This window comes from Lineus longissimus, chromosome 4 (genome assembly GCF_910592395.1).
Source record: "Lineus longissimus chromosome 4, tnLinLong1.2, whole genome shotgun sequence".
Classification (NCBI taxonomy): Eukaryota; Metazoa; Nemertea; class Pilidiophora; order Heteronemertea; family Lineidae; genus Lineus; species Lineus longissimus.
This window is the reverse complement of record NC_088311.1, coordinates 11703007-11775095: the sequence shown is the minus strand read 5'-3', so window position 1 is coordinate 11775095 and position 72089 is coordinate 11703007. Positions and strand designations below refer to the sequence as shown.

General features: G+C 42.9%; 4 protein-coding genes and 1 long non-coding RNA gene across 6 annotated transcripts in view; 2 read left to right on the top strand and 3 right to left on the bottom strand.

The window, feature by feature from the left end:
• The window catches only part of LOC135486052 (uncharacterized), a 2007-nt gene extending 1062 nt beyond the window's left edge, over positions 1 to 945 (top strand). Inside the window, exon 1 of the mRNA XM_064768534.1 lies at positions 1 to 945. This exon is cut by the window's left edge and continues 1062 nt beyond it. Coding sequence (XP_064624604.1) covers positions 1 to 945 — 945 coding nt within the window.
• A 3619-nt stretch (positions 946 to 4564) lies between these two features.
• LOC135486857 (uncharacterized) lies at positions 4565 to 17633 on the bottom strand. The gene is made up of 5 exons (XM_064769970.1): positions 16820 to 17633; positions 16209 to 16343; positions 15761 to 15878; positions 14725 to 14961; positions 4565 to 6592 (listed from the first exon to the last, which is right to left on the bottom strand). The coding sequence occupies exons 1-5, from the start codon at positions 17554 to 17556 to the stop codon at positions 6383 to 6385; spliced, it is 1437 nt and encodes a 478-aa protein (XP_064626040.1). The 5' UTR covers positions 17557 to 17633; the 3' UTR covers positions 4565 to 6382.
• Positions 17634 to 27625: 9992 nt separating this feature from the next.
• LOC135487282 (uncharacterized) lies at positions 27626 to 29012 on the bottom strand. Its single transcript, XR_010446800.1, has 3 exons — positions 28963 to 29012; positions 28597 to 28662; positions 27626 to 28187 (listed from the first exon to the last, which is right to left on the bottom strand). It is a non-coding gene; the product is annotated as an uncharacterized LOC135487282 (long non-coding RNA).
• Positions 29013 to 33983: 4971 nt separating this feature from the next.
• On the bottom strand, positions 33984 to 35396 carry LOC135486049 (uncharacterized). The gene has a single exon (XM_064768518.1). The coding sequence runs from the start codon at positions 35394 to 35396 to the stop codon at positions 33984 to 33986; it is 1413 nt and encodes a 470-aa protein (XP_064624588.1).
• A 28310-nt stretch (positions 35397 to 63706) lies between these two features.
• Positions 63707 to 71091, top strand: LOC135487271 (uncharacterized). Of its 2 annotated transcripts, XM_064770804.1 has the most exons (7): positions 63707 to 63840; positions 64124 to 64295; positions 65140 to 65232; positions 67791 to 68048; positions 69032 to 69390; positions 69637 to 69773; positions 70720 to 71091. In XM_064770804.1, the coding sequence occupies exons 4-7, from the start codon at positions 67819 to 67821 to the stop codon at positions 70891 to 70893; spliced, it is 900 nt and encodes a 299-aa protein (XP_064626874.1). In that variant the 5' UTR covers positions 63707 to 63840; positions 64124 to 64295; positions 65140 to 65232; positions 67791 to 67818; the 3' UTR covers positions 70894 to 71091. The 2 variants fall into 2 exon arrangements, with proteins under 2 accessions (XP_064626874.1, XP_064626875.1); XM_064770805.1 differs by lacking the exons at positions 63707 to 63840; positions 64124 to 64295; positions 65140 to 65232 and having other exon boundaries at positions 67684 to 68048.
• Positions 71092 to 72089: the final 998 nt, after the last annotated feature.

The window sequence follows — 72089 nt, the reverse complement described above, 5'->3', positions numbered from 1 at the left end:
CATAAATCCTTGAAACTGAGTGCTAAATTAATGCGAGCTGATGCTAAGTTATTCTCTTACACTGGAGAAAAGATTGCCCTCGTTGGAAAATGTCGAGTGAAAGTACGTGATAAAGAACTTGATTTCTTTGTTACTGAGGGTAACCGCATACCCATCCTGGGATTTCCTGCGTTGTGCGATTTGAACGTTGTCACCATAAATACTGTTGACATTGAAAAGGAGGACAAACCTGATGAACATGAGTTGTACCGTGAATACCGTGATGTTTTCAGTACTAAGCTAGATGGACTGAATGCGCCAAAAGTTGAAATCAAGTTAAAGGACCCAAAGCCAAAACAAAATCCGCCGCGAAGAATTCCGTTTGCGCTGATAAAACGTATAAAACGTGAGTTGAACAAAATGCTGAAAGAAGGCATTATTTCTAAAGTTGAGAAAGCCACAGACTGGATAAATTCGATGGTCGTGGTGGAAAAGCCAAATAAAGAGCTGAGAATTTGTTTAGATCCGAGAAACTTGAACAAATATATCGTGACTGATCATTTCAGAATCCTGACACAAGAAGAACTTGCTTCAAAGTTATCTGGCTCAAAGTACTTTGCGAAACTAGACGCAAAAGCTTCTTTCTGGCAAATTTTGCTTGAGGAGGAAAGCTCGATCCTCACAACTTTTTCAACTCCATTCGGGAATTTCAAATTCAACAGGCTCCCGTATGGACTTAAACTTAGCAGTCAGGTGTATCAGAAATATATGACCGATATGTTCAGTAATTTAGTCGGTGTAGAAGTGTACATAGACGATATTTTGATTCATGCCGCAGACAAGGAAACGCTGAAGAAACGAGTGAGAGAAGTTCTGGAAGTATGCCGAGAAAAGAACTTGAAACTAAACTGGCAGAAATGTGTACTTGAAGAAACCGAAGTAAAAGTACATAGGTCTTCTGTTTGATCAGCAGGGGATGAGGATTGATGAAGATAGGCTCAATGCCATCACACAGTTGAAAAATCCGAAATGCAAGCAAGAGTTGCAGAGATTCTTGGGAATGATAGCGTATGTGAGCAAATTCATACCCAACATGGCTGAGGAGACTCAACTTCTCAGGGACTTACTGAAAAAAGACGTGGCATTTGTGTTTGATGAGAATCATAAGAAAGCATTCAAGAGACTCAAAGAACTCTTAGTGAAGTCACCGGTATTGACATATTTCGATCCGAAAAAGGATGTGACCGTTTCATGTGATGCGTCGCGAGATGGCGTAGGTTTTGTACTATTGCAAGGGGACCACCCAGTCGCGTATGGATCTCAATCCTTGACCCCGAGCCAAAAGAACTGGTCCCAAATAGAACTTGAATTGCTCAGTTGTACAATTGCTTGTGAAAAGCTACATCAGTACGTGTACGGTCGTGATTTTCGTCTTGTCAATGATCACAAACCGCTGCAGTATCTGTTTAAGAAACCGCTTGCATCTTGCCCGCCGAGGGTACAACGGTTGATGTTGCGTCTTCAGAAATACAGTTTCGAGTATCAATGGGCTCCTGGAAAATCACTAAACATTGCAGATACTCTGTCAAGGGCCCCACAGCCAAGCAAACCTGAGGACACTGAACTTGATCGCGAGTTGAACTACCAAGTTCACATGATATGTGCAACCCTACCGTTTTCAGCGAAGAAACTTGCTTCATTCAGACATGAGGTAAAATCTGATGCTGAGCTACAGCAGCTCAAAACTACGATTGTGGCAGGATGGCCTCGCCACAAGAAGGATGTGCCATTCTGTGTGCGCCAGTATTGGCAATTCCGTGATGAACTCTCAGTCTGTGACAATCTATTATTACGTGGAGAACGTGTCATCGTTCCGCAGAAATTCCGCAAAGAAATGCTTGAGAGAATACATGAGGGACATCTTGGCCGGGACAAATGCCTATCCAGAGCCAAAGCCGCAATGTTCTGGGTTGGTATGGCGACAGAGATAAAAAATTGTGTTGAAAAATGTGCGATCTGTCTCAAATTTCAATCACGTCAACAGAAAGAACCGCTAATATCACATGCTAGGCCGAATCTTCCATGGAATAAACTGGGGACAGATGTGTTCACTTTCCTCAGTAAGAACTATCTTCTTGTTGTTGACTATCATTCGAACTATTTTGAAACCGTGAAACTTGACGATATGACCGCTGAGAACCTTATAGATAAGCTGAAAGCTATGTTCGCCCGACTAGGAATTCCAGAAACTCTTGTCTCTGATAATGGAAGCAACTATGCCTGTGAAAAATTCCGCGATTTCACTGAAAACTGGGGAATAAACCATGTGACTGTCAGTCCTAGGTATCCAAAAGCCAATGGACTAGCTGAAAAGTATTGTGGCATTGCTAAAAAACTCATGAAAAAGGCGAAAGAAACCAAGATCGAGCCGCATATCGCGTTCATGAACTATAGAGACACTCCTGTGATTGATGGTAAATCACCAGCTGAACTCTTAATGGGTCGAAAGTTACGAACGCGTTTGCCGGTAAATGAGAAATGTCTGAAAACCGCTCTACAGACAAAGACTGTTCAAAACGCGCGCGAGAAGAATGCCATGACTCAAGCCCGCCATTACAATAATACCGCGACAAGACAGCCTCTGGGTGATCTGAAGCCTGGAGACAAGGTTGTCTTTAGACACAATGGAGAATGGATCAAAGGGACAATTGTCAATTCATGTGGTCCAAGATCGTACCAAATCCAGTCTAAGGACAAGTCTTTCCGTCGAAATCGAGCAATGATCAAGCCTGACAAGACTGTAGTTGTCCGAAATCCGCCCAGAAATGAGGATTTGCTTACTAGAGCATTATTGGATGCTCACCCGACTCAGCCTGACACGCCTCAGCTGAGTACAAACGTCGGTACTGAAATCAATAACGCATCGTCGGCAGTACACCTAGATCCACCTGCATCACCAGAATCTGCTAGTGAAACGTTGATCCAGAGGACGCCTGCAGAACGAACGCCGATATCGCCAGGAAAACAGACGCCGTTGAAAGCAGCACCCAAGACACCAGTTGTTCAAGTCCAGCATGGATCGAACACAAGTGCGGAGCAAGTTACAACGAGATCGGGACGTGTTGTGAAAGCGCCCAGACATTTTGACGATTTTGTGCACGCAGTCACTAGTGTTCAGGATTCGATTGTGAGCAAAATCTGACTCAAATCATTCGTAGTGCACATTTAGCCTGAAGAATGGGTGTAGGTGGATCGCTGCTCATTTTTCATGTTTTGTGTATTTTGTGTCACACTGTATTTAGTGACTAAGACTTGATTTTGTGTCATGCTGTATATTGACATATTTGTGTTCTGTGCTACAATGTTGTTGACAGACTCTCATTATTGTTCATGTTCTAGGTAATTTTTTGTTTAGACTAAAGTTGACCAAGTTTGGTACAACATTTACGTTTAGAATCTTAGGTAAAATTGTGCCTTTAAAATTTCTGTTTTAAAAAAGTATACTAGCATTCACTGGTATGTGTATTCTGTGAGATTTCTAAATTCTAGAGGATTCATTCTGGATAGTGTTTTGTGTTAGATGAGTTTGAGTCGAAATATTCATAATTCAAGGAACACCTAAAGTTGTGTTTGGAATCTTGAGTCAAAGTTTTGACTAGAATTGTTTTTCAGTTATGTGTGTTCCATGTTGTGAGTTTTAATTGGTTTAGAGTAATTGTGAGCTAAGATTATAAGCTACTCCCATAAAAGACACTTGGACTATCAGGACTTCAGTCTCAAAAAGGGAGATGTCCTAGTAGTCTGTTGTACGTCTCTTGTACGACTTTACAGTTTTACATCAGTGCTGACATCTACACTTAGTCATGCAAACTATTGTTATTGCAACATAATTATGTACCCATGCTAATTCCTGTTCCGTTGGAGCATGCGCTCTGGTCTTCTTCCGATGAATAAAAACGTGTTATTTTTGTAACTTATGGTTACGTAAATCCTTGATCATCTCTGGACAAGGTACGCACTGGTTGGCAATCCAGCATGTATGTAAAGACTGGAACAATAGCCCTATAGTCGGATTCATAAGTAAATGTCACAGCCCTTTTGGGCCGCTGCGCAAAAACTACTGGGCCGATTTCTTCAGTTTGGTTTTTCTTGAATCTAATTTCGGGACCCAAGAGGATCTTCATATTTCAGTAACCATGGTTACGAAATAATTTTTTTTGTATGTATTGGTGAACATTGACGTAGTGTATTGATTTTGACATTTTCTCCTCTGTACTGCTTATTTCTGGATGCATTTTGCTGAAATGTTCAGGTTATTTTTTTTTCGTGTGTATCTTTAATGCTGCCAAGTTTCATCTAGAACTATCCATAAAAAAAAATCGGGCCCTCCAGATTCCCCCAAAATGGCCAAAGGGCTCTAAAGTTGACAATTTTTTTCTTTATAATTTACAAATCTCTAACCTGGAAATTGTGTTGGGTCCCGAAATTAGATTCTAGAAAAACCAAACTTTGAAGAAATCGGCCCAATAGTTTTTGCACAGCGACCCAAAAGGGCAGTCAGTGACATTTACTTATGAATCCGACTATAGGCCTAACTATAAAAGCACTGATGACAGCAGTGCTACATTTTCATCATTATCATCATCTACTTTAGTCAACCAGCTCAGATGACCTTTCTTGGGGCAGTGATCGGTAACGGTGAACTCCTTCCGACCCAACAGTCAAATGTTTACATTCGTGTCTCAGTGTATCATGGATTCATGTGTATACTAACACCGTTGTTGTGTTGACACACTGACTGACTCTGACTGTGTACATTTCTACAGCGACGAAAAACGATCACAAAAATGGTTCTTTTTAAGCACTCGTGACATGTTTACAAAAATTAAAGCAAGTGTTTTTAGTAGAGGTTTACCTAATGAGTAGCGTCTGGGTGATTATAAACCATTAACTTGTGTTTAAAAGCCCACATTGTAACGAAAGGTTCCGGCTTGACGCTAATCTCCAATGAATGACGGCAGCTGCCATTTTGCCATACTCTCGAAACTTTGGGATCGTCAAATGCAATGGAAATCACATAATTTCTGACACACACTGCTACAATTCATCATGTTATTATTTTATTGTTCTTTCACAGTATTATTACGCCACCCCGATTCGCAAGGCAGCTTGTACCAACTGGCTCTGCATTGACTTTCCCCATTCCAAGGCGAAGAACAGTGTGACAAGTTTCTCATTTTACCTTCCAATCACAGTCAAAATTTTCTAAAACAACCGGCAATGAGGACAAACTAATCATCTCAAACCAATCACAAGAATGTAATCAACACATACGACCTCATCCGAAGAGTGGATGATTAAGTTTTAGCATTGATTCAAGGCGATTTAATTCCTTCTTCGTCTCGCTTCAAATTCAAAAAATGGCTGTCTTCCATACTTGTTGTATGCAGATCTAGTGGCGCAGTACAACACTGCGCATCTGGGATACCCCGACGGATTGCCTCGAACCGCGAAATTCAAAACTGCTGGCAATGTGTCAACTGACATTTTTGCACAATACCGCCACCTAGTGATATGAAAATAAATTAATCTATTTAATATCGAAACCTCTATATCAGGCCGACCTCTAAAAATTCATTTCAAACTTCAATCTGCTGGAATAAAGAAAATGGGCTTTTTTAACCTTGACCTACTTATACCTGAATAGTAGGTCACACTGACCTAAATCTGTGTCAACATGTAGAGATGCCCAATAGGTGTCTACATATCAAATTTACAGAGTCTATGACAAAAAAACGTGCCATGATCAAAGAAATTTTAGAGTTCGACCTCTGTGACCTTGAAATGAAGGTCAAATCAAAAACCCGTGTGATATGTGATGTACCTTTATTAGATACACCCACCATAAAATTTTCATCGCTCTAGCTTTAACCATAAGCTTCAAAATGACAAAAATAGGTTTTCAAAGAGCATCCCCTATATGGCAGACTAGCAGTCAAATTGCGCCGATTTTCATTCTGAAGGAGGTCTTGCCTAGGGGTACCCACACACCAAGTATGAACTTACGATTTTGTCAAAAGTTAACGACGACGGACGCCAGACGCCACGGTATCGTATTAGCTCACCTTACAGGTGAGCTAAAAACGGTGTCTGACTCTTGGGGGAATATAAAGGCCTTGGTCCAATCATGTTCTAGCCTGTTGAAAACTTCAATTTCACTTTTGGGGGAAGCTTCACTGATACTTAATGAAATGGCCAGGGCCGTTGTGCTCACCGACGCACCAATGCTGGCTAAATAAGAGTTTTTACAGCGTTCAAAAATGTTGCATGTATTCAAGACAGTCTTGAATTAATTCCGCTTTGGCGTGCCATAGGCATAGATAACAATCAAATGATATGTAGCTCAAGGGTAATCCATATTTGCTACATGTCCTAATGTCAACAAAATACATGCAATGTGTTTGAAATCATCTTTGTTCAGCATATCATATGCCTGGGTGAAATAGAATGTGCCTCTCCTCTTCTTGGGCTTGGAATAAGTGAAGTCACTCAAGGAACATTGCTGGAGGTGATCAATCCCTTCTTGTTTCATCGCCAGACATGTCAAACGAACCTAGAAAGAAAGTTCCTTTGTGTTAAACTGACAACATTTCGCTACTCCCCACCCTACGGCGGGGACATAAGGGGTGGGGGGGGGGGGGGGGGGGGGGGGGGAGAGAGAGCCTGCTGTTCAGGCTGACACACACCTCTGGCATAGTAAGGACTGTTACAAATTTTGATTGGCATGGTTGGAATGTTATTTTCTCTGTTTCTTTAGACCAGACGCAAGGGATTTCATGACCTCATTGGGAGGCCCGAAAACTTAGAATATTTCTTTGAAAAATAGAATAAAAACCATCCAGGGGCACAATGTCAATATTCCCAACAAGGTATTGAAAGCCATAAATTACTTATATTCTATGGGCCGTGAAAACCGCCAAAAAAGCGGTCGTACCTCAAATAGACGTTGGGTGGCGCTTTACATGTTTTTTGGTGCGCGGTCGTGCCTCAAATAGACGTCTTCACATGTTTTTGTAAGTGGTCGTATCTCATATTAAACGTTGGGTGGCGCTCGAGGCAGCACCTGTCCATTTGAGGCGTGCTATTCACCCGTCGTTTGGGAGGTTCGGAAATTTCCGGTTATTGCCGAACCTATTGACCAAAGATGAGAGGCTGTGTTTGAGTTTATATTGTGCACGTGGGTTTTGAAAGCACGTGTTGGGGGAAAGGTAATTGGGCGAATTAAGATTTTATTTTTGAAGCGAAAACAAGCCAATATTTACGCAGGTTGTTCCTCCCAGTCCCTAAAACATGCTACCATGCCTGATTCAAATTCTTTTTGCGGTCCCAGATTATGTTTCGTAAAGATTGATATTAATTATTAGTGTAGTCTACTTGACAAAGGACACCAACAGGGTCTACTGCTGGACAGTCACTTAAAGGGGCACTATATGCAGCAGTAGGGGCAAATTTGGCCATCTTCATGTGACTTATATACACAGTGAGGGCCCTGGCATGCCTGGGTCATATCCGATTCAGCACTAAGGCTAAGCATATTCTTTGTACAAGCGTGAATCATTCTAATGTACTGTGAGATGTGAGATGTGAGAGACCCCTATTGGCGACTTAGTGTAACTTTATCTTGCCTGCTTAGCTGCTGCCTATATTGTCCCTTTAAGCAATAGGGATAACTAGAAGTTTGAAGTTGCTTGGCAGCAAATTCGATAGCCCCCAGGGGCCCACACAGTACACGTATGGAGGAGTGAAGTCTATTCCGTTTCGCGGATGATCTATTTCCGGACAAACACGCTTCTTCTTCTTCTTCTAAACTATTCTACTTCATTAATGAAGGTTGTGGCAGTTTGACTGTTTGCCCATGCACGGAGGGAAGGGTAAGCGTGTTTTAAAAGTCGATGCAATGTCCAATTAACAATTAACGTGCGGTAAAGAGTTCGTAAAGACGTAAGTGGTGCTGGGGACATCATCGAGGCTTCTTCTCGTAAACTATTCGCTCGTTGGTGTGCGTCTTGTGGCCAGCAGCTTGGTTTTGAACTGGTCCACATTTCCGCATTGCTCCGGATCGAATTGGAGTGCATTCCATTCTTTAATGGTTCTTGGGTAAAATGAATGTTTTACGTAATCTTTGCTACTTCCTAATGTTTGAAATGCCGAGTTGTTATGTTGTTTGTGGTGTCGTCTGGATGGTGTGAGACGGTTTGTTGTGATGTCGACGGCTCCTGTTTTGATCTTATATAGCATTGTTAGGCGATGTTCTTGTCTCCTTTGTTCGAGTGATGGCCGTCCTAGTTCTTGCAGCATCGATCCCACACTAGACAGGTTTCTGTATCGGTTTGTTGTGTAGCGGGCAGCTCGTCGTTGTACCATTTCGATTTTCTTTATCTCCTTCTTATGGTAGGGATCCCAGATGGTTGGGGCGTACTCGAGTAGGGGGCGGACGAGGGCTTTGTAAGCTGTGGCCTTGACTTCTGTGGAGTTGAGTTGCACATTTCTGCAGAGGAAGCCTAGAGTTCGGTTTGCCTTGTTAGTGATGGCGTTTATATGTGCTGCCCATGTCAGGTCGGAGGTAATGTTGGCTCCTAGATACTTGGCGCTGCTGACATGCTTGAGTGGGTGGCCGTGGAGGGTATAGTTCGATAGGATCGGCTTCCTCTTCCTGGTGATGGTCATGACTTGACATTTCTGGGGGTGGAACTCCATGTCCCACCTGACTGCCCATTCTCCCAGTAGATCAAGGTCCTTCTGTAGGATTTGGGCGTCAGCTGGGGATGTTATAACCAGGTATACAATGGTATCATCGGCGAAGAGTCGGACAGTGGCTGTTAAATTGTCTGCGATGTCACTGATATACATCAGGAAGAGCAAAGGTCCAAGTACACACCCTTGAGGCACGCCCGATGTTACGCTGCCTTCATACGACTTCTCCCCATCAAGGACTACTGTTTGTCGCCTGTTTTTTTGGAAGGCGGATATCTAGTTGTTGGTCTTGCCTGATATTCCGTAGTTGGACAGTTTGGTTAGGAGTTTTCGATGGTTGACCTTATCGAATGCTTTGGAAAAATCCATTAGTAGGACGTCTGTTTGTTTGTTTGCCTCCATATTTCTCAGAATGTCGTCTGCGAATTCAAGTAGTTGGGTTTCGCAGGATTTTCCACTTCGAAATCCGTGCTGGCGATGGTACAGGATCTCGTGGCGTTCTGAGTGTTGCATAATGTTGGTTGTCAGGATGTGCTCTAGCATTTTACATGAGATGCACGTTAGGGAGATGGGGCGGTAGTTTTCTGGTGATGTCTTCTTTCCCTTTTTGTAGACAGGTGTGACGTTCGCTGATCGCCAGTCATCTGGGATGGTACCAGTGTTGTATGATTGACAGAAGAATTTGCCCAGGATGGGGGCAAGTCCAGTTGCCAGGTTCTTCATGACTCTCGGGCTGATGTCATCTGGGCCTGCTGCTTTATGTTCTTTCAGGTTCAGCAACATCTTCCGGATACCAGTGTCGCTGATGGTTATTGGTGTAATGTCCGGGAATTTCTGGGCGTCAGTGGGCATGGTTTGGTCTTTATTGTCCTCTGTAAACACTGACTGGAATTGTTTGTTGGGGATGTCGGCTTTGGTTTTTGGGTCGCTGACGTTGCGCCCACGATCTTTCAGGGTTGGTATTCCTGTATCGTCCTTCCGTTGGCTTTTGATGAATTGCCAGAAGCGTTTCATTGCCCCTCTGTTGTTGGTGTTAGCTTCATCCTTCATTGGGGTGATGATGGTTTCTAGGTGGCGCCAATAAGCTTGTCTCATCTTTTGCTGGATCAGCGTCTTCAGTTCCCTTAACTTCTTGTCTCTGCATATGTAGCTGGCATTCGAGAATTTGAAGTTTTTCTGTGCTCTTTTCCTTTTCTTGTGGAGTTGGTCTCGCGATCTCCGGAGTGATGTAGGGTAACTTGGCGTGGGTTTTGCATATCTTTGTTGGAATGTATTTGTCCATGATGGCGAGCAGTTGGTTTTTGAACAGTAGCCATAGGTTGTTTATGGGCATGGTTTGGGATTGACATCGGATCTCTTTCTCTAGTGGTTTGAGTTCTTCTTCCATCGAGTCCCATTGCGCTTTGTTGTAGAGACGGATCTTCCTTGGCTTCTGCGTCCTAATTGTAGGTGAGACATCCACTTCAATGCGAGGGATGCAGTTGTCTGATACTCCGGGTATGACATCATTTGTTGATATCTTCGATGGTATATCAGTGCACAGCAGGTCTAGGGTGTTCTTACCACGGGTTGGTTCCGTCACTAGTTGCGTAAGGAAGTGGTCATCTAGCATATTCCCAAAGTTGGAGTGTAGCGTCGGGTAGTTGCTTCCTTGTTTTATCAGTCCGTTGGCCCAGTCCCAGCCTGGGAAGTTAAAGTCGCCTCCGATGATGCAGTTTTCACGGTTCCCAAGTAGGTCTAGAGATTTGCCTAGCTCGAGGAGACTGTCTTCGTCCTTCTCGTGGGGCGGATAGTAGGAAGCTAGATGGATGGTCTTACTCGACTGGATGCTGATCTTTGTCCATATGATTTCGCAATTTGTTTCTAGTTCGGGTAACCTCGCAGCAATTAGATCCTTCTTCGTAAGGATGAATACGCCCCCCCCCCCCCCCCTTGGTGTTGTTCAGCTCACGGTCTCATCTGAGGACGTCGTAGTGTTCGGTGGGGAATACTTGCGTGTTTAGGATGTCTTTATGCAGCCACGATTCTGTGCCTAGGATGATGTCGGGCTTGGTGCGGCTAAGGAGATATTCAAAGGGGAGTTTTTTGGCAGAGATGCTTTGGCAGTTGATGTTCATGATAGTAAGTTTCTTCCTTTGGTGTTGTTTTTTATTTCTTCCATGCTGGGTCTGGTCTTTGTGCGGTGAGGAGCTGTGTATTGGCCTACCAGGGGAGGCTCCTGAAACTAGGGATGCGATTGAGTCAGAGTGAGATGATGACTGGTCAAGGTCATCAAGTATGCTGTACCTCGAGGGTGAAGTCAATCGATTGATGGGGTGCATGAATAGGGAGGTGCTTACATTTAGCAGTCCACATTCATTACAAAACCACACAGCAGTGAGGCCTTGGAGTCTCTCATATTCTTTACAGCTGATACCCAGGCATTCTCTATGCAGCCATCCTTCGCAGCCCTCGCATTGTAGGGCATCAGCAGACCAGTCCACGCTGCTGGTGCAGATGTTACATGGGAATATCTCCTCTATAGTTAGCTCTTTCACTACAGGTTGTTTGGGTTTTCGCCCTCTCTTCTTGGGCTTGGTCTTTTGTGTTACCTTCTTTTGTGGGTAGGGGCTAGTCTCTGGTGGGCCGGGGTTGAGTTCGAGATCCCCCGATTGTAGCATGATGAGTCGTATGATCAATGCATTGGTCAGGCTACAGTTTTTCAGTGGCTGGTGCCTGCTGAAGTGGCCATATCTATGGTTTGTGACTGTTAGGCTGATAATTTGTAGTACGCTTTCTGCTGGCGCGTGCTTACATAGTGTAAAACTACTTACAGTTCCTTTGTGTTTGTGTGTATAGCTATGTACTTGCTCTTGGTCGAGTACTTTCAGCTTTAGAGTTGTTACCAGAATGAATATGGCCACAAGCGTTATCTGTCTGCATTTGCAGGTCATGTTTTCCTTCCGGGTCATGTTTGGATCGGATGATTGATGTGTCAGCGTCCAAGATGGCGCCCGTTGTCAAATCAATTTCCACAGAATCCACTCCCGAAAAGCACATAAATACCGGTACAATTTTCGTTTTGATACTTTGCATCGATAGATCGTGATTGAATGATAGTATGAGCTTGATAACAGGGATGTGAGGTGGTCTTTGATCACTTAGAGCGAGTTTTGATGTTAGATTTCAGAGCGTTTTTTAAACACGTCTTCCCGCCGCGCACGCGCAATCCAACCCCGCACGCTCGCGCTTTCTCAAAATCACACGCTCAATAACATTTAAACAGCACCCTAACTTTTTCAGATGGGCAGGATGGATCAGCGATAAGCATTTAAGGCTATTCCTTTATTTTAATCCTACATTCAACCGTCGTTCTTTGCTCAAAATACTCGACAGCTCGCCACTTTGGCAAAGAGATACCGCCGCCATGATGCATGAGGATATGACGTCACCATTACGGGGCAGAGCTTATGCTAATGTATGTGTGATTGACAGAATCGTGCCGGAGATTTTAAAGCAAATCTGAATATCGGCGCATAAAAACGCTTCAAAGTCATCAAAATTATCCGAATTTCGAAAAAAATATTTGCCAGGTGCACTGGATCGAGTTTAGTTTGATGGGACAGGGGTGGACAGTTTTTCAGTTAAAATAGCAGTTTTGCTGGACTACCTCCATAACTAAACCTGGGAAGAATGCAGAAGCCTAGTACCTTCTCCTAGTAATCTAAATTTAGACCCCACATTTGTTGTATGTGGGGTCTATAATAAATCAGTAATTATAGGACCTTGGAATCGCGAGCCCTATAGCTTAGTGAGCCAAACGTTCGTCCTGCTCATTCCACTGCCGACCCTACTGGCCCTGAGCTGATGGCCGTGCTGCCCATGGCCATTCCTGGCCCTGTCAGCAGTGCCGGTGGATCAGCTAGGCCTAACCAGAGTCTTTCTATACAAATAAAGACTCTGGCCTAACCAACGAAAGAAGACAACCGGCAGCAGCGCCGAACAAGGTTTATATCATGAGATACGACCGTTCACAAAAACATGCACAGACGTCTATTTGAGGTATGACCGCGTTCTTCAACGTCCTCTTTCACAAAAACATGCAAGCCAAGTTTGCGCGAGCGCCACCCAACGTTTATATGAGATACGACCGCTTACAAAACATGTGAAGACGTCTATTTGAGGCACGACCGCGCACCAAAAAACATGAAAAGCGCCACCCAACATCTATTCGAGGTACGACCGCTTTTTTGCGGTTTTCAAGGCCCATAATATTCGCCTGTGCATACATAAACTACAACAGAGCCATCTACACAGTATATTACTGTTACTAAATTGTACATTCCCCCCCCCCCGCAGTGGTATGTCCTACCCCTTTTCATAACTGTACATACAACTGCTAAAGTGAGAGTCTTCAGCAGCGGCTAGGCTGATAACTGCAACAACACTGCTTTGGCACTTTTCCAACCAATTTTACGTCCCGTATTTGTCATACGTTTTTCTATAATTTAATTACGACTCCAGCTCCTCCCTCTGGGAGCTGGAGTCAGTATTGTTTTCGCTCAGGTTTCTCGTCCAATCACGTGACCTCTCCAACACTCGATAATGCTCTCTTTTCGTCCACGTTTTAGGCCAATCTTCGGCATGAACATGAAATCTAATAAGCACAGCACTTAAATCAGATGTTTCTCTCGCCTTGAAAACATTCCTGGGTAAAATCCATTGAGATTAGCCGAGTTAATCTACTTTTTCTGTGCTTAAAATCTCTGCCGCTGAATTCTATAAATAGAAACTATTAACATTGCGGCAGTGTGGTTCCCATTGTGCGCCCTCCCACTTCACACCATGTCAGGAAGTTTTACGGAGAGGGAGGGCGTGCGGTAAGAAGAATGGCCAAAATGACGTCACGTTTTCCTGGCAATGCCTCTTGCCAGACCAGTCAAGCATTGGGAAAGCATCTTTAATTCAGACAACGTTAGAACTAGAAAAACGAATATGTTAATTTGCAAAAGTAAAAGCAGATTTCACCACTAACCAGTCAAATCGGAATACGACGGCGCAAAATGTTCTCGCTTTTCTCCTGCTAAAAAAACCTTGTTCCCGCACTCCTATTTTAATTTATGCCCAGGAATATGATAGGATCTGTTTTCACTTGTTTGTAATTAAATTGTATTCATATAATGAGATCAATAGAAGTGTTCCTTCAACCACCAGCAAGAGTACACGATACAAAGCCACTCAACACTTCTTCTCCATGAACAGATCCCATCGTTCAACTAGTCTTCTCTCCCCAGGTGCCTCACGGACCTTCAGGTTCTCATACTCAAGACCAACTCTTACGATATCGCCCTCAAAACAACCCTGGAGTCATGAATTCACAGGTGCTCCTGTGAAATCTCAGTTCTAGTTTTTGATTTGTTTTGCGAATTACCACCACTGTGGTAATGATTCCCGCAGCGGTGGAATAATTACCGCCACAGCGGGAATAAGAAAGAAAATAAAAAAAATTAAATAAAAAAAATGCATGCCATATAAAGTGTATGAGGAGCATTGTAGTAGCATTGTTGTGGTAGTCCTATGGCGACCGCAGTCAATCCTATTCAATTTTCCAGGCTCGGGACGGGGATAAGGATGAGAGACGCCGCAATCCCAAGAGACTTGGTTCAGAGTCTACTAAATCGGGGCACTCCTTACCCGCCCGGGTCATGAAGTGATATGTTGTTGACTAGATCTACAGCACAAAAGCAAAATAGACACTCTCTGAATTGGTTCGAAATCTAAATAACAAAATATATAATGTTAAGAATAAGGGTGAGACACGGTAACCCAGTTTTAGTCGCTTCAGTGGTTTAAGAAATGTGCCACCCATGCCAGACTTTGCACTACAATGGTCTATATATGGTACTAAGCTGAAAAGGTTGTCAACCTTAGAAATTCTCAGTTGTTGGAGGAAGTGACTGCCTATAGTATTATCACCTCATGCACAACTTGATGTTCTCGTATGAAACATACCTTTGTATCCTGGACTATCAGTCCCAAGACACAGTTTCTGTCTTTTTTCCCACATACTTTCATAGCAGAAAAGGGAAGCTCCAGAAGAAGTTCAACAGCATGTTGGCCAAGGAGAGCATCTGATAAGTCAACATCATCATTACAGTCAGGCGTATTCTCCACATCACCATGTCCATCATGACTGCGAAGCTGACGATCACTTTCTTGAAACGACTTCACTTTTGCCACCTTTTTCACCTGAAATAATACAATTTCCTAAAATTTATTCCATTCATGTGGCCATGCCATTGGGACCTCAGCTGAATGAAGCACTAGCAAGGAAAGCCCAAATTACTAGATCTTGATCTTTAGTATCAAACTACAAATTGGTCAAATTCCCTGTAGTCAGTTTATACTACCGGTAATTTACCAAAAACATGAAAAATGCCAACTTATGATTTTTGAAACTGCAATTCCTGTAACCATGGCAACATTCCAAAAAAATACTATGATTCTGAAATTTTAATTTAAGATGTGTTATAAATACAGCTTATAACGATTTTGGAACGTTTCAGTGAGTTAAGAAATGAACTACATTGTATTCACACACAAGGCCTCCAACTTTCCCAAGATTCCAGTTTAAAAATATCGATAGCTCCAATGCTACATAGCACTGCATCAGTGCATGTGAATGACCAAAGCAATGTAGGATTAATAGGATTAGGATGAGGAAGAATACTGACCGTAATGCATGGGCAATTCGCAAATGAAGTACTTCCGTTTTAAGGCATGGGCAACTCGTGTTCTGTGTTTCACCTATTCACTGTGATTTTAGCAATTGATTTTCTGATTTTTTCTGTTAAAAGTGTTAGTTCTATCTAATAGTAATAATCCCTGAATTTCCCCCCCCCCCCCACATCCCCCACATCCACACCACGCACCGATGCATTCAGAAGCAAGCGATTAGAGGCGACAAATGTTTTTTGCTATACCGGTACTTCAATACAATATTTCTTTGATTACAATCCACATAAATAAAGCAGGGCTCTTTACTCACCTCACCACATGTGACAATCATCCATTGTTCATCAAATTCCTTATCAAAATGGAGGTGAGGAATAGAGGTGACCCTTTGTCCAAAGACTGTCATAGATCGAACAGGAACGTCTCCATACCTAAAATAGTAAACATCAAAAGTCCATGAAATAATTTCAAGAATATTGGGGCAATCAGCGCAAGTGTCAATCTCATACAACTTTAACAAGAGGCCCAAGGTCCTGGCGCTGAAGCTGACTCAGGCCTGCCTGAATACATGTAGTCCAATCAATCCATGATAAATTCCGGGCAACAATGAACAAATTGCAGCCAAATTCAAAAGGTGTGACCAGGTCAGTCCATACGGGCCTCGCCACCTCATTTCCCACGAGGCTGATAGTGATAAATCATGATGATTATTTGGGTTAGCAGAACATTTCCCGACCGATGTTCATGGGCAACTTACTTACCGAAAGACTACATCAAAAATTGCAGCATACTCTATAAAGAGACTCTCAAAGGACCTTTTACTTGGATGATTCCCCTCAGAAGTAAGGTCAATCAGTCTGTAGAGGCTATTCAAGTATTTCGATATTTTCCCTAATCTATAAGTATAAAAAGACAGATTAAAAGAAATTCTGAAATTTACAAAAAACAAATCTGAAAACTTATCAAAACAACTAGTGAATTGGGTGCACTGTAGGCACATTGCACATTCATGCCATTCGGGACATTACATGTTCATGTAGACTTTTATGCCTCAAACATGTCAAACACCATGGACAATAATCCCTGTCGTGTCAAATATGTACAATTTACCGGAACCGTACAGTACCGCCGTACATACCTCGGTACCGATGCCGATACCGGTACAACTGTACATTTTTGCATTCATATTCATAATCATACAATGTATTGCCACAGGTCAGGTTACTGGTTCTAGAGCCAAAAGGTACGGTAGTTTTACTGAGCTAACAGTAACACAGTTTGTAGCCCCAAAATGGCTTATTATGGGTTCAAACCATGCAACTGGAAGGTATTTCGCAACACAGCCACACGTCACAAGCAATTTTAAGCTCACCGTTCAAACTTTTCCTTTTCACAATTGTCTCGCCCTCTTGCGTTTAAAACAGCTTTGTCTTTTCGTTGCACATCCCGTCCAACTTGATACAAAATCATCTTTTCCTTTACATTTAAATCTCCTGTGTTCTTCGTAATCTCCACAGGCTGATCTTCCAGTAAAGGGGATGTCAGGGGCAGGCCAGCCACATCAGGCACATTGTCATTCAAGCGACTTTCGGTACCAGCACCACTGGCACTGCCGGTACAGGTACCCTTCAAATCAGATGTTTTAGCCTTGCACAGCTTTTGGTTCCATGTTTCGAGTAAAAGATCACAAGTCTCTTTCTCAGTAGCATATAGGTAATGTTTTAGCCTTTCAAAAACACTTATGGTGGAATCCAGGTGGGCCAAAGAATCTGCCTCAAAGACATGGTCAGCAAATGCCCATTTAAACACTTGCCAATACCCAAATCGTGACCTGTCATAGTCATCATCTCCAACGCTTTTGATTCCTTTATCATCATCATCATCTCCATCACCCCCCACTCTGCCCACTTGAGGCACCTCGTCAACAACGGCTTTAAAAGATATACCCAATATATTTTCGGCCATCATCTTTGTCCACTTGCTGGCGCAGGACATGATTTGTATTGGTGGCGAATCAGAGCGTGGCCTTTCGGGACTATTATCGCTTGAACCCGATGATGTGGAACATACATTACCCACAATATCCATCAACTCTGAATTAGAACACATTATTCCTGTCTTATGCGGCGAAATGCTGGATGAAAAATCAATTTCAGCTCAGTGGGTCAGCCAAATTCGCCGCCATAGCCGCCATTGTGTGATCGTTGGTCTCACCAGCCAGAGCGGTGGACCCGTCTGGGCGTGACGTCAGATTTGCCCCTTTGACGCGGGATGAAATGTTCCGGACAGATGCAGACACTAATTGTTTCCATTAGATACAAAACCCTGCACATTTTTATATAGACAGAGACCTAAGAAAGGTATTATGGCACATTTGGGGCAACTGATCGGTTTTCTGACCAAATAGGGGTGTGCCATCTTACAGTACACCAACAAGACCCCACCCGATCAGGGGGAGGGGTCCCGCCCTTAGAAAGGGTATGCACATCCGTGTCCCAGAATTTCTGTCAAAGCAGAGCTAGGATCCGCACGGGAGATCCTTCACCTCTGTTAACTGCAATACTGCCCCCCCCCCCTAAGTCACCCACAAAAATTAGAAAGCACGCCAACATGGGCGTAGCTAGCGGGGGGCAGGGGGCTGGGGGAAGATGCCCCCCCCCCCCGAGGTCACCAAAATATGTGTTTTTGACCGTGATTTTGGCCAAAAAATTTCTAAAAGGGTCATTTTGCTCCCCCCCCCCCCCCCCCCCCCCCCCCGACCAAAAAGCTAGTTACGCCCCTGCCCAATATTGCCCGGGCTCATATAGCCTACATGTAAATCAACCACCTAATGAAGGTTTCCCTTCGGAGGCATTGGTTAAACTTGGACTCACCTCAACCTGCGGTGAAGGCGTGTGCTCTCGTTTTGGGGCACCTGATTGGTTTTCTGACCTATAAGGGGCGCCATCTCTGACACCAACACTAAGAACCCAACGGGGGGGGGGGCCACCCATTGAAAGGGGTAGATGCCAAAGATGGCGCCCCATTGGTCAAAAGCTCAATAAGTTGCCCCCAAAAAATTGCCATGCAGACCTTCTTCCCTATATGTCTCTACCTACCCAACAATTTGCAGGGTCTTAGTGTATCTAATGACAACCACTAATTTGATCTCGGCATCAAACCGTGGTTTATTATAATTTGTTCGCCATCTCAGTTTTATAGAACGCATTAATTAATATGAAGTTTTGGTTGTCTGTTTTCGGGATCATTAGTTTGGATTGGGTTGGTGACAAATATGTGATGATTTGTGTTTTGTGGCATTGCCCTCGGGAGTCGACCATGTTGACGAACTAGCTGATGTCGTCGATATAATCGGAGTCGCTCCTTGGTTGTGACATTGTCTTTGTCTGTTTTATGTTGGTGACGCCTTACCGCTAGACCAGGTTTAACGCTACATTGGTGAGAGGTTGTGGATTTGATTTTTTTCCCTTCAAAAGGCCCGTTATTTCAATTCAGCGATGCGAACCCTGGTCCTTTGCATAGTAAAAATTGGCAAAATGTAAGGCAGAGACAAAGATATAGGGCACAATGCAAAGTCCAAAGGCACACGAGTCTATACGTGTGATCACGGATCGGGAAAGACCAATTAGGCCATTGTTTAAAGAGGGACTAACTAACATGAGAGACGGACAATATAAATATTTACTTCTGATCTTAGTGTACAGTTGGTGCAACTATTTACAAGGTGCTTGCAAAGTTTACAATTACGTCAGTTAACACACAGGTGCATAAACAAATCATTCACCTCTATTCTGTCAAGGAAATAACTATTAGGATAAATGAAAAGCATACTCCAGTGCTACCACAACATGGTAAATGGGCTAAACTGGTATCAGAGTCAAGAATTGATAATCTTGGCAAAAAGGGAATGAGAAGAAACGATAGCCACAGCCTATAGATCATTACCGCAGGCAGGGCTGGTAGGGGCACTGACCCCGCCAAACTTATAAGGCCACGTGCGCAAATAGTAGCTATGGGGTTGGCATTCCCAGAAAATGTCTCATTTATAAAAAAAAAAGAAAATGACATAGCAGAAAGAGATAAGCGATTCTTAGGTTTAATACCACCCTGGGGAGTTCGTGGTCATAAGAACTTGAGCACCATGCTTCGACCGACTCAGACGGCAGAGGCACAGCCATATACTCCGTTCAGACCCTTCAGGGGGATTTTCATTCCAATATAAGTTTTGTTGCGATATCTTAGGGAACATGGGCGACGATATTGCAGGCTAGGGTTCGTGAAGTTGATTCGGTTCAAGATGTAGTGACACCTACTTCTGACATAAGAGCAGCGTCTAGGAGTATACCTAATATCGGACAGAACTGTTTCGTTAATATGTTCGGTTCTCAGGGCCGGAGAAGCGATTAGTAACCCCTGTTTTCTTCAGGATTCACCTGGATACTTTCACGAAGAGTCTGGCAAGCAGCAGCGGAACGTTCCAAGTTGCGGGACTATAACAAACAGAAGGGGTGCCAGCTCGACTAGCATTGGTAGCCAAGATCCTTTTACATGGTACATACACTGTATGGCCATGGAGACCTAATTGAGTTACACAACCAGTATGACTGTGGCTTCAGTACCCTTGGTTAATGAGTTAGAATAGAAATAGAAAATAGACAAAGGTTAATTAGTTACATACGAAGTTTTGGTCGTCTGTGTTTGGGATCATTAGTTGGATTCGATCGACTGGTGACAAATCTGTGATGATTTGTGTTGTGACATCATTGCCTTATGAACTAGCTGATTTCGTCGATTATTTGGAGTCGCTCCTTGGTTGTGACGTTGTCTTTGTCTGTTTTGTCGACATGATTAGTTAGATGATATTTATGACAAGTCTGTGATGGAAATCTGTGATGATTTGTGTGGTGACCAAGGCCAGGGCGTAGCTAGCTTTTTGGTCTGGGGGGGGGGGGGGGGGCAAAAGGCAAAAGGCTCTCGGGGAGGCGGGGGCAAAATGGCAATTTTTGACATTTTCGGCCAAATTCATGGTACAAAACACATATTTTGGTGACCTCTGGGGTGGGGGCATCTGCCCCCTGCCCCCCCCCCCCGTTAGCTACGCCTCTGGTGATATCGCCCTTGACGAACCAGCTGATGACGTGGTCGATATGGTTGGAGTCGCTCCTTGGTTGGTGATATGAATAAAGACGAGCAAATGCTTTTATCTAAAACTCCATGTACATTTACACTAGGCGTTTCTGTACAAAATTGAAGTAAAAGCATTTGCTAGTCTTTATTCGTCTTTGTCTGCTTTATTGGTGGCGCCTTACCGCTACACTGAGATATACACCTCTGGGCTGTACACAATCAGAAGGCATGACACGATGACCCACAAACTGTATGATTGTCTCTTTCAAATCACATCACCTTCAGAGATCACATGTTTTACAGGTGTATTCCTGTTTCGCCTATTCCTGTTCCGCCTATTCCTGTTCCGCCTATTCCTGTTTCGCCTAATTTATGTTTCGCCTAATTCCTGTTTCGCCTATTCCTGTTTCGCCTATTCAAATGTATTGCTAACCTCCCCACAGACGTAGGAATATGAACCGTCCCTTACTATAGTGTTAAAGGCTATCATTAAGAATAAAGTCTGAAATAATGGATTTAGCGACATGTCAATTATTTTAGTATTATTCGGAATAACTTTGGAAAATTATACATAGCTTACATAGGCTCATGTTTTAGCTTATTTTAAAAGGCAAGATATAAAATAGTAAGAAAGTTTTACCCTATCATTAGATTTGAGAAAGGTTTCCTGTTTTTATAAAATAAACGACTGCTTCACTCTACTTAATTTATTAGTTTTTACTGTGTGTCAGTATGGTCCTATGGTCCTATGGTCAAATAAGTCCCGGACTGTCCCCGCTTTCAAGGTGACTCTTTCAAAACGGTCATGGCATGGTTTGTTAACAAAGTTGATGGCATTTGATTAGTCAAATTGTCATCACATCGTTAACATCATCCAATTGTCCCTTCGCATTTTCCCCATAAAATGGACATGCATCCCTAAGGTTCCCCGTGGGAGAGCCGATTTATTGTAGGGGTACTGGAAAGTAGGCGAAACAGGAAGTAGGCGAAACAGGAATAGGCGAAACAGGAAATAGGCCAAACAGGAAATAGGCCAAAAAGTAATAGGCGAAACAGGAATAGGCGAAACAGGAATAGGCGAATCAGGAATAGGCGAAACAGGAATTTTGTAGGCGAAACAGGAATAGGCGAAACAGGAATAGGCGAAACAGGCATAAACCGTTTTACATTGTAAAAGTTATCCCTGGCGAAAATAACATAACACACAGTCAAGCAGATTACTTTTAGCTGGAAAAATACCATCATTCGAATTCTCGGGGGCCAATTTTTGACACGGGACATAAGCCCATTTCTTTTGACGCTATGTATTTGTAGGCCTACCCAATTGAAAATTTATCGCAATATTGGCAGGGAATGTGCAAACGCCGCAATCTGTAGGATATCAAAGGCTAGTTTCATGCTTTGGTTTCAAGCCTTGGTTTCACGCTTTAGGCCAGGCTTGAGATGGTTGTTGTAGAAAATAATAGGAAGGTTAAGAACTCGAACGATAAACTACAGTAACGACAATGACGTTATCTTCCAAATCGTCTACCGTTTCAATGATGAATAAATGTCGTTTGGTTCAGAAGGTCATTATATTTATAGACCACAGGCCTACGATGCACCTATTGTGAGCCTAGTGCAGACCTTTGTTATGATTACAGTCACCCAAAGAAGGTGGCCAGAGCTCCTTCTGGAAAGGTTACTAAATTTAGAATTCCACTGACTGACAGCATACTTATCAGACCAGATCCCGGCTATCACAAGTGCTCACAGCAGGAATATTAACCTTGAGGTCACAGACAAGATGATATTTTAGGCCATGGGACAAGTGTGAAAAATGTGAAGTTCCGTTTGACAAATTAGCGGGCAAATTGAAATGGGGGTGCTGATTTCAAAAATCAATTTTTCTCCCGCGTAAAAGGGCAAAAGTGGAAACTTTGACCGCCTCCCATGAGCTTCATGGGCACCGCATGTGGATAAAAACTGTTTCATTCGACAGTACCCACATAGACCTTTTCATAGATACCCATGACGACACCCTTGGGCAAAAGGTTTTCGAGATCTTAAATTTAGAGCCTAAAAAGGGGTCAAAATTACTATCTCGGCAACCCTTATCCCGAAAGTGTTGTCATGGGTATCATTTTGAAGGTCTATACGATTACTGTCAAATAAAACAGTTTTTATCCATTTATAGTCCCTATGAAGATCGTGGGACAGGGTCAAAGTTACCACTTTTGCCCTTTTGGACCCTCCCTGGGGGGTCCCACGGTTCGTTAAGGGGGCCAAAACTATGCAATGTTAAAGTACCCTCATAGACCTTCATTTTGATACCCATGTTGACATATTTCGATGACATCAACTTTTTGACCCCTACTTTGGGACCATTAGGCCCTATTAAGGGTCTCATTTCTGACTTAATGTGCAACTTTACGCGGGAGAAAAATTGATTTTTGGAATCAGCACCCCCATATTACCCAAAAACGACTGTTTTCAATTTGCCCGCTAATTTGTCAAACGGAATCCTTTTTCTAGACACATTTTTGCCACTCGTCCCATGGCCTATTCCTGCTTCCGTAGCATTTGGCTCTGCTTGTAATGCATTTTAGTGTTGCATTGAATCCTCAGCACTGAGATTAACCCAATGCAGCCTGTTACATGTTGTGTTGTGTTGGATTTTCTATCATTAGTTTGTCAAGCCTTTCATATAGAGGCCTCGACCAGAGTGGAAAGAGCACTGTGTAGTATACCAGAGCCAGCATAACATCTGTCAGGGTTTTCCTTATCATGATATTTTAGTGTTTCCCAAATTCTTCCTCTATTCCGACTGGGTTTGAACACTGAGGGGGTGAAGTTGGTTTCCTACTTTTGCTTCAGGCCTTTTTAGACATATTTATCAGAAAATAGTAGAAGGTCTTATCATGGCATCTGAACACAGGGCCCGGTTGCTCAATGAGCGTAGAGTTAATGCTAACGTTAGCGCTAACGCTGGCTTTAAAATCACTTATATGAGAGTTGGTATCAGTTCAAATGGTATTAAAATCCAGAATACTGTTAGCAAGACACAATTTTTTCAAATCAATGCTATTCACATGTTACATAAGTGAAGGTTTTTAAAAGCCAGCATTAGCGCTAACGTGTACTCTAACGTTCATTGAGCCCAGAAGTTTTTACCAGCTCCATTTTTGGAAGTAGGTACCAATTTAAATCATTGAAGGGACTTTATAGGCAGCAACTAGGCAAGATAAATGCTGATGTTGCCAATAAGGGTCTCCCACATCTCAGCTCAAAAATCAGAACCAACACCATCTTGACTACCAATGTTTATAGCATCTCACAAAGATAAATACATGTACATGTGTAGGCCCCACTGCAGCATACAAACGGCCATACAAACATGTGTTACAATCATTTTTTTTTTATTATGAGTTGTGCTTTCACACACATGATGTAATCCATAAAGTAACACTTCTCCGTGTAAGATAATCGTAACCGAAATGAAACCCTGTCGACCCGGGCCGCTTGATCATGCACATCTTCATGTCTATAATTGATGAGGTAATTCATTAAATAGCCGTGTACAATAGGCGCTGATAGGCCAAGAGATGTTCGCGCACGTTTCAATATTATCATTACAAGTCACATCAAGGCATTATATAAGTCAGTAAAAAGGCCTCGTCCTGGTCTTTCCTACCTCAGATCAGTGTCATCCTAATGAACATTTTACGTTTCCGGGAAATTCAATGTAGCTATTTATTCACGAGAATCGTAATGACGTCATTGTCGTTAACGTTGTCGTTTATCGTTCGAGTTCTTAACCTCCCTATTCTAACTTTGCAACACTAGCCTACTTCTGAAAACTGACTGTTGCATTGGTAGGCATATGGCTCATCGTGACAGAAGTTGCTTTTTGGGAATGTGCAAACGCCGCAATCTGTAGGACTATCAAAGGCTAGTTTCACGCTTTTGTTTCACGCTTTCGGCCAGGCTTGATATGGTTGTTGTAGAAAATATTGTGTTTTTGCAACACTAGCCTACTTCTGAAAACTGGCTGTTGCATTGGTAGGCCTACGGCGTTATTGAAGTTGCTTTTTCTTTCGACACTTTTGACCGGAAGTGGTAGGAAAAAAAATAAGAAGAAATTACGTTATTGCATTTAACCACTATACAGCAAAAGCGGACTCCAGAAAGATTCGCGGTGTCTTATTAATCTACAGGGCCGAATCAAATATGCGCTGTTGAAGAAGTCTCTCGCAATTCACTTCAAGTTAGGTTTACAATAGAAACAGCTAGGCAGCTCACAATATGTATGTATATTAGCGAGGTTAAGATTTCGCATGTTAGCGATAACGGTAACGTTAAAAACGTCATTATGACGTCACTGACCACCCGCACTTTTTTAGACCGGTGGGCTAAGACGTCATTATGAAGTCATTAACGTTACCGTTAGGGAGTTTTTCCCAAATGTACGCGATGATGACGTGCCCCATCAACAGGACGTAACATCTATTTTAAAATGCGTTTCCAAAGTGAATGCATGATCCATTTGTGTCGTATATCACTGGAAACGCCCGATTCCCGTGAATAAGGACAATCACAATGTATTACATTACCAAAACAAAAATGTGTCGGAAGGAACTATGGATGGTCAGCATGGGGGTTTTGGGGGGGGGGGGTCCCCTCCATTGTACTGGGTAAAAACGTTACGCTATCGTAGGGGGTCGGGGGTGCTCCCCCGACCTAAAGGGGGGCTCACCAAGTCCTTGACTTTACATATTAAGCCCCCCTCTTAGGAGGGGCTCTTAAGATACACGTGTGTGCGGGAGTATATAGTGAATGATTAGAAATAAAGAGAGTAACAATTGTATATCCTACAAACAATTTTTTTTGGTATTTTTCTGAATTAACTCCGTTGAGTTTACCGATTTCTCCGCGATCTTCCGGTGGTGGTTGCTATCCCATTGGTTGAAATTAAGTTAAATTAAATTTAAATCTTCATGGGAATTCGCTACATCATATGCCTAAGAAATTGGCCAATTATATTAATATTTTTATTAGAGAAATATCCGTCCTAAATAATGACAGAAAAGGGTGGTTTATTTCAATTTTGTGTCGACATGGTCGAGGTCACGTGACATAAAAACAAAACAATCGCACACACCCGTCCAAAAAAGGCACTTTAGGAAAAACAAATACGTTTTTCCAGCTTAAAACCACACTGACGACTAAGTTACATTGGTCTACTACCCAAATCTGAAGTATCAAAATGAATCACAAACTAGAACTAGCTCTATTTAGCAAAAGTTGCGTGAAAAATTCGGGTGAGCGACATACTGCACCCTAGCGGCCAATAAATAAACTACTTTCAGCCGTCTGCTCCGGTCTCGTTGGGGAGTTTTTCCCAAATGTACGCGATGATGACGTGCCCCATTAACAGGACGTAACATCTATTTTAAAATGCGTTTCCAAAGTGAATGCATGAGGACAACCCATTTGTGTCGTATATCACTGGAAACGCCCGATTCCCGTGAATAAGGACAATCACAATGTATTACATTAGGCTACCAAAACAAAAATGTGTCGGAAGGAACTATATGGATGGTCCAATCGCATCCCCCCCTCCAGCAGTATGACACAGAAGGGCTAGTTGACTGTCCACCGGGGGGGTTTGGGGGGAGCTTCCCCCCAACGCACTGGTAAAAACCTATGTCGACGGAGGGGGGTTTGGGGGGTGTCCCCCCCATTGTAACAGCTGTAGTTGTTAGAGCTTGCACTTAACATATGCTCGTAGGGGGGTTCGGGGGAGCTCCCCCGACCTAAAGGGGGGCTCACTAAGTCCTTGACTTTACATATTAGCAATTTGCAGTAGTTCTAGAATCTACCTTTTTGTGGAGGATGACGTCATCATTGAATGCATTAGAAATGTGTTGTTGTCGTTAAAAAATAAACTTATATTCATGACGGGCCGCCATTTATTGCTCTTCGATGAAAGCAAAAGTAAGCTTTTGCGATTGTTTGCATATCCATATACTAAAATAAAACGTTTTTATTAGAATAATCATTTGTACATATAATGCTCTGATAAAGCTCAGCAGATATGACAAACATGCACACGGGAATCACTAAAAAATGTGTCCGCTTAGAACTGGTTACATCACGAAAATATATCTACATCCCTCGATGTGTACATGAATATGTACGAAATCGGTCACAGCGAAGGAATTTATTCACATTTTTCATCTCCAAACCCGGCTAAAACCTTCGGTAATAAACCTTCATCTACGTTTCTACGGATAAGTGCCAGCCGGTACTGCATGATGTAGTCAATCTTCTCTGTATCACCCTGTATGATCACACCGCTCCGTAGTTTAAATAGGCCCCGTGTGGTGGCGTAGTAAGCGGAGCGCTGATTAGTCCATATTATGGGTGTGTGGTGGGCGTGTCGTGACGTGCATGCCCATATTTGGGAGATCAGTAATGTACACTGGAGGCGAGGTATGACTGGGTTGTTCTAAAATATAGATTGTTGAATCGGAAATGCGACTGATTTCTAAACTACCGTCAAATTCCGGTCTGATCATGTAAAAATAAGCTCCAAATATTGATTCGTAACCACCTTAGGTTCCAATGGCATTATTTCATGTTTTTATGCATTTTTAGGACTGATTCCATGGTTTAGCACAGGTTACATGGTTTCACTGATTCCAAGTTTTATCAACTACCCAGAAGTATTAAGGTAGCAGGAAGGGTTGGGCGTTTGTGGTTTCTGAGTCTGAGGGGGTTGGTGTCTGTTGACTGTGCTTTAAGAGAGACTAGGCATGGCGCCAGTCTCTCTTAAAGCACAGTCAACAGGCATTTGGTCTCAGTATTTGGGTTTTGATTGCCATGACTGTACCCCTGTAAAAGTCAGAGGAGGAGAAGTTTGGAATGATGAAAGCATTGAAGAAGAAGAAATGTTATTATTGAGGAAAGCAAAATTTATTATGAGACTAGAAGGCAGTGTCCTGACTTGATTATTTTGAAAATGGCGGTCTGAACACATTAAAAGGTGGAACATGGCATTTTATCGACTTTGAAGTGTTCCGCAGTTAAAGGGAGACTATAGGCAGCAGCTAGGTAGGCAAGATAAAGTCATACAAATTTGCCAATAGGGGTCAGTCATATCTCTAGGCATGGCGCCAGTCTCTCTTAAAGCACAGTCAACAGGCATTTGGTCTTAGTATTTGGGTAAGTACAGAATCAAGGCAGCTCAGAGAGCAATGATTGAACGATGCTGTGGACAAGTCCAAGGATACTGCATCAGTCACGACCAACTTCTCATAAGAAAGCGTCACCACCAGCATATTCAATGTTCAGTTCCAACCTGTACCAGTCCAATGCACGCCTGTCATGGTCAGCAGTGGTCAGCTTAGCGCGATATGGAACATTCTTCCGAAACTCAAGCGAGGGAAGTCTGCTCATTAGCCTATCTCGCGCACTGCTCCTTCTTGTCAAACATCGTAGTGAAATCGTGGTACAGTGGGGCGTCCTCAAGGATTGCAGCTGGTCGGACATACGTGAGGTGGAATGTGGGCGGCTGCACTTCTTCGTTGATGTGCGATGGCAGATAGCACAGTTGTTGCGTTGCATGACAGCTGAAAGTGAATGTGATATCATAGAACTGAGGCGTTTGCAATGAGACTATAGGTGAAGTAGAAGCAAGGAGTGAAATGGGCCATCTTCCAGTGACTAATATACAGAGTAAGGGCACTGGGTGTTGTTAGATTCAGCATTGAATGTATTCCTCATACAAGTGTGAATAGTGTGGACATACAGTGAGAGGTGAGAGACCCCTATTGACTACTTCTTGTAACTTTGTCTTGGATATTATATTAGTATTGAACTTCTAGCCATGGAATATGAAGAAATTGAAGTTGTAGGCATGGAATATGAAAAATTATTCAACGGTGAAAGACATTATTCCATGAGGCTTTGCCGTGATCGCAAAGGACGCGACGCGATTGGTTCACATGCTAATGAGGTATGAATGATAATGATAATTACCTCTATAATGCTACTTGGATAGCGACTATGTCGTTGATTGCAACAGTGGTCTATGTCAATGTGTGCCTGTAATGTCAATGAAGTATGATGAGGTGATGACGATAGTGCAATTATTAAATATTGGCAAGAGATCATACTACAACATAGGTCTTGTTTTTGACAGATGACTGTGCGACATTCCCATTGGGTCTTGTTAGAGTCAGCGCTGCATGTATTCCTTGTACAAGCTTGAATAGTTGTGACGGACTTTGAGGGGTGAGAGACCCCTATCGGCTACTTCGGCTAACTTTATCTTGCCTACCTAGCTGCTAGCAATAGTGCCCCTTTATCAAGACTGAAACCCACTGTGCGGGGCTAAGAAATTACCTTTATAATCCTAGTTGGATAACCACTGTGTAGATGATTTGAAGAGTGCCCTGTGGATGTGTGCCTGTAATGTCAATGAAAGTATGATGAGGTGATGACGATAGTGGAATGACGAAATATTGGAAAGAGATCTATTCCTAGAAGAACATATGTCCTGTTTTGACTAGGTGGCGCATTTTAGAATCAGCAGTGAGCACTGTGTGTAACATGGTGGAGGCAGCGCAGATAATAACTGTGTCGAAAGTATTGTTATAGGGCCTTCCCTAGGCCCATGGGGTTAAATTTACAATCCACGATTGAAAAGACGTAGTTTGATCGCATTCAACTATAAATCCATTGAACAGTTGTGTTCCTTTAGTCAACCGATGACCTTTTGTTGGGCCATGATCGGGGATTGTAAACTGTAAATGTATTATGGACTGGGAGACGGGGGAAACACAAGTGAAATAGACCAAAACAAGTGATTTTGGGGCTTTGGTTTAGACGCATGCCCCACATGCGCCATGCGGGATTATACGGTTCATGTGAACTTGTTGACATCTACATGATCTAGTGCTGTTATTGGTCATGGTACATGGTAGGCCTAATCATCATGGCTATATGTTTCAGGAAAAGCTCGGAGTAAAATGAACTGCCGATGAATAATGATGTTGTTCATGTTTACCATGTTTACCATGTTTACTAGTACATAGCCATAGGGTATGCACTGGCCAGTGCACTTTCTGCACGTCGTCATGGTCATGTACGTGATACCTTGCATATTTTGTTTTTTGAATGCGCATGCTTTTTGGGCAAAATCACTTGTACCAACACTAATGAATAATGTCTTCTTATCCCTATGACTCCATACACAGTGAGGGCATTGTCCCATTCCCATCAAATGGTAACTTATTGTACCGTATTAGGGTGGAAGTTCGGGAGCAGATACCTACCGTTGCACGCCTGTCATAATCAGCAGTGATGAGCTTAGCGCGATATGGAACATTCTTCAGAAACTCAAGCGAGGGAAGTCTGCTCATTAGCATATCTCGCGCACTGCTCCTTCTTGTCAAACATCGTAGTGAAATCGTAATGGAAAACGTCTGGCTTTGCGCCAGACGTTGAGACTAATAAGTGAAGAACTAATAGGTAAAGAACTTCTACTTGCGCGAGACTGCTCTGATAAAATTATCATTGCAGAGACTACGGTGACGTACACACATATTTTTTACAATCAAAAATGCCCTCAAAAGACGACATGGAATGATTATTTTATTGATATTTCCTACTATATACCTTCCAATTATCACTTTATACAAATAGATCGGCGTTAGGTCGCATGCTTTTCTTTCCTGGTGACACTATAAAGCAAAATAGTTGCAACCCCGTAAATGCGCTATAAGTCCAATAATAAGTGACGGTGACCCGTTATAAATGTTTCGCCAGCTTCGCTTTTTTGCCGCTACGCGGCGCGTTGGGCCCTTGCGTCAAGTCGGACGGGTAAAGCGACGTTTAGAATGCATCCCGGCTAGTTTTGTTAATTTCAGACTTGGCTACAGTATTTCTTGCAAATGACGTAATCATTAGGTGCGAAAAGTGGGCCTACCAGCCTAAATGTTCAGGATAGTTCGAACACAGGCACCTCAACCGGGAGAAGAATAGCGAATTGTGCGTGTTTGGAATGATTTGTCCGCTGTTGGGCACTATGGTTATGCAGCTATTATTGGTGATGATACATGTACGTCAGACTCTCGAATTCAAAAAAAAATTAAGTAGGCATAAAGGCATAAAAAGAGGCATAAAAATAATACAGTTCGGACAGAAACAAATGGCCATGAAGAGGATACCAATGCGCGCCTGATTGATGAAATGCGCCGCGCTTGGCGAAAAAACAAAGTGGGCGAATGCGATGATCTGTATACGAAAGACAATTCGTCCAAAAGAAAAGAAGATTGACGCGTGCGCATGCACGGGTTAAAATCCTTAGCGCGACGCCTGACCTAGGTTTTTATCGGGTGTCTGTAAACCAAGAAATCAAGAAATGAAATCTTATAAAATGAGAAATGAAATTTGTAATGAGAAATTAGATTTGTAAAGTAAGAAATGAGTTGTTTAGGAATATAAAATCTGGACTGGAAGCGATACCTTGGTTGAAACGGAGAATTGCAAACCTTGTTATAAAGGTAAAGTCAGGCTGGTTTGAGTGTGCAAACAATCTCATAATGGTGACCTCCAAATTCGATTTATCATTTAATAGATGGGTATCATGCTATAAAAAGGTAAATAATAATGTTAAAGTCCTGTTATAGGTGATGCTTGACTAGCCATGCCAACCCAACCTATAGCAGGAAGTTCCCAGCATCACTATATTTAACAGCAATTCCAGTTGGAGACCCCCTTAAATGGTAAAGCGTGAGATCAGCCTATAACTCTAACTTAATTAGCAGTCACACAGCACATACAGTCTGCACACACAAAGGCTGACTTAACCTTTAAAACAAGATTTTAAATTCTTCCTTCCAAACAAGCTATTTTCCCCGATGCTTGTTTTATACCTAACTAACTCATTTCTCGTTTTACAAATCTTATTTCTCCTACAAAATCCCATTACTTGATTTCTTGATTTCTTGGTTTACAGACACCCGTTTTTATCTATTCATTAGCAAGAATGGTATAGACTACAACTTGGAATTTGCTTTTGATGTTGTATTCAAATCATGCTGTTGACGTGTAAGAAGTTTCATTGCAAGGTGTTTGTAAATAGATAGTTTATTGCAAAGTTATTGTCCCTACCAGTTCTGGACGTTTGTGACCACCCGACATGCCTGAAGCTCATAGTTCGATATTTCAACAAAAATCGGAATGCGAACCTCTAAACTATAGTGGATTTCTGTTTGTTTATTTAATAGCTAAATCAGTATTTGCAAGCATATGCGGGACCATCAACGATTTGAGTTTTCTGGAGCCTCTTAGGATTCCAAAGCCAATGAGTCAAGTATGAGACAACCCAAGCTAATTTTGCCACTTGACAGGAAACAATAAAGATAACATTCGCAGACTCTTTGCCGGGGCCGACTTCACGGAGGCAGCTTATTCACGCATGTACAGGGTGATCAGTAAAAAAAACCCGAAACTGCCTCGGCCTGATGCGCTATTTGTGTCGCTGTATAATGAGAGCTGTTGCTATCAAGTCGGTACGGAGGCGTATAGCATATACACGTACGACATGCCTACATGTAATTCAGGTCTAAGAAGGCCATGGATCATCCCCGGTGTATAACCGACGCGCTTCCGCATCGCCCATGATTACTTTGTAGCCAGATGTCTCCCGGCGTTTGCCTTTATTGAGCAAATCGTATTTAACTGATTGATTGTAAGTCTATAACCAAGATGACAAGCACGAAAAATCCGCTTACAAAAAAAATGTGCATCACCATTTTCCTGTTTACACACAACTGAAGTAAAAACATTACTAGTTGTTGTTAAGAAAGGACGGGAAAGTTCATAAATCGAGTTAGATTTCGTCTTTAATATTTTCAGGTCTTCAAGATCGTCGCGCCGTCATCCCGAGCGAGAACCGCAGCAAATTTACAAATCATCTCAACAGAAAGTAACAATTCTTAGCAACTCAAAATTCCCCTAAAAACATGTACAAGTAGTTAGGTATTTGTACCAACAAAATTAAACCCTCAACAGAAGTTGACACAGTAATATACCCAGACACCGTATGGTGCTGCCACCAGGTTATAGGATAATGACCTAAACGTCTTGTCTTCACCCAACTTCTCAACATTCCCCTCCTCTTGACGGAACCTGTCAAACTATTTTTAAACAATCTTGGCAAATCTTCCAACTAACAATAACGGAAGATGGCTCTTCAAGATCCCATTGATCAAATGAAAAGACAGTTTAGAATACACAATAGTTCACCAAAGAACACATTAAAGATAAGAATAGGTGAACACTATTAACTGAAATATATCACTCCTGTAGTATACTAGTAGTCTTTTAGATTTTACAATCCAATCTGAATCTAACACCCACTGAATTTGAGCTCAAGTAATCCAAGTTGCTCATAAATTCCTCAATGTTCTCATCCTTCGAAAGTCACTATCATAAGTCCCGAATAATTCTCAATCAAGAATCAACTCTTTAGGGATGGTAAATGAGAAAACCTACTAAACTTAAATTGTTTCCCCACTGGAAACTGGAGTAAACTTCTCCTCCAAAGGAGATCCAAATTTTTAACCCATTGGGTTCTACATTGCTTAAAAACATGGCTCAGAATAATGTAACAGAATCTTAAAGTTTTCTCCCTTCACCGATACCCGTTGGTCTCTATCTCAATTCCGATATTTTTCGCACTGTAGAAAGTTCGGATACTGACACTCCATTGAGTGTTCTCACTTTTCAATCAATGCTCAAAACTCGCACCGAGTCATTAAGTGTCCTGGAGTTCACTTCAAAGAATAGAATTGATCAGTGTATATCAGGTGGTGAAACCCAAACAAAGTTTTTTTCAAAAAAAACACAGGCAATTGAAAATGCCAAGGAAATCCCTATCAGAAAATTAGCAAATCACCAGACAATGAGTACACTGACCAACACTAACTTTTTTGATCACTCAATGTAATTTCACCACACAATGTCAAATGTCAACTTTTAACGGTTAAAGACGGATATCATCACCCACGGTTGTAACTGCTTGGCTGGATTCATCTCAGCATAACCAGACGTTCATCTCAGCGTTACCCGACGAAAGTCGTCATCTCCAGAAACTCGACTGGGCAGAGACGATTCACAGGCCGGACATATTCCCCATTTGACGTCTTCACCTTGGCCGTTCGCACCAATCCATCTTCACCGGGGTAGACTTCCAGGACTCGACCCATCTTCCATTGTCCTCTAGGTAGTCTTTCCTCAATCACCAGTAGGATATCATCAGGTTGGAGATTGTGACTTGGGAACAGCCACTTCTTACGGTTGTGCAGCTGGGGTAACAGTTCTCGCTGCCATCGCTGCCAAAACTGCTTCAGTATGTCCTATATTCTTAGCCATCTTCTTCTAGGGTTGAATCGTAGTTCATCAGTCGACGGAGGAGCCAGTTGTCCACCCAGCTGACCATGCAGGAAGTGGTTTGGCGTTAGTGGCAACTGGTCCTCGGGATCGGAGCTGGGAGGAGTCAATGGCCTTGAGTTCAGGAGTCCCTCGGCATCCACCACAAATGTATGGAACTCCTCGTCGTTGATGTCAGCATTACCATTGGATATCTTGAGGGCCCGCTTTGCTGCTTTTCCCATAATCTCAAAGACGCCCCCGAAGTGTGGAGATCCTGGGGGGTTGAAGTGCCATGTAACGCCTCTGGTATTTTGGTACCCCATCGTCTTCTGTTGGACCTTGGTCCAATCGATGGCATTCGCTAACTCTCGGAGCTCCCTCTCTCCAACAACAAAGTTACTTCCGTTATCTGTCACCACCTCCTCGGGGACGGATCGCCGGCTGGTCATTCTGGAGAAAGCCATTAAGAAGCTGTCAGTATCCATCTGGTAAACAGGTTCTAGATGAACAGCTCTCGTCTGTAGACAGGTGAAAACAGCTAAGTATCTCTTGTTTCTGATTTTTCCTCGACCCTGCTTGGTTAGAAATGGACCCGCGAAGTCCATTCCACACTTTCCAAAGGCTCTGGTTGGTTGGCTGAATCTAAATTGAGGAATCGGGGCCATCTGTTGATTAGCTGGTTCTGATTTCTTCAATACACATCGACTGCATATCATTTCCCAGGAGCGGACAGCTTCTCTAGTGCATATCACCCAATACTTCCTCCTCAACTCGACCATGGTAGCATCTCTTCCTACGGGGTGTCCCACAGCATCATGTGCTCTCTTGACAAGCAACTGAGAAACTGGATGCTTTCTTGGCATGATGATGGGGTATTTTTCTTCTTCTGAGATGTAGTCTATTCTTTCAAGACGGGACTTGATGCGAAGAAGTCTCCTCTCCTTATCAAGGTATGGTGACAGGGGTATCAGGGGGCTTGTCTTCTGTAAGTTTTTTCCTTCAATCAAATCTTTGAGCTCTCTGCCAAATACATCTTTCTGGGCTTGGCGTGAAAGGCAATCCTCAGCCTGCCTGTACTCTTCGGGGGACAACTCATCTATCCAGGTCTTGGCTCCCGGGGGTAAGTGTGGCTTTAGCAGCCACATCATGATACGCCGCACGAATCCTATTCTCCTTGTTAGTCTTCCCATGTCACTCCATCTACTGGGATGTAGGGGGAACATCATTGTCTCGTTTTGTTCTGGTTGGGCTTCCTGTACAGCAAATGTTGAGGTTTTCTCAATATCTGTGGTCTGATCTGGTACAGCTATCTTTTTCTCTGGCCAGCTGCTCTCGGACTCCTTCAGGAAACTTGGACCCTCCCAGAGTTGTGATCTAGCCAATTCCTCCACTGCCATACCTCTAGATGATATGTCTGCTGGGTTTAGTTTGGTTGGTCAGTACTGGTCCTTTCCTGTATCTCTCCTACTCGGTTGGCTACATAGGGCTTAAACTGTTTTCCTGGTCGACAAATCCAGAACAGGACGTTCATGGAATCTGTCCAATATGTCACCATCTGTTGCTTGGCTCCTGGACCGCTCTCCAATGGTTTGATAACCTTCTTCACCAATCTTGTACCAATGACTGCCCCACAGAGCTCCAGTCTGGCGATGGAGATGGCTTTCAGTGGCGACAGTCTCGTCTTGGCAATCACCAGTCTCACCAGTATCCTCCCGTCCGTCATCAGGGTCCTGGCATACACGACAGCAGAACAGGCATCCTTCGAGGCATCGCTGAACACATGAAGTTCAGTTTGATAACTTGTGTTCATACCAAGATGTCTGCTCACACGGATGTTATCCAAATGTGGCAACTCTTTCTTCCACAACGACCACTCCAGGGCTAAGTCTTCTTCCAGGGGGCTGTCCCAATCTTCCTTTCGGATCCATGTCCTTTGAAAGAGGATCCAGACTCTAATTCTGAACGGATCAACCAATCCCAGTGGATCAAACAAGGCTGCCATGCATCTCAGAATGTGTCAGCTGCCTCTGGATATTGATTCTTCAGTTTACGACTGTGCTCTCTTATAACCAGGTTGGCTTTAAATGGTGATGATGTGTCTCCGAAGATTGTCCTCTGATACTCTTAAACTTGCTGTTCCTAAACTATCCGATAAAATCGCCTGCTATCAGGGTCAAGGCCAATTTGGAGAAACATCTCAGAGACATCTCCCACAATAGCTACAGGGTATCGCCTAAATCTCAGGAGTACTTCCACCAGATCATTGAGCAGTTTAGGTCCAGGTAAAATGTTGCTATCCAAGCTTGTCCCATCAAATTTGGCAGCACAGTCGAGGACCATTCGGATTTTCGTGGTGGCTCTTGAGTCATCTCTCACAGGAAAAACTGGGATGTGGAATCCTTCATCTTTGGCCTCTGCTACATGTCCTATGGGTAGTAAGTAACCCTTTCTGACTTGCTGTTCTATGACCTCCTTACACTTGGCATAAAACTTTGGATCTTTCTTCTGTAGGTTCATTTCCATCTTGTCTTGGCGTTTTGACACAGCTCGTAAGTTGTGTGGCAGCTTAGGTTGACCGTATCTCCACGGTGTCACCACTTCATAACGGCCTCCCACCATTTTCATTGAGTTCAAGACTATTTCCTGGGCTCGTCTCTCTTCTGGCGTCATGTTGTTCTCCTTTGGACCAAGTTCAGCTCTCCCAAGACCAATCACATCCAACTCCCAAAGTTATTTCACTATTGTCCTCACTTCCGTGATAGGATCATCCATGGTCGCGTGGTAAGTATACTGAATAGTAGAACTATCCCATTCTTTTGATTCTTCTTTGCTCACTGGTCCAATACAGGTCCATCCAAGAGGGGTCAGACGTGCAATAGGTCCTGTTTTCTCTTCAGCCGCAATTTCTCTCAAAGACCGGTGAAAGTAGGCATGTCTGTTTCCTATCAGAATACCAATTTTTTTTCCTTTTGGCTTCACAGGAGAGGGTACACCTTTATCCCAGTTCACTACTGCTGGCTCTCCAACTAATACGGGATGGGTCCAAATGCTTGATATTTGGAAGTTTTCTTCTTGCTCCACACCCTTGATGGTCAAGCCTTCAACTCTCATGGTATGGTACTCTTCGACCTTGGCTCCAAATACGATGGATACTTTCTTGGCTGTTTCTAATACAGGGAGCTTCAACTGGTGCGCTATATTCTCAAGGAGGTAACTTTCAGAGGAACCATCATCTAGCATTGCATTGGTATGTATAATGCGATCCTTGTACTTCAGCATGACAGGCACCGTTCTTAGAGAGATATTGCCGCCCATGCTGGCAAACTGAGAACCTTGGTTGTCTTTGCTATCCTGTTTTGGAGCTTTATCTTCATGATTCTTGGGTTTATTGGCGGTAAACGAGCTCTTTGCTGGTGTTGACATAGGCGCCTTGCCTCCCTTGCTGGCATTCTGGAAGTCGCGCTGTAGAAGTCTATGATTAGGCTTTCTCTCGCCACCTTTTGAAGTCCTCTTGATGCAGTCCACAGCCATGTGTCCGTGGGCAAGGCAAACCTTGCATAAGCCTCGTTGCTTTACTGTCCTCCAACGGTTACTCAGCGATAGCACTTTAAACTTCGGACAGGATTCGACGTCATGACTCTCGCTGCAAACTGGACATCGACTTTCTACAACAGCAAATGTTCTGTTCTTCTTCCAAGGTTTCACTTCTTTGTCTGTCCTTTCCCAAGTTTTCTTCTGTTGTTCCACTCCAACAACTGCTTCCTTGACTCTTGTTTTCATATCAACCAATTCCTCAAGCCATGTCTGGATATTAAAGAGACTGTCTTCTTTTTTGCCTTGATGTTGCCATTGTGCGAACAGGAAAAGTTCTGTTTCTGGTATTTTACTTTTCACGATTGTAAACATCATCCATTCGCCTAGTTCTCCCTGTCTCCCAGCTGTTTCCATGAAAGATATTGCTGTGTTGATGCTATTCATTAACTCCTTTAACTTCTTGACTTTTTCTTTTTCATCGTCCTTGATAACTGAGAACTTGAACAGTTTTTTCTAAGAGACGGGATCCTTCTCTTTTATCTCCTCCATATTCCCGTTCCAATCTCTTTAGTGCCTCTTTATACTGTGCTGAAGTGTAGGCTTGTAAGTCATTTATCAAGGTTTTCGGTTTCCCCGTCAAGACACTTCTTAGTCGCAGCATCTTTTCTTCGTCTGCCATTGTGGTACGGTCAATTGCTGTATTAAAGGCGGCTCTCCATGCCCGGTATTCAGCCATATCTCCTCCAAATTTATCCAGCTGTATTTTCGGCAAGCCTTGTGGTCTATTATACTGCTGAGGGGGTCTGTGATTGTAAGGCTGTTCCACCATGGTATACTGACTCCAAGGTCCAGCTGTTGTAGAAACCGGTTCCACACGATATGTATTTCCTGAAGCATTTCTGCAGTGGGTCTCCCCGACATATGGCGATGGCGGATCATCACATCTTCTCCTAGTATAGGGTCTCTGATCCGAGTCTTGACCGGTTGGAGTTATCTGTCGTATCTGTCTGGGTTCATCATGGCTGATATCTTTTTCTGTGTGTCCGTGAGACATCTGGAAGGCTGGCATCAGCGGTTCATCCCATCTAATTGCAGTGAAGGGTCTCTGATCGTGGGTTGCTGGAGTCGTCGGTTTGGCCTGGTGATGATTATCTTGGATCCTATCTTCATCGACTGGTCGTTGAGACATCTGGCTCCATCTGTTGTAGTCGTCATCACTTGTACCCTGTTTTCTCAGTTGAAGATTATCATCCTTCACCCTTAGAGTATCCCTTTCTCTCTGGAGGTGATTATCTTGGATCCTATTCATCTGCTGGTCTGCGAGACATCTGGCACCATCTGTTGTAGTCATCGTCACTTGTACTCTGTTGTCTCAGTTGAAGATTATCATCCTTCACCCTTAGAGTATCCCTTTCTCTCTGGAGGTGATTATCTTGGATCCTATTCATCTGCTGGTCTGCGAGACATCTGGCACCATCTGTTGTAGTCATCGTCACTTGTACTCTGTTGTCTCAGTTGAAGTTATCATCCTTCCCATGACTTAAAGTATCCCTTTCTCTCATCCTGCATTTCTGCAGTGGGTCTCCCCGACATATGGCGATGGCGGATCATCACATCTTCTCCTAGTATAGGGTCTCTGATCCGAGTCTTGACCGGTTGGAGTTATCTGTCGTATCTGTCTGGGTTCATCATGGCTGATATCTTTTTCTGTGTGTCCGTGAGACATCTGGAAGGCTGGCATCAGCGGTTCATCCCATCTAATTGCAGTGAAGGGTCTCTGATCGTGGGTTGCTGGAGTCGTCGGTTTGGCCTGGTGATGATTATCTTGGATCCTATCTTCATCGACTGGTCGTTGAGACATCTGGCTCCATCTGTTGTAGTCGTCATCACTTGTACCCTGTTTTCTCAGTTGAAGATTATCATCCTTCACCCTTAGAGTATCCCTTTCTCTCTGGAGGTGATTATCTTGGATCCTATTCATCTGCTGGTCTGCGAGACATCTGGCACCATCTGTTGTAGTCATCGTCACTTGTACTCTGTTGTCTCAGTTGAAGATTATCATCCTTCACCCTTAGAGTATCCCTTTCTCTCTGGAGGTGATTATCTTGGATCCTATTCATCTGCTGGTCTGCGAGACATCTGGCACCATCTGTTGTAGTCATCGTCACTTGTACTCTGTTGTCTCAGTTGAAGTTATCATCCTTCCCATGACTTAAAGTATCCCTTTCTCTCGAGATATTCATATCCGGTTCCTTAGCATCCACCGTCCTAAGAGCTCTTGATATTCTTTAAATGGGGTCTTCATTACACTTGGACGTGGTAACTTTGATGACTTCTTGCTCCGATGACTGCCACTTCCCATCACAGACGTCTCCTTCAGCTGCCTCAGCCTATTTATTTCATCGTCTATCTTCTCCTCATACTTGAGAATCTCATCAATCATCTTTTCCCGTAGATTGTTTTGCCGTAGATTGTTTTGCCTACCAAATTCTTCAATGGCTTCAATGACCCTCACCATCTCTTTCCTAACATCCTCTTCTAATGCCGCCAACTCGTCTTCCGATCTCTCCTGTCCTATGGCTGAACTCAGTTTTAACAGTGCTCGCCCTACTGCAGATTTCAGGCCATTTATCTGGCCTCTTGTAACTGTAAAAACTCCAAGCACCTGATTATCCTTATCACCCTTTTGGTTGCCTGTGACCTCATCTTCAGGAATTTTCCAAAGGAAACTAGGCATAAGAGGCAAACCCTCCACTTCAAAATCAGTATTGTGGCTTATGACATTTTCGACAGTCAGTCTGGACGGTTCTGACCTTTTCTCCACAGTATCTTCCTTCCTTGGCTGCGCCGACTCTTGTTCCTCACCCCTTGGTGTCTCGCCAACGACAGGCCCGACGGCTCCTGGCTGGGTTTCTTCTTCTTGATCGCACATGGCGGGTCACGTGATCTCCTACTCTCGTGCGTGCCAGCGGCACGGCAATACAATGGCAGGCGTGGCTCGGGACGATTTTACCTTGCGTTTTTGGGGCGCTATTTTGGGAGTTTCTAAATGTTCTTTCTTAATTTCTTTTTCTCCATAGATCATTAATGTTCATAACTTCGCTCTGCTACCACTTTTGTTGTTATGAAAGGACGGGAAAGTTCATAAATCGAGTTAGATTTCGTCTTTAATATTTTCAGGTCTTCAAGATCGTCGCGCCGTCGTCCCGAGCGAGAACCGCAGCAAATTTACAAATCATCTCAACAGAAAGTAACAATTCTTAGGAACTCAAAATTCCCCTAAAAACATGTACAAGTAGTTAGGTATTTGTACCAATAAAATTAAACCCTCAACAGAAGTTGACACAGTGTTAATACTCAGACACCGTATGGTGCTGCCACCTGGTTATAGGATAATGACCTAAACGTCTTGTCTTCACCCAACTTCTCAACACTAGTCCTTTACTTAACTTTTCAACACCCTTTACATCTATGCCCATAAAGGGCCTATGAAAAACTATCCCTTTGTGCATACATACATGTAATGAAGAACCCCGTGTGACAAGACAGGAACGGAAATTCGTGGAGAAAGGCCTGACTACCTACTTTGTGACCTTATAGAAATGAATCTAATATAGATCTTATAGAGGGGAATCTAGTGTAGTTTGTTTCTTTGTAACATGGACGTCTGGGAATGGGGACAAGGCAAAGTCACCAAGCAACGAGTTTATCATTTCCCGCAAAAATGCTAATATGCAAATTTTCCCACGCATTCTGATGGTTTTTAGGTCGCGTCCTGACAGCCATCTCCAAATCAGAATGATCCAGCCGGCAGAGAGGACAGTCATGCCTGAGGTGCACTCCGTTAAACGTACATTTTGCAAGAATTTTTGAAACTCCTAGATAACACGTAAGTTCATCATTAATTTCACTGGAGTAGGGACCCATGGCTATCACGTAAAACGGCGAGTCATCAGGCTGAATTCCGTGGTGATTGGCTCAGCAATATCTCACTGCATATAGAACGCGCGAAGCCACGACAGTTTCCCGCGGAAATAATGTTAAACCCGAATTGACATTTAATGGATGATTTTTTGGTCTACGATTTGCCGGAAAAGTGGCACTGCAGCACAAAAAGGTTATTTGCTATACATGTACATGTGAACATGTGTCATATGCCTTCGAACCTGTTCACTAGGCAGCGACTGCTATCAGTTCAAGACAATTCTATGTAGGCACAATTGTATTTGCACTAAGCTGCTTATTACTGCTCGTCGCACTGCACTGTCTATTCTTTGTTTTTCGAGAATACTAAGTATGAGCCAGAGGAAATCAGGCCGCTCAGAGCTGAAGGCTGCAGCATCCGATGATCATGATGCGTACTTGTTGAAGAACGAAGATCCACCTGGTTTCAAAAAGCAATTTATCGACAGCTCTATCGGTGAGTTATTTTTTTTATAAAATTCAAATTACATGCATGTTGCCATGGTAGTTGAGTCGTATACCGATGGCGATATCTTTTAATTATATCATACCCACTACGTTTGTTTGCCATTGACCTTGATGATTTGATGAAAGTATCCCCATATCGAGCTATTTTAATGTGTAACGTTTTTTTTCAGTATTAGCCTTGATCACCCATTCATAAGAGGGTAGAACAAGGACATTTTAGTCAGGTGCAAGCGAGCTATGAAGTCGGGAGTGAAGAAAAACCGTAATGCCTGTGTTATATGTTCCTATAAGTCACCCAAGTCCCAAGTGCGCAGAGCTGATCCACATTCTGACATCTCTCATCTAAACCTTATGTTCAAAATGATAAATTCCGAGGTCTTGTTCGAAAATGCTCATAGGAGACCTCCCTGAGGTCCCACGAAGATATCGAAACTGTTCGCCAGCAACTATGTGTGAATGCCCCTTGGTGGCTATGTCTCAATTTTTTGGCTCCGAACATGTTTTGCTGTCTACGTACTAGATGGACATCTTATAAGGTCACCAATATGAGAAATATTTTCGATACCAGACATTTTGAATGGCTTTTATAAACGAATGCTTTCTCATGCGAAGGCTGATGTCCAAGCAGTTCTGCTAACGACATCTTGAAGGTCTTCCGGAGATAGCTAGTCAGCACATTTTCTTCACACATCGTGACATGTTAGAATGTGGACTACTGCTCAAAGAATTGAAAACATCTTTCGTTCTTCTTTGGCTTCCTCTGGCTTGTATAATTGATATCTGATTATATTGCTTAATCCTTGACAAATGCTTCACAATGGGTTTTGGTTAGGGTTCACTATAGAACCTCCCGGCTGTGATGCCCTTTTTGGAATCCCTTAGGGTCTTTCATTTGAGACCCCAGTGGTCTCGCGATGTTACATAATTAATAATCGACAAGGTGGGTGGATCGTTTGGCAAACATGGACATTGAAAGTGCTGGCTCACATTGTTTTGTTATTGGCTGACGCAAACACTGAATCCGATCACGAGAGTGCCGGTGTAATATTTGTGGTTGTTCCCCATAACATACGTAGAACAAGACTGTATCTTTTTGAGGAGCGCGCGAGCTCGAGCCTGGAAGTCATTATCGGGACAGTCGCTTTGTGTGACATGAATCTCAACAAAAATTAAAAATAAAAATTCCTTGACGAACCCTAGAACCCCCTAGGAGGGGGATTCTCAGTAAAAGCTATGGGGCCAAAGCTACCCCATGTTTAAAGGTATGCGCCGTCCGTTGGAAAGTTTAAATTTGCAACTGCATTTGCAAATTTTCAATCGCGGAAATACGCATGCTATTTACGGCAGGAGCCAGGTAGGCAAGATAAAGTTACACTACATCGCCAATAGGGGTCTCTCCTATTTCACAATACATCGAAACTATTCAGGCTTGTACCAGAAACATATTATTAACTGAATCAAACACGACCAAGTTCCCGAGCTGTGCATATAATTCACCTGAAGACCGCCAATTTGACCCCATGATCCTGCCTATAGCCCCCCTTTGAATCAAAATCTCAGCATTGCCGTTGTGTAGACTGGTGAAACACTGCATCAATCACTCTCTCAGTAACTGCGATTCCAAGACAGTGTATTGCGTTGTTGAGGTTCCGCTGAGAAGCTCCTGCTCCGTCTGATCAAAGCGAAAGCCCAGCAGGCTTTTACTATTTAAACTTCACTGGCGCAAGCACCAAACCCTTATGTTTAAAGCTTAGCAAACACCAAGGACTAAGTCCGTGCCAAAACTATTTCTGACTGTGATACGAGCGGGCTGTTAGGCTGGCCCGCCATTGCTCACCATGGTACTTCTCTGATGACTAGTTCCTCTAAATTTTAGGAAATGGTCGAGGAAAGAAGTAGAAAAAGGCAATGGCTAACAAGCGTCAGCGTTTAAATCGTAGGGAGCGGAGCAAGAAGTATATCGATACGGTAATCAACAGCTTGAAGATCGATTGAAGTCAGTGAAACCGAATGAGGAACAGCCTAAGGCATTTCGTTTAACGCGTACAACGAAGTCCGTCAGAACATGTCATCGCAAAAGTATTGGCCTCCCGTCATCAACATTTTTTAGCCATCAACATAGTTCTCGTTCCTATGTAGCGTCAGTCGCCAACCCACATCAAACGAGTCGCCAAACAGCTGTCGCCGCAGTAACTAAAACTCTAGAAACCTTGCCAATACAAATTTCTGAATATGTGTTAATTTTGATGCTAAAATGATGGCTAACGGGGCCGGCAACTCGGAATGCAATTGGTCTGGAGCATATGGCGAAGTTTACATTGCTAGGTGTAATTTATTTGCCGTCGAAAATCGTGTTGCTGTGAAGAAGGCAAAGACAGGTGATCTACTGTCTGAAGCCAGGGTACTCCATCACCTGCAAGGAGGTCATCAGTCAATACCCTTTTTATTCGGTATGATGGGAAGTACCCACCTTGTCATGGAATTGGTGTCTGAGGGAAATTCAAACTTTAGCTACCATGTTACCAATAACTCTTTTGATTCAGCTGTTTATATCATTAACCTGTGTTTCGAAATCGCGGATGGGCTTGCCTTCATCCACAGTAGAGGCATATTGCACAACGATCTGCATGGGAGTAATGTTCTTGTCCACCATCGTCGTGGTAAACAAGCTATCAAAATTATTGACTTTGGAAGTGCAACCCTAATATCAGCACCTAGGAAGTACTTTCTTAACCGGGTGCAGAAGGAAGTGTACAGGAGAAAACATTGACATATAGCTTGGGAATTACGGGAAGGGAACGGACTGTCCCAGTGTACATTGTCTGATATGTATTCGTTTGTTCGCCTTCTGAAGTCCGTTGTTCACCACTGTGGCGTTAAGTCACTTTACCCAATATCAAGCAACTGCCGCGACCACATGGTCGGTAAACGCCCAAGTGCTGCTGAGGTAGCGAGCACGATTAGACATATCCTTGAAGAGAGAAAACAGTAAAGCTGCAGATATCAGATCATTCTCGTACGAATTTGCGTACTGCGTACTGCGAACTGCGTGCGGAGTGGAGAGTACAGAATATATAGCATGCTTACAGCATCTACGAAGTGTATTTTTATCTATTAGGGGCAGTTACAGCCAGGGAAGTGATTTAATTCCTTGAATAAACCAATCCACAACTTGATCGAATATAAAGAAGGCTCAGAAAGGGAATCTGGGACTCTGAAGCTAAGTTCAGGTGTCAAATTGTGATATTGTGGCATCCATCACACCTCTATGAGGACGCGAATAACAACCAGATTGATAGAGATGTATAAAAAGTACAATTTGTTGATCAATATAATGTCACCCCTATGAGCTCAGTCAGTAATAGGGCCCGGATTCAATCCCCAGCGGGGCCCTGGTGTTATTCCTCTGTTCAACTCTGTTTTTTTCTCTGTTACGGGATATTTCTTAGGATGATGAATTAACCCTTTTCATCTTACATCTCACATCTCGGCATACACTATACCACCCACACCACCAACATCCGAGTAAGAGAGCTGGTCATCTAGTACATCGGGCGCAATGATAGCCTCCTAACCATTGCCAAGAAGAGAAAGCTTAGGTGGTTCGGCCACGTCACCAGAGCCAAGGGAACGCTAGCCAATACCATCCTGCAGGGCACAGTAGAGGGGAACCGACGACGCGGCCGACCAAAAAGAATTTGAATGGACGATGTGAAGGACTGGACCGGAAGGAAGACCAGTGACCTGATCCGCCTCGCGGAAGACAGAACCATATGGTCCCGAATCGTCGATAAAACAGGGTCGCCCCAATGGCCGCATGGCTGCGGGATATGATGATGATGATGATGATCTTACATGTAGAAAGAACCTGTTTGTAAAGACACAGCCTATTTGGAAGGGGGGTGGGTCAAGATTAGTTGTGGCATCGTTCCTACTAGCCAAGGCTAGAGAGAAGTGCCCGCCCCCGTAGCCAGGGCATATTTACTGACAACTACTGGACTGGCCATTATTACTGAGAGCTACAACTGGAATTTTATCATCTGGTGTATAGTGGTTATACGGCCATGCATCCTCTCTGAATGACTATAACCCACCATGTTATAACACGATCTACTCCGTCTACGAGTAACCAGCATCACGATGATCACCTGTTTTTCACGCCGTCGTCGTTGATTCTACAATCATAATATCAAGAGTCAATATTTATTGAAAACAATCCACGTTGAATCTGCTACCTACGGTGGCTGGGAAAGGACATCGAAAAAAAAAAAATTCTCGGCGGGACGACTTACTAAGTCGGGGGGGACGACTTAGTAAGTCGGGGGGACGACTTATTATCTCGGGGGGACGACTTATTAAGTCGGGGGGACGACTTATTATGTCGGGGGGACGACTTATTATCTCGGGGGGACGACTTAGTAAGTCGGGGGGACGACTTATTATCTCGGGGGGACGACTTATTAAGTCGGGGGGACGACTTATGAAAACGAGGGCGAGGCCTGGCTGTGACTGTCTCATCTCTCTCACCATGTTGTCAACACGGTGGAGCAGCCAGGACCGATTCGGCCTGGCTGTGACTTCCTCATCTCTCTCACCATGTTGACAACTTGGCAGAGCAGCCAAGACTGATTTGGCCTGGCTGTGACTGTCTCATCTTTCTCGCCATATCAATAACTAGGCAGTGCGGCGAAGACTGATGCGGCCTGGCTGTGACTGTCTCATCACTCTCATCATGTTGTCAACACGGTGGAGCAGCCAGGACTGATTCGGCCTGGCTGTGACTGTCTCATCTCTCTCACTAAATTATTGTCAACTACGTTGTAAACATAATGCTCAAAATTGATTCATGAAAAAGGCAGTAGGGCAATATTATTATTAAGTTGTCAACATGGTGAGAGAGATGAGACAGTCACAGCCAGGCCGAATCAGTCCTGGCTGCTCCACCGTGTTGACAACATGATGAGAGTGATGAGGAAGTCACAGCCAGGCCGAATCAGTCCTAGCTGCTCCACCGTGTTGACAACATGATGAGAGTGATGAGGAAGTCACAGCCAGGCCGAATCAGTCCTGGCTGCTCCACCGTGTTGACAACATGATGAGCGTGATGAGACAGTCACAGCCAGGCCGCATCAGTCTTCGCCGCACTGCCTAGTTATTGATATGGCGAAAGAGATGAGACAGTCACAGCCAGGCCTCGCCCTCGCTTTCATAAGTCGTCCCCCCGACTTAATAAGTCGTTCCCCCGACTTACTAAGTCGTCCCCCCGACTTACTAAGTCGTCCCCCGAGATAATAAGTCGTCCCCCCCGACTTACTAAGTCGTCCCCCCGAGATAATAAGTCGTCCCCCCGACATAATAAGTCGTCCCCCCCGACTTACTAAGTCGTCCCCCCCGACTTAGTAAGTCGTCCCCCCGAGATAATAAGTCGTCCCCCGACTTACTAAGTCGTCCCCCCGACTTAGTAAGTCGTCCCCCCGAGATAATAAGGCGTCCCGCCGAGAATTTTTTTTTTCGATGTCCTTTCCCAGCCACCGTAGCTACCACTAAGGTACATGATAAAATCCTATGCCTCACGAACCTGCGAATGATTGTCAAGTTGATACAAGTTTTACACCATTATGTTTAATTGTGATTTGTCTAGTGGTCAAGCATTTTCTCAATCTCTCAATGGAATGAATAGCGATAATGTAAAGTTCGCCGTTTCTGCTCTACGTCAATTAAAGCAGTTTCGAACAAAATCCTAGTGTAATTATAGTCACATATTGCTGAAATAAGTAATAAATGTGGCATTGGAAAAGGCATTAATGAAAGGGGATGTGCACACCATGTGAAGCACCGAGATAGAACAGCATTCATGAGCGGCAGACCTAAACGGAATCTTATCAATGTATCGAGATTACAGAAAAAAAAGTCTGTTAACACTCTTGTCAAGAATACTATCTCATAAATGATAACTTAACAGTAAGTGAATATTCGATAATTCAGTCTAATGCCCACCCCTCCCACAGGAAGAATGCATGTCTGTTAATACAAATAATCAATTGCTTTCTCGTGCTCGCAGGATAGGCTAGGTGTTTGTAGCTAGCATGTCGAGGGTCCGATCCTGTTACATGACGATAATCACCAGTCCTATTTTTTAGGATGGGGTGTTTCTGCAACAAAGGGGCATTTCTTTTAGTATACCATGGCGAACTGATCACCGAAGCAGAAGCTGAAAAACGTGAAGTAATCTACAACAAGAAAAATGCTGGGTCATTCATGTTTTATTTTAAACATAACACAACTACCCTTTGGTAAGTGATGTAAACCTTGGAATCGATGCAATATTATAGCTTCGTTACAAAAAACCTTCAACTCGGAACCTCGATGATAGTTTTGGTATTAACAAAAAAATCGACATTTACTGTTATACTATTATACTGTCTTACATAATGAGCGGGGGGGGGGGGGGGGGCGAACGATAAGCATATTTGGCCATTCCTGGGAGACTTATGTAGTACGTCAACGGCAGATAGTCCATTTAACACTACTTACGCAATGAGCGTGGGAGGGGGGGGGGGGCACATTTACTTCTCATTTGGAGACAAAAGTAGTTTGGCAACCGCTATGAAAACGTGTCCGGCCCTATTGTAATCTGCTATAATATTATGGTAGAGGCACTGACCGTCAATAGCTCAGAGGGTTAAAGCGTATAATAGAATCCTAGGATATTCTAAACTTCTACACCGGTAGTGAAATGCAATAATCCTGCCAAGATTTAGCGAATGGATGTAAGGGCATTTTTCCTTTAGCGGTTTGTTATCTTCACACAGTGTAGTATGAGCAACTGGAAACCTCAATATTACAAGGGTATCATCATCGCCCATTCTCAGTCTCACCAGGATATACGATATTCATGTTTTTAGCTATGATGCAACCACTGACTCAAATACGTTGGGCCGATTTGTGAATGATGGTTGGAGGGGCAGTGACAACTGTCAAATGAAAAAAGTATTCTCAACAGACGACATGAAGCACCACCTCGTCCTATATGCAAAGAGAAATATCTGCATAGGGGAACAGCTTCTCTATGACTAGAGAGTTGGTGATCTTCCATGGCGGAAATTGAAAGTGAGTACTATTGCTGCATTTTCACTACTTGTTCACGGTGTATATGAATTCGCTTTCGGCCTAAAAACAAAACAGACTTACCGACAGAAAGCTAGCCAACACCTTTTCAGCACCAAGGGCTTCAATTTCTATCATTGCTCTAACTGATGCTGGCGATGGCAGTATCTTTTCTCACATTAGCATTTCCGCCCATGGTAAAAAATGTGTTGCATGGTTTATTTTTTTCATTTTTCAATCAAGTGATAACCGAAGATAATCGAAAAGATGTTTCTTTGAAATGTGAACGTATGCCCGTTTCAATTGTTCAAATGTACAATGATACATGATAGAAAATGAATCTTAAATTGCCTTTCAGGATGGTAAATCTGACACCAACCACTCTGATGAGGCTAATTGTTCCGTTGAAGCGAACAAAGAGAAAAGATCATGTGCACTTGCAAAGACCAAAGGTAAAACTACCATTTTAAAGCGGCATTCCTCTCAGGCTTTCGTTCTTATTGCCTTCCATGGATGGAGGAAACAAAGATCTTGCATTTGATCCAGTAGCCAGCTAACACTGATAATATCCATGTGATGCTCCAGTCTGATATAAACACTGATTATAAACTGCTGATTGTCCATATCCACAATACACCATCCGGAAATCAACCAAGATGCAGCAAGCAACGCCTCGGAAATAGATTCAAAGCGCTCTGGGTGTCAGTCTGGTCAAATTTCTCCCGGATAAAAGGAGTTGCAGCATTTTTTAATGGTCTCCGATCATTTGCGGCATCAATTGCGACAGCAATGAATCAAAATCTATTCATTTCCAATTTTCAGCTGAGGGTAAGGTCATCGCCAGCAAAAATCGAAAGCATTCAAGGAAAGAACAAGCAATGTCACCCCATTCAAGCACAAGACACGCAAAAAGCGTGAGAAAGAAAAAAAGCAGTCGGACGAATGTAAGTAGGATATTTTTCAAGGCTAGTATTTTAACACCACTATATTTTTAAAAGGCCTTCTATGGCGGCTTTCTTTTTATTCTTTGGCTTGGCCTGAGCTACAGTGGGAACAGCGAACACGGACACCGCTGGCAGAAATGGCATAGATCCTTACCTGATAACATGTCGTGCGAATGTTTGTAGTTTAAAATAACATAGTTCATAGTTCATGTTTTCACAAAGGTCGTCGGACATTGATTACTACACGATGCATCATTTAGTGCACAATATATAACAAGAAATGATTATGAAACAATAAGCCTAAAAAAAGAAAAACAGATCATTCAGTAAGTTCCCACGAGCGCCATGAAGGCACAGGTAATAAAGGTCCCCACAGCATCATGTGTTTTTATATATTCCTTTCCATTCTTCAGCTCTGGGGAAGGTTATCAATGGCAGCCAATATCAAGAACAATCCAAAAAAGAAAATGTTGTAACCTCGTCCTCAAGAAAATGCCTTGAAAAGTCTACAGAATGTAAGTTCATGTACAACAGAGTTTAAACCATTAGGTAGCTGCACTACTATAGACTGCAGAGAATATTTAGTAATCACTTTCTGTGTAAAGGCAATGATTCATGCTGTTTGTCATTTACTAGCTTGGAGAAGGCTGGAACATTGTAACACTGACATCGACTATAGGTATTGGATTTTTTTTCTGAAAGACCTTGCAAGGTTTTTACTGTCTGTATGCGAATACATAACATTCGTGTCCCCATACAATAGTTTAGACAGCCTTTTTTTCTTTACCTTGGTCTTGAATGAGAGGAAAGCTTCAATTCAAGGTATGTCCCTGTGCTTAAAAGTTGTTGCACTATAAAGACTTAGACCCCCATCAGTATCATATCAGAGGTGCAAAAGTTGGCATATGACACGATACGGAGGAAATGAAATTGAGAACCACATTGCGTAATACACGACATACGACATACGAGTAATGACTCAATGATCCAGAATTATTGACATCTGAATAGGCCTTCCTGTAAAAAAATTGTGTTCTTGATTAATTCTTCAGATGGTGAGGTCGTTGAGTGCCAAAATCCTGAACCAGTCTCGAAAGGAGGAATAATGTCTCCTACCAGTAACACACTAGAAATATCAATGTCCCCACATCACCAAGATTGTTCAAATGAAGGGTTGCTGTCACCGCTACAGTATGAAACTGTTATGAAATATCAATGACCCCACATCACCAAGATTGTACAAATGACGGATTGATGTCCCCGCTACAGTATGAAACTTGTCAAATATCAATGACCCCACATCACCATGATTGTACAAATGACGGATTGATGTCCCCGCGACAGTATGCAACTGTTGTCAAATATCAATGACCCCACATCACCATGATTGTACAAATGACGGATTAATGTCCCCGCTACAGTATGAAACTGTTACGAATATCAATGTCCCCACATCACCAGGATTGTACAAATGACGGATTGATGTCCCCGCTACAGTATGAAACTGTTACGGAATATCAACCCCTGAGTCATGATGTCATTCAAACTGTGAACTTCAAACTAGACAGATGCTAGTCAACCCCAGCCACCCTGATGAAGCCTAGAGGGGCAGAAACGCGCGTCGGTGGAGCAACACAACAGCCCAACAATAGGGACCGATGGACATTGGTGTAAACTACAGTGACGGTATCCAGTTTTACTTCTACTATTCTGATTTTATTGTCTGGTCCGTGTGTATCATTGGTTGATCTTGTACTTCTCAACATGTGCCATTTGGACAGCCCACCTGCTTGACTACAACAGAATGTTTCAACAACAGAGTCGCAACAGAGTCTATAACGTCACAACGTCATTGAGAAACCACCCCTGAGTCATGATGTCATTCAAACTGTGAACTTCAAACTAGACAGATGCTAGTCAATCCCAGCCACCCTGATGAAGCCTAGAGGGGCAGAAACGCGCGTCGGTGGAGCAACACAACAGCCCAACAATAGGGACCGATGGACATTGGTGTAAACTACAGTGACGGTATCCAGTTTTACTTCTACTATTACGAAATATCAATGTCCCCACATCACCAAGATTGTACAAATGACGGATTGATGTCCCCGCTACAGTATGAAACTTGTCAAATATCAATGACCCCACATCACCATGATTGTACAAATGACGGATTGATGTCCCCGCTACAGTATGCAACTGTTGTCAAATATCAATGACCCCACATCACCATGATTGTACAAATGACGGATTAATATCCCCGCTACAGTATGCAACTGTTGTCAAATATCAATGACCCCACATCACCATGATTGTACAAATGACGGATTGATGTCCCCGCTACAGTATGCAACTGTTGTCAAATATCAATGACCCCACATCACCATGATTGTACAAATGACGGATTAATGTCCCCGCTACAGTATGATACTGTTATGAAATATCAATGACCCCACATCACCAAGATTGTACAAATGACGGATTGATGTCCCCGCTACAGTATGAAACTTGTCAAATATCAATGACCCCACATCACCATGATTGTACAAATGACGGATTGATGTCCCCGCTACAGTATGATACTGTTATGAAATATCAATGACCCCACATCACCAAGATTGTACAAATGACGGATTAATGTCCCCGCTACAGTATGAAACTGTTACGAAATATCAATGACCCCACATCACCAAGATTGTACAAATGACGGATTGATGTCCCCGCTACAGTATGAAACTGTTACGAAATATCAATGACCCCACATCACCAAGATTGTACAAATGACGGATTAATGTCCCCGCTACAATATGAAACTGTTATGAAATATCAATGACCCCACATCACCAAGATTGTACAAATGACGGATTGATGTCCCTGCTACAGTATGAAACTGTTATGAAATATCAATGACCCCACATCACCAAGATTGTACAAATGACGGATTGATGTCCCCGCTACAGTATGAAACTGTTATGAAATATTCTAAAATACCTTGGTACCGTAAAGTCAACTTTTAAATGGAAAATGCATAAGCCTCGTTCTGAGAGTGGAGTGTTTTGGACACGCAACCAAGATGCTCTACCAAAGTTCCCTCGGGTTGCACTAAAATGTGGAACCATGCACACAGCTCACTTCAGAAGTTTGAGGCTCTCAAAACACTGCTTCAAACACAAATCAGCCAAGGAAGCATCAACCACCCTAAGTTTTTTAATGAGCACTACACATATTTGTTGAGAAAAACGCTCCAAATAGCCCATTTGCGCGGATTTTAGCGTCACTTGAGCGAGCCGATCCGGACTTCCTATACGCGCTGCCGTAACATAATGTAAACAACGGCGCTACCGGCGCTCCGGGCAGGCGATGGATGGAATTTGCCAAATTCGCACATATTCAAGTTATTTCGTGGCCTATCTTTTTAAGTTTGAGGTATTTTAGAATAGAAATTGAACCCTCGGCTTCGGACCTTGGTTGAGTTACCAAGACACTCTCGGGTGGAGCTAAAATTTCGTCCAAACCCTCGCCTGTCGGCTCGGGTTTGGACTGTATTTTAGCTCCACCCTCGAGTGTCTTGGTAACTCAACCAAGGTCCTCCGCCTCGGGTTCAATTCCTTAATCAATGACCCCACATCACCAATATTGTACAAATGACGGATTAATGTCCCCGCTACAATATGAAACTGTTACGAAATATCAATGTCCCCACATCACCATGGTTGTACAAATGACGGATTGATGTCCCCGCTACAGTATGAAACTGTTATGAAATATCAATGTCCCCACATCACCAAGATTGTACAAATGAAGGATTAATGTCCCCGCTACAGTATGCAACTGTTGTCAAATATCAATGACCCCACATCACCAAGATTGTACAAATGACGGATTGATGTCCCCGCTACAGTATGAAACTGTTGTCAAATATCAATGACCCCACATCACCATGATTGTACAAATGACGGATTGATGTCCCCTCTACAGTATGAAACTTGTCAAATATCAATGACCCCACATCACCATGATTGTACAAATGACGGATTGATGTCCCCGCGACAGTATGAAACTTGTCAAATATCAATGACCCCACATCACCAAGATTGTACAAATGACGGATTGATGTCCCCGCGACAGTATGAAACTTGTCAAATATCAATGACCCCACATCACCATGATTGTACAAATGACGGATTGATGTCCCCGCTACAGTATGATACTGTTATGAAATATCAATGACCCCACATCACCAAGATTGTACAAATGACGGATTAATGTCCCCGCTACAGTATGAAACTGTTACGAAATATCAATGACCCCACATCACCAAGATTGTACAAATGACGGATTGATGTCCCCGCTACAGTATGAAACTGTTACGAAATATCAATGACCCCACATCACCAAGATTGTACAAATGACGGATTAATGTCCCCGCTACAATATGAAACTGTTATGAAATATCAATGACCCCACATCACCAAGATTGTACAAATGACGGATTGATGTCCCTGCTACAGTATGAAACTGTTATGAAATATCAATGACCCCACATCACCAAGATTGTACAAATGACGGATTGATGTCCCCGCTACAGTATGAAACTGTTACGAAATATCAATGACCCCACATCACCAATATTGTACAAATGACGGATTAATGTCCCCGCTACAATATGAAACTGTTACGAAATATCAATGTCCCCACATCACCATGGTTGTACAAATGACGGATTGATGTCCCCGCTACAGTATGAAACTGTTATGAAATATCAATGTCCCCACATCACCAAGATTGTACAAATGAAGGATTAATGTCCCCGCTACAGTATGCAACTGTTGTCAAATATCAATGACCCCACATCACCAAGATTGTACAAATGACGGATTGATGTCCCCGCTACAGTATGAAACTGTTGTCAAATATCAATGACCCCACATCACCATGATTGTACAAGTGAAAGATTAATGTCCCCGCTACAATATGAAAGTGTTGTGAAATATCGATGTCCTCACATCACCATGATTGTACAAATGAATTATTGATGTCCCTGCTACAATATGAAAGTGTTTGGAAATATAAATCTCCCCACATTATCATGCTTGTGAAGTGCAATGACCCCTTATAACATTAAGAAGGTGCACCTCCCTAATCAGTGTTTCGTTATCTTAATGATAGTGCAAGTGTTCAATGTCTTCATATTGTCATGATTGTACAAGTGCAAAATTGATGTCTCATTATCAGAACTGTAGAAGTGCAAGATCAATATCCTTTTATACCACTAGTAGCATCCTGATAAAACTGGGTGAAAAACAACATAACAGTGCCATGAGATGTCTCATTTATCTGTTCATGAGATGTCTATTTCTTGTTTCCTCTTGATTCTACAGCGATGGGGAACATCGTTGGCACCCAGAGTCAAGAAAACTCAAAAATAGCGGAGGATGGAACGCTGCCCTCGGGCATAGCAACAAACAAAACCAATGAGAGGATCAAAAGTGTTACCTCTGTAAAATGTAAGTTCATGTAACATGCAGTGTTGTCACTTGGCACACAATTCTTTGTGAGCTGTCTTTTGCAAGTTCAAATGCCTTTGTCATGTTCGTGGGTAGATTTCTTCCTAGTTCAAATGGCTCAGTATGCAGACTATTTTGATATGTGTCGGAAGAAAGTGGCGGCGCTTTCGAAATGGCGCTTTCTGCTTATTGTTTGCGCGCCATCTGTAGCCGGATTTTATAACTAGCTGCAGCGCTGGTGTAAGCGCTTGGTGAATTTTCGATGGTGCGGCATTGGTTCGCGAACCAAGATTGGTGGTCCATTTTCAGGTGGTGTACGTGCGGCTATAGTGCAAGCCTAAGATTAATACCCTTATAACAACATGATGATACCGTATTTAATTGATCAGTGTCTCCACAACTCCGTGTGTAGGTGCCAGTGCAAGCCCTTCATCCACAAAATTGCAATAGTGCAAGTGCACTATAAATGCGAATATAATGTCCCCACAGCACCAATATGCGTAGTGCAAGTGCAAGGTCAGTGTCCTCACAACATCACGATAGTGGAAATTGTCCCCACAGCTCGCATGATATCAAGATTGTGAAAGTGCAAAATCAATCGCTCCTAGAAACAAGATAGCCGGTGCATAACTCATAGTCAATGATTGCCTTTTCTATGGTTATACATTGATATGTAACCTTTGCTCTGGTATTTTCATGAAAGCAATCCTACTAATCATAACGAATAAACAGACCGATGTACATCATGAATCAATATTGATAATATTTCCCCTTCGTATTTTAGTTACATCTTGCCACAATGAATCGCACAGCACTGATGACCAGAGAGAGGGTGCAGAAAGTAAAGCAAACGGTAAGATATCTTTAAAGAAGTCATGTTTCCATATGCAGAAGTCGGGCATTTAAATTTCTCTGGTTCAACACAATTGACAAATGAAGAAACAGCACTTTGTATGCCCACAATTGAAAGCAATCGTGATATAGGGGTGCGAAAAGTTAATGCACTGATCTCCGATCAGATTGTCATTCCTATCACTGGTTGTATTAGAGCATTTTTTCACGTGGTAGAAAAAAAGAAAACTCGAAAGAAAAACAGTTAAAAGTGATCGCTACAATTCTTCCTTTTTTTGTTGGTCAATATATATCTCACATTTCAGATTATACGCTTCTATAGCAGTCGAACATCCATGCCAATTTGGGCAGTAGCGATGATGATTCCGTATTCGAGGTAAGCCCTGATTTCCTATAGGATGTATGTGAGTGGAAGTGATTAGGTCACACTAGGAGATTATGTCGATCACAAAACACACTCCCAGGAAATCCTTTTTGATTCCCTTCAAATCAGTGATTTGCAATATCAGAGGCCTTATCAAAAAGGTTAGCGTCATACAGTCGTAACGATTTCAAACCACTATTAAAGTCGAGGTTAGTACACGATATACTTTTAGCAGTCTTTTATCGTATAATATGCTAGTACCACGGTAGACACTCTGATGGTGCTACATTAAATCAGCACTTACACAGACAGACTGATATCAGTCAGACCGACAAAAAGCCAAAACTCCAAAACATTGTCACTAACTTGTTGAAAGCTGTCAGATATTGCATATGGTACCACCCAGAGCTTCGTTGCCAGAATCTACATCTGTTTTAGATTAACCCGGGGCCACGGGTAGCGCTAGATTAGGACTTTCTCACGTTCGCAGTTTGCTTTTGATGTCTGTAATATGCCACATTTGTGGAAAAATAAAGATATGATGATTCAGTTGTTAGTATGAAACCATCGTGTTTAGTTCGCCATCAGATCTGCGATCGCTGCAACTCCCATTTAGTAAATGTGTAGGAAACATCTTACCATTTATGACATGGTGCCGTGACCAGGATTACACTCAACAACACAACGCAACGACTACAACACAACGCAACGAGTACAACACAACGCAACGAGTACAACACAACGCAACGAGTAACCACGATGTCCAAAAAGCAAGCTAAGGACTTTAAAAAAGGCGTTCTCGCCTTACAACAAAAAAGGGATGTCCGGCTCCGAACCTTAGACACGGAATTCGGGACTGCAACGGCAGTTCTCGAAAACGCAGATTTCAGCGAAGATGATATTGCCGAAGTGGAGGGACATCTCGAGGAGATGAACGATCTGTACCAGACGATACTTGAAATGAACGAACAAATTGAGAAGCAACTAACCGACCTGAAAGATAGTGACGCCATCGACAAGGAAATTACCTACAGCAGCGCAATTCGCAGTCAAAGTAGAATAAAACTGCTGAAGGTCAAGAATTCGTTAGCTCGACAAACAAAACGGAATACGACTTCGAGCCCAGATTTCACAACCGAAAGAAGGAAGAATAAGACCGCCCAGTTGCCGAAGCTAAAATTACCGATATTTGATGGTAAATTCACGGCGTGGACAGCATTCTGGGACGCCATCGAGGCTGACGTCATCAAAGGAGACTACGCGGACATTACAAAATTCAATTACATAATAGGACAACTCACAGGGAACGCCAAGGATGCTATCACCGGACTACACCCGTCCGGAGAAAATCTACCAGCTCTCATCCAACTATTGAAAGACAGATTCGGTCAACCAAGGAAAATAACGAGAGCTCACGTCTACAACCTCCTTGATATAACTCCGCCAGGGGGTCACTACGCCAGCCTCCGGGAATTTCACAACAAGATTCTTGGTGACATACGGTCACTTGAAAATATGGATGTATCAATAGAACAATGTGCAACATTTATAGTTCCTGTCATTGAAAGAAAATTACCAAAATTTCTGCGCGAGAAAATCGGTACCGCCGGTCAAGGAGACCGTTTCCAGGTTAAAAAATTCATGGATCGATTCACTGAAGAATTAGAAAATATAAGCGAAAGAATGGATACACCAACGACAGCAACGCTGCAGAGGAATAATTCTCACGCAGGAAATAACAGGGTCTCCGTGGAATCGTTCGTGAATGTGCCGAATACTACTTATACTAAACCACCGCCGCAAAACTACAACCGACCAAAAGTGTGCCCTTTCTGTGCAGGACCGCATAACCCTTTCGAGTGCAAACTACCAGCGCATGAAAAGTTCATTGCCGTGAGTCAACATAAACTTTGCTCCAACTGCCTCGGACCGCATTTCTACCGGGAATGTCAAAATCCAAAAAGATGCCGCACATGCGACCGGTTTCATCACACCAGTCTACATGAATATTTCGCCAATTTATCCAGAATAAACCCGCCTCAGAATAATTCTCAACAACACGCAACTAGTGGATGTGCCATTGCACAACAAAGTCATTTCACCGCTACCGTTAGAAAGGAACAACCGCCAATCGCAAAGTCAACCGCGGACCTTACTAGGCTGAGGATCAGGGAGAATCTAGACTATTACGAACAGTAAACCTTAACCGAAACTCTCCAGCACACTATGGATTACCGAACGCCAGATAAATGGACAAATGGACTAATGGGGTAGCAAGTAGACCAGGTCTTGACCCGTCTACTAAGGAAATATAAGGTGTCTCCTTCCCCTAGCCAACCTACGGGCCACCCTATGAGCAGGGGTGCAGTACCCGTTTAGCTTCCCTCCGTCGGGGTACGACGCCTGTCGTCCATGAGAAAAGACAAATAGACATTATTCAAAAAAATAGACATTGAACTTTTTATGATCAGCAACATCGACACGAAATGGATTATCAGTTCTGGCATCATCTTTTCATCATTTTGTATTTGAAGGTTCTTCACTTATTGTGTATTAGTCATAGAGTTATGTTTAGCAACATTGTACACGCGCAACTTTAATTGGAATGCAGGTGCATTGTTTGTTTAGATTACATTTAGTACCGTTAGGGTAAATTGAGGATTCATTGTTGACAACCTGTCACTCGGGACTGGCCCACTTCATGCACGCGTATTTCCGGAAACTTGAGGTCAAGTGACCGGCTCACTGGATGTAAACACAACTTAGATCTCGCTCGGCCGGGAGTGTCAGATATTGCATATGGTACCACCCAGAGCTTCGTTGCCAGAATCTACATCTGTTTTAGATTAACCCGGGGCCACGGGTAGCGCTAGATTAGGACTTTCTCACGTTCGCAGTTTGCTTTGATGTCTGTAATATGCCACATTTGTGGGAAAATAAAGATATGATGATTCAGTTGTTAGTATGAAACCATCGTGTTTAGTTCGCCATCAGATCTGCGATCGCTGCAACTCCCATTTAGTAAATGTGTAGGAAACATCTTACCATTTATGACAAAAGCTGATGGCAAACTTACAAACTTCAACTTGAAGTTTATGAAGAAATATAGTTGGTCTTTTAATATTCAAGGTTGCCAATCCAATTCTTACATCAACTCCTACGACAATGCAACAGAGAAATAGCAGATTTGGAATTGACCGGGTCAGTCGAAATTATTGTCAACATCACTTTGCACTGTAGTCAACTGTATTTGGGAATGTTTAATCGCTGTCCCAATGTTATGCATTAACTATGATATTCCGATGATATTGGTGAAATAATGCAGCTGGCCTTTGGTTTGTGTGTGAAAAAATGAAACGAAGCTACGAAAGTTTTCCCGAAGACATAATTCATAAAGAGACTCTTCAGCAAGTTATTCACATTTTCCTCTCGTGCTTTTTAGTATGCAATATTTTTTCCAGGTATCGTTAGTTTTTCTCAGCTCTCTGATTAAACAGAATTAACTGTTCTTTCAGAGCCAGCGCAAAATACCAGCCCTCGCATTTTCGGACAGTCGCCTTCAGCACATATTTACTAGTTATGACGATGGTATTGATGACTCCGTCAACGGTGTGAATGACTCCGTTAAATGTGATGTCGATAGTGTGGATTGTTCCATTCAAGGTGACCATGATGGTGCGGATGACGACGGTGGTATGGCTGACTCCACTATTAAAGGTGATGACGACGGCGTGGATGTATCCGTTCAGGCTGATGTCGACAGTGTGGATGACTCCATTAATGGTGATGATGATGGCGTGGATGCATCCGTTCAGGCTGATCTCGACAGTGTGGATGACTCCATCAATGGTGATGACGATGGCGTGAATGTATCCGTTCAGGCTGATGTCGACAGTGTGGATGACTCCATCAATAGTGATGACGACGGCGTGGATGTATCCATTCAGGCTGATGTCGACAGTGTGGATGACTCAATGAAAGGTGATGACGATGGCGTGGATGCATCTGTTCAGGCTGATGAAGACAGTGTGGATGGGTCCGTTCAAAGTGATGCCAATGGTGTGGATGGATCCGCCCCAGCTGATGAAGATGGTGCGGAAGACTCCGTTAAAGGTGATGGCGATGGCGTGGATGGCCCTGTTAAAGGTGATTACGATGGCGTGGATGACTCCATTAAAGGTGATGACGATGGTGTAGATGAATCTGTTGCAGTTGAAAGCCAAAGAAGTGCAGCACTTATTATGGGCTCCGATAGATCTCTTGATGACACTTTGGGTATTTCTAAGGAGTATATCGAAGGTAAGGTTATGTCATTACAGCACCAAAGAAGTCCCGGTTCCACGCTTATCAGGACAACATGCCTCACAAATTGCATGATATTTCGGCATCTGCGTTATAAAGCAACTTCATTATAAGGACTTGTCCTAATCCCCACATCCGGGAGGAGGTCCTCATAGTGAGGAAGAAGTTTATTTGGGTTCCCCTAACGACGTGCTAACAAAAGTATTAGGATAACTAACCAAACAGTTAGAAACCGGTTGGTAAAGGATGCATTCCATTCTACCAACTCGACAGTTCTTGTAAAGGATGCATTCCATTCTACCAATTAGACAGTTTATGAAAAATAAAGACCATGTCTGATACCTTTGGATTGTTGACATACATTTTGTAGAAAGGATTCTAACGTACTAAAGGTAGTTTCGAATAAGTCTGCTGATATTATATAATGTTTGCATAGCATGCCTCATAAGTAATGTAGTTTCATGATTATACTGCATCATTTGGCCTTGCGCTGATAAAAAAACACATCTTTTTGCAGATACATACATATATGTGGAAAATGCCGTCGAGTTTTCAAAGATCTAGACATCTTCATCAAACACAGAGGAGATGGCTGTACCAGGCAGGAATCGGGAAAGCATGACAAAGTAGGTGATGGTTTCGAACCCATTCAAGATTTGTTTGTGTAGTCGATTGCTCATTGACTAATTTTCAGTATGCTGATAAAAGCTATATCCCACTGCAATGCTTATCTCCATTGACATAAAACAAAATATCATAAACTAAAACCCGTTTTGAGTAATTGTGCCCTAGTATCAGCTGATGATCAGGCAAATAATTGCATGGGCCCGTAAGAATAATTATTCTTTGAATAACATAAGAAGTCTTCTTTTTTTCCGTCCTTCTCTATCTTTAGGATGTTAACCCAGGTTATACGAAAGATGAAATCAACCTAGAGCATGCAGAGGAGGTAGTCAACCCAAACGAGAGAGTCCACAGAGAGCATGTAGAAAAAGGAGTCGATCAAAAGAACGTGGAAGAGGGAGTTGATGTACAGCCTATGGACAAGGGAGACAGTTTAAGGGACCGAGCAGGAGTGTCAAACGAAATGACAAAACATAAGAGAAGGAACCTCAAGTCAATAACATTAAAATACCCATCAGGTTTGTGCGCATTATTTGTCTTTTTCTGACCATACAAAGAAAATATAAAACACCAGGGTTTAATTCCACGGCATTTATATCCTGCAAATCGAGTGGGGTGGTCGATTGAGCATCCTGCAGAGTGCCAAGGCAACTCCAGTAATTTGTAACACTGCAAATTTGTTGAATATGATAAACATGCGCATTATAGCATTATCTTGACAAAAAATGGTCGTTTTAAGTTATCGAGATCACTGCACATTGTGTATTCTATCTCGCGTATTAGCGGTGAAGCTGCCATCACAAGACGATGGCAAAGCTTCAGGTAACTGGCTTTCGATTTTATTCAAAAAGTTCCAATTTCTCTTTACAGCCATTGTCGGTGTTTATCAAAACAAGGCAGACGGCTCCAGAATCTACAATAAGCGGCAGGCCTGTTATTACTGTGGCGAGTTGAAGGCGAAGATTTGTCGGCACTTGGAGAAATGCCACGCAGATGAGGTGGAAGTTGCACGTTCCCTGGCTATAAATGACAATTAGAAACGGTTGAAGGAACTAGAACGCATAAGGCTGAAGGAAAACTTTCACCATAACGTGAACATACTTCAGGCGGGGGAAGGGGAGCTTATCGTTGCCAGGCGACCACTTATCGCACGGAATGCTGATGAATATCTGCCACGCGTACACTGCCTCAGTTTCATACACGAGGACGAGGTATGCAGGCACTCTAAGAACTGTCCTTTTGTAGAATCAACTAATCAGGAAAATGATGAAGGTGACGACCTTGATGCCAATGCTGACAGCACTGAGACACCGGGGCAATCTTTAATGGTACAGAGTAGGATATTTCTTGATGCGGCCACACAAGAAAATGATCCCTCTTCGGTAGAATACCGACAACTGAAGGAAGTCGTAATCGATCGAATGCGGCACGGCCCAAAAAAATCTACAATCGAGAAGGATTCGCTTATCATCAAGTTTGGGTCAATCTTGTTAAACAAAATCGGACATAAAAAGCGTAACATTATTGCACAACGATTGCGTCAGCTCGGAAGGTTCCTTAATACGTTCCGTGAGATTCATGCGAAAGACAAGCACATTTCATTGTCAGATATAATCAGTGGGAATCATTTTGATGCAGCAGTTCGGGCCACAAAGGAACTGTGTTGTGTAAGCAAAGAAACGACGATGGCAGGCGTTAATCTTTTGGACATTCCGTCGCTTGGTTTGCATCTTGGCCACTCGCTGAAAAAATGTGCACTAGTCAAACACGGGATTGGCTTGAGAGCAAAGGATTCCGCTAAATCAGAGGACGCTCAAGTCTTTCTTCAGTTGTTCAATGCAGAATGGACAGAACTAGTATCATCACACGCACTTCAAATATAACACCATGGAGCTGATTCCTATTACGGCGGACCTTCTCAAGTTGCGGGAATTTCTCAATGCAGCTGTTGTCGATCGTGGAAAGGAACTACGAGAATCTCCATCGCCAACATCGTGGCGAAAATTGTCCGAGGTCATTTTTTCAACTGTGACGTTGTTTAATAAACGTCGGGGAGGGGAGGGGAAGTTGCAAGAATGATGCTCTCGTGCTTCACTCAGCGACCAAATTGGAAACAGCACAGAAATGAAGATATACTGATGTCTCTCTCTGCATTGGAACAGCGGCTCATGGACAGGTTAGTGCACTGTTTTATACTAATTTGGAAAGCATAAACTTTCGTAAAAGTCTGCGTGTTGGCTGATCAGTTATTGTTATTTGCTTAGTGTAAATGAACTTGGCGTCGGGCACATCGCAGAAATTCCTACTTTTATCAGATCTTTTTGAAATGGCCAAATGATGATAAAGAAAAACACCACAACAAGAACAATTACAGGCCGCCACTGTGAGTTCACGAAAAAATAGTACAGCTGACAGACTGTGCACCATCATTTTATACGGTAATACTCATTTCATTGCAGTCTAGACATGGTTCAGTTACCCGGGAAGAGGAACAGGAAGGTTCCCTTGCTGCTGAAACCAGAGTGGGTAAAACAAATGGAACTGCTGGTGGAAAAGCGCTCAGAGTGCAATGTAACTGGTGAATACTTCTTTGCTGTTCCTGGTACGACGTCATGCCTAGCTCCTTGGAAGGTAGGTGTTATGTAAAATCTTGGGAAGACCCGTCTGAAAAAAATCGCCGGAAAGTATTATCGGGTGGCTAATAATCAAATCATTTCATCATTTCTCCGCATTATCAAGCCACTTCGTTATAAAGACCTGCCTTAATCCCCACAACCGGGAGAGAGGTCCTCTTAGTGGGGAAACTATTATTTGGGTTCCCCCTAAAGCGCTAACAAAAGTGGTGGAACAATTACTCAGTGAACTGTAATACGGATACCTAAACATGGAAAACGTTTGGGTCTAGAGTGGCATGCGTATAGAGTTATGCTGTAATTCTTAGCTTTCCCATACCATCCCGAATGTTTCCAAACTAGGCGGAGATGATGCCAACAATGCAATGCTTATGATGCTGAGATCATGTGAATTAACATTTTTGCGCTGGGGACCTTTAAAGGGTTTCTAACGCTGTGCCAGTGCGATGGTGTCGTTAATATACCTGCTATAGACCTACTCATTACGTTTCTTCGCCTTTCTCCGAATGTACCACCGAGCCATTTCTATGGGGACACTTTGGATTAGCCGCTCAGTCTCTGCATCTCGGGAATACAGACTGCTTGGTTTCGCATCCACCATAGAGATGATGGATGCCACAATATCACAACTTGACAGCTGACCTTAGGGTCAGAGCTGTAAAGTTAGTTTTTTAAGTGGCAACATTCCTAGCTATGGTTTTATGCAGTCGGTTAGTCCAAGTAACATAAACATATAAATCAACTGTCATGTTTCTGACACCTGCTAGTTATCAAGAGTGTCCTAGTCGGCTCAGTCCCTAATCAGATTGTCTTATTTCTTCTTCCCCTTTTATGTTTATTAGGTAATGCAGCAGTCTGCTATAGATGCTATGTGTTCAAGGCCTGATCTTATTTCGACAACGAGATCGAGGAAGTACACCGCTACAGTAACCCAGGTAATGGAACATTTTTTATAAATGAAATCGCTATGTGGAACCATAATAAAAATGACCCTTACTTTAAGAACCTCCCCTAGTACGTAGGACCCCACGACTAAGTAGATTCATAGCGCAGAGAATGAGAGATCATGACTCACACCAGGAGACCCCATAACCAACATACGGGTCCTAGCGCTAAATTTGTCATCTGTCAGACGTGTTGTGCTGTTTTTGACATGTCGTAGTAAGCGTTCACTGAATAGAAACCCTGTAATCAGGAGTGGTTTCCTTTACAGTGCAGAAAACACTGCAGTTTGCGCGCACTTCATGTGGCAAATTCATGTGGGAAATCATCGCGTTTCTTTTATGAAATCATTTTAATGGAATATGTAGTAGATATACCTTACGGTATCAGGGCACGGCGCTGGAATCAATTTTAACGACGGCAACAGCGATATTGATGTACTTGTTTCTCTTTTCTTCTGCCATAGCTAAATACATTGACAATCCAATTACAATTAAAATGAAATGGTATTAAGTCTCGACTTTCCTTAGATACGCGCGCAAATAGCCATGTGCACTGCTTAGAGCAATAACAATGATATCGTCGTGGCAGATAAACCAATTCCAAACTTGCTCCAGAATTGCCGCACGCCAGCGCCACAACGTCTATTTGGGGAACTTCCATTTTTGCGGAAAAGCGACAACAAACGTCTATTTGAGTTATACACAAAAAGCTGAAAACACGACAATATATGTTTACTAGCATTGTACCCGTGGCGCAGGCAGGTTCAAATGGGCTATACCTTGAATAGATTGAATTGCAATGAAAATATAATGCAATATCAAAGGAGCAATATCGAAGAGACAAATTAAACCAACCATTTGTCCACAGACTCGGACCCTGTGGCGTGCTGTATGCGTGCATATAAAAGTAAATCAATTGGTCCGAATGAGATGATGAGGCAATGTGAATATACCTCGTTCCTTAGTCAGCAATATGCCCCTTTTTATACGGAGATGAAGGAGAACCCAGATAGGCCTTCACATGTCGGCCTCCAAATGGCTCGGACCAATTGCACTATCACTACTAAAACTTTAAAATGCGTGCTCCTCCTACATGTAGCATGATCTCGGGCAAGGCACTTAGTCGACAGGCAAGCTAGAAGTTCAGCACCGTGAGCAGCTCCTTGATAAGGCCATGCCAAGTTCAGAGTGCCTCTTCAGATACATCAAGTTTTGAAAGCTGTGGTGAGCACATTAACATACCATTGTAACCTTAATTTGAAAATCCCTTCATAATCAAGGGCTAGCTCTGGCTAATACAGTACCAATATACGATAGACCATCAATTTGACCCCAGCTCCTTACTGCGGGAAAACCCAAGTCCAGCAACCAAAAGTATCAAAATACATTTTTGTTTACATTTGAACTGCACACATGCGTTTGTTTACAATTTCTTTCCCGCGAAATCTCGAAGATCAGGTGACCTACAATCGTTGATTGAAAATAACATTAACCTTGGTTCAGCAGGTCAACACGTGTACAGGCTGTTCCAATCATCCCCCTACAGCCAGCCGTTCAACAGGTAGTGTTAGTCACCCCACAGGGAGTGCAGGTGATTCATTAATCCCCTGCATAACTGAACAGCAATGGCTTGGCTTCCGTGAGTGATAAGGAGAATTGACCGTGTCCGATTAAAAATCCCTCATTACTGCTCCGCTGAAGTAAATTTCCGCAAATAAACATGACGTTGCATCAGGATAACATATCACCTGCAAACGTGCAAAATTTCGAGACGAAACACGACCCCCAAATGGCGAGCCGCCTTATAGTATTATGATATAGATTTGAGATACGAGCGCCACCAAACGTCTATTTGAGTGTATGTCTCTTTGAAAAGCGACACCAAACGTCTATTTGAGTTATTAACAAAAAGCTGAAAACACGACAATATAAGTATGTTCATTCGAGCGCCACCAAACGTCTATTCGAGTCATTACACGACATGAAATGTATATTTGAGACAACCTCTATTTATGCGGTAATAACCGCCCATACCAAATGGCTAAGTGTTTTTTCCGACCAAGTTAGCTCATCAGTTTTGTTGCCCGAGTGCGCTTGATTGGCCAATTGACCTTGTAAAAACTAGGTTAAGTGGTCCCGGTGTGCTGTGTAGGAAAATATTATAGAAATATCGCACTTCATTTTTACTATTCCATGGCTTGAAGTGCGTTAAATTTATTTTATCATACCAAATCACTACGTTGATTTGATATACCGCCAGAACTGCCAACTTCACACAGCCTTTTTCGTTCCGTGACGTCATCGAGAATAATGCCATACACTTTTAGTAAAACTTATCGCACGGTCACGTGTACTGAATACCGCGCTCCGATTGGTTCACATACTAATTGGGTATGTAAAAAGAGGATATTCACTGAACTTTACTCCATCAACGCAGTTATTTTATCAGGTTACAAAAACAATATATTTTCTCATTACGTCGAAAACTTATAATATATAAATCTAAGTTGATAACAAAATCAGCTAATCGAACTTCTCATTCATGTCAGTGGCTCGGTCAACCAGTGAAACACAGGCATGTTTTCTGTTGCGATCCTCCTCGTTCTAGCCTTTGGCCTGCCACTGTGTCATTCCCACAGCTGGGTTGACATCGTGGGCAAAAACAGTGGCCATATGCGGGGATACAGGCGAGGGGCCACCGACGTCGATCTGCAGCGATATATATGTGTTAAACCCACACTAGCTGAGTGTCAGCCAGACCCAAAACACGGAATCACGTACACTAATGATGCCATGTTTCCCTGCAGGTAGGGTTTCCTTTACTATTTGTTCCTATCGTTATAACCCCCCCCCCCCCCCCCCCACCACGCACGCACGCACACGCGCACGCAACACAGTGTATATCGGCAAAACTTTCAACTTCATCAACACCACACTTAGTAAGGTGTGTTGTATAATGGTTTAAATAATCTACAGTACCTTTCACTCCCGATCAATGAGTATGCATCTGAATCTACATGTTTTACGAGTTTTACGTCACACGCTGCTTCCTTCTGATTGGTTGAAAGTTTTTCTGATGTACACTGTTTTGTACGAAAGGTCGCGGAAATTTTTTTTCGCACTCTGCACGTTTAGTACAAATTGCACTGCTTGTATGGTGCAGACCATAAGGGAAGGTGAAATTCGAACACACTGTAGTTAATGTTCGCGATGCGCACATATGGCTAAATAATCAATTAACATATTTTCCTCAATCTAATTAAGGAACTTCTTGGTAAGTGCACTTGTAAGGGAAGTATGTATCTTAGTTAATAATACCTGAATAATGAGATATTGATATGGCTCGGATGTGTAATTAAGGACAAGAAATAACACAATAAAATGTAGTACGAATACTAGATACCGCGTCGCAGTAGATTCCAACTCGAGCAAGAACACATGTCGATTTCCCATTATTTGACTTTCATGGCTGCTTACATTTCTGCAAGATTACATATCGACGAGAGAGATAATTGTAGTGCATGCAAGTGTTAGAAATTCTGTTACCACAAGTACGTAACACATTGCTCAAATTTTAGTGTATACATTATTAGAAATTTTATAATTCAAATATAAATTTCAGTTTTTTAACGAACGGCGTGGGCCTTTAAAGTGAGCCTGGTATCGCAAAACGTCATTACCACTTCATATTAGTCATGAGCTTAGCCAGAAGTTTTAACCACTGGGGTGGTATAACAGTTCTATCGTATAAATGGGCATGTTTTAGAATATCCGCCATCCACACTTTCAGAAATGACAGTGGCAGAATAAAGGCCACTCGCATAGCATCAGGAGACAAGCTGTACGTCATGTGGATGGGTAACGGCCACGCCAACCAGCAATCCTTCGGCCAGCCAGTGGATTTCTACATCACACCTTACAAGAGCGAACCTGCCTTCAGTGACTTCAACTCGATTCTCCAAGTTCCGTATTTTTATTGTGAGAACGGAGCCCAACTATGTGACAGGCCGAAAACGGACGCCAAACTATCTTTGCCTCCCCAAGTCGGGAACTATACCTTATTGTGGAAGTGGCCTTTTACTGATTTTATCTTTGGAAGCTGTTTTGATGTGGAAGTGTTACCATCAGGCTCCAATCTTACACCTACAGGTAGGGGATGATGCAAATGTGTACTAAGTATATAGGTCGATATCGGTAATCGCTTGGTCTGATCCCCGGTTCTTGTCGCAGGCATCAGCGTTGACCACCGTAATGGAGAGATTTGTGTCGCATGCGATCATGTTTGCACGTTGCAGCGACAGTGAGACAACGGTAGTTTGTGGGGCGCTTATATCAGATTACCCGGTGTTGTGTCTAACTGATCCAAAACAACGAAATATCTGTCTTGCTTTGTAGCCATCAACACGCCAAGCCCGGCTGTCGGTCCAATCATCTCATATCCTTACGGTACTGGCAAGTATCTGCAGTATGGATGTAAATTTGACGTCGACTGCAGCCGCGTGGGAGAAGAGTTCTGCAAACTCTGGCAAAAAGTACGTAATACGTCAATCGACTTCTAATCGACGAGTAATAATGAAGATGGAGCTATTTTTCAACAGCGCATTCACTGCCAAGTGGCATGTTATTACGAGAAAAACATGCCTTTGCCAGTGGCACCCTTAATTCAACAAAAAGTTAAATGGCTCTATCTTCATTTTCACTAGTTCGTTTTGGATGAATTTTTGTCAGTATTCTTAGAATTCTGTGTACTATCGTTCCAGCGAAAAATATTTCAAAAAAAGTTTGAAATAAAAACGAAAGTTTGAAATGGTCCTTTATCGTTTTTTCTGGCAAGATTTTATTGTAAGGGTTATATTAATTGGCTGATTACATATTGAAAGACTCATGCATTCGCATTCCTGCTCTAATGTATAAATAGAAAACAAGATTTCTGATAATATCCTGAAAAACAGCATTGGAATTCGTGTACTAGTTTTGAAGATATTGAATGAAGAAGGTTTTGATATCAATATGATCAGGACTGTACATATAAACCTGCAAACTGATTTCAAGACGTCGAAGATCTAGCCTGCTGATTCCTCTGCTGGGAAACACGCAGCGTTCGTCTCGCTGATACAACACATTCTGCCTTTGCGGGTGGGTTGGCAATATAGACGTGATGATGTATTTGCTTCAGCTTCCCACAAACAGTGCTCGCGGGTACCAACTTGGAAAGGTCATCTGGAAACGACTTCAACGGAATGAGGACTTTATAGGGGCCAAGTGTTTAAAAATGCCTAAAAACATTTTTTGATACTGCGAATGTGTTTCAAACTTGCAATCTGCATGGGCCGGTGAAAAGTCCTTTCTCCCTCCGATATGCAGTGCCTGCGTCCGAACATCATGGTCCTTTATCGTTCTTTCTGGCAAATGGTGTATACAATACAGCCTTACCAAGAACCTTGACATGCGAATTTACGTCTCATTGTCACTTTTCAGGATGATTGTGGTCGCAGTATTTGTCAGGGGTCCGTCGTTGCACTCAACCCGTGCTTGTCAGTAGGAGGCGTAACATCCTCGCCAGCGAACGGATGCGGTGCTGGATCGTATTGCAAGTGTTGGAAAAATCCAGCAGTCTGTCACGGATCTAATGCCCCTTGCACATGTGATTAGCCGAATGTTTACTGCAACTTATGTAGCTGATTTTTGACATATGGCATTGCTTTTTGCTCCAATAATTTCTTTTAAATAAGCGAGTTCACATTTGTCACTGCAATGCCATTTCTAAGCTGTGTTCAAAGCGAGGCAATGTACTTTCGCGGTGTATGGTATTGACCCCATTTGCGCACAATCGCAATAATGTTTTCAGAAAGCGAGAGTATAATAAAATTTCTTCAGAGTGATCGAAGACAAAGTCTTCTATACTTGGAGAAAGAAAATGTAAACCGTGTTCTTGATAATTCTATGACGAAAATAAGGAACCACAAAATCATAAATATGGCACGTTGTCAACAAAACTAATGGTTTAAAGTTCTAAAGTCTACATATAGAAGTCGGATCTTAAAATAACTTCTATCAATTAAGTGTCAAAATCCATTGTCTACAATTTTTTAGAGGTACTACAGGGTGGCCCAGAATTATTTGCCTTTGGACAATAGAATTCTATTGTGTATCGATTGTGTGAGAAAAATAATTCTGGGCCACCCTGTAGATAAAAATGATGTCTAATCACAATTTTTGCCTGTTCGATTGTTTATGAGAAAACGGCAATCGAATACAATGTTAGAATGTTACCCCCTCCCCCTCCCCCGCCCTCCACACACAGACGCACCCACAGCCGTCAGTCGACCCAACTACGTGCTTCATCTTCTCGTCTAAATGCAAAATTATCCGGATCAATGTGGTCCCACCTGGATTTAAAGAAAATATCGATCGAGGTATCTAGATGCATCAGGATGCATCCGGATCAAAAGCGTCGTCTACACCCAAATGGATACCGAATCTGGATTAATTTTACCTAGGTGCATGCGCACTATTGTATTTTTACACCTCCACAAGCAACAGGTATCGGAGAGTTCCACATCTACAGAAATGCGTCCAGATGAGACCGGATTGCGATGATCGTCTAAATGCGCGCAATTTTTGAGACCTGAATGTGATTCGATCAGATCGCATCCGGATCTATTCCGAATGTGTTTTTTCGCCTGCCGTCTAAATGGTCCTTATGACTGATTACGGAAAAGTTGGGAGTATGCCCTGTGCGCATTTTGCGAGACTTGACTGGACGACGGTATTCTGTTCGCCCCACCCATGTCACGCACTTATGTCCGCATTGATTCTTTTTATTTATGTGGAATGCGGTCTTAGAC

Coding starts and splice junctions, on each gene's coding strand:
- LOC135486857 (XM_064769970.1), bottom strand. CDS start 17,556: ATGTGTTCTAATTCAGAGTTGATGGATATTGTGGGTAATGTATGTTCC. Junction 16,344..16,819: donor GAAAAGGAAAAGTTTGAACG/GTGAGCTTAAAA, acceptor TTATACTTATAG/ATTAGGGAAAATATCGAAAT. Junction 15,879..16,208: donor ATTTTTGATGTAGTCTTTCG/GTAAGTAAGTTG, acceptor TTACTATTTTAG/GTATGGAGACGTTCCTGTTC.
- LOC135486049 (XM_064768518.1), bottom strand. CDS start 35,396: ATGGCAGTGGAGGAATTGGCTAGATCACAACTCTGGGAGGGTCCAAGT.
- LOC135487271 (XM_064770804.1), top strand. CDS start 67,819: ATGTTTTCTGTTGCGATCCTCCTCGTTCTAGCCTTTGGCCTGCCACTG. Junction 69,391..69,636: donor CTCCAATCTTACACCTACAG/GTAGGGGATGAT, acceptor CTTGCTTTGTAG/CCATCAACACGCCAAGCCCG. Junction 69,774..70,719: donor TCTGCAAACTCTGGCAAAAA/GTACGTAATACG, acceptor GTCACTTTTCAG/GATGATTGTGGTCGCAGTAT.